Source organism: Sceloporus occidentalis, unplaced genomic scaffold, assembly GCF_023333645.1.
Source record: "Sceloporus occidentalis isolate IW3139 unplaced genomic scaffold, rSceOcc1.0.p SCAF_25, whole genome shotgun sequence".
Classification (NCBI taxonomy): Eukaryota; Metazoa; Chordata; class Lepidosauria; order Squamata; family Phrynosomatidae; genus Sceloporus; species Sceloporus occidentalis.
In genome coordinates this window covers 3,052,196-3,124,284 of record NW_028317005.1, presented here as the reverse complement: position 1 = coordinate 3,124,284, position 72,089 = coordinate 3,052,196, and the positions used below count along the sequence as shown (strand labels likewise).

Below are 72,089 nucleotides of genomic sequence, written 5' to 3'. Positions count from 1 at the left end.
CATTTTCAAATATTGAACAAGAATTTGTCAATAGAGCAGGCACCCTGAATAGCTGTACAAGTTGTTTTGGTATAGTGAGGAAGCAGTGTGGGAAACCTATGCCTTTTCTGCTGCATGTTGCCATGAACTGTTCGTGATGACACAGGAAGGTGTCCCTGGTGCAGCTGTTTCACATTTTTGTGGTAGATGCAAACAGTCTCCAATTCAATAACCGAAAAAAGGAAATGTAACAACTTTAATGAGATTGAGCAAAAAAGAAAGTTTAACAACAAACATCCCCTCTTCTTTTCCCACAATTAAATAGCACTGACCGCTACTGCAAATAGTGCACATGGAAAAGACATCAACACACATTTGCCGCATCCTCTCTCAATATATCTGATATATATATTTTAAGCCAGTATCACAACCTCATGCTGACGAGTCCCATGAAGGACGAAACAGCTGTCCATGAGTGGTGATCTGGCTATTGTACCTCTTCCTGAGTTTTGTCTAAAGGCTGTCTTGTACAGCGGGCAACTACTTTCAAGGAATCCATGTATAAAGTGGATATAGAGGCAAAGGTGATAATTGTTAACCTTATTTGCATGTGCCTACCCAGAATCCCTTGTGGTTGTGAAAGCACCATGAGATTTCTGAGGGAAAAGCAAGCCTTCTGGCTTGTCTGGTGTCTGTAGATGAGTGTTTAATAATACTTCTACTACCCCTAATATATCTGATGAGTCACTATGGAACATAGTTAATCTTAACTGATTACCAAGTACGACTGGTGAAATTATGTCTACGATGCAAGAAGTCTGTCGGTACAGATAATATTTAATTTCTACTAAAATAGGGCATGTTAACATAGTATTGATGGTTGCTTCCAAAGCACAATAATGGGCCAATGTCTACACATGAAAACAGGGCTGGAGTGAGGATTTAACCCTGGTTGTTGAAGCAAAGTAGAACAATGTTGCAATGTGTACTCAGCTATAGTACATAATTAATGTTAAAAAAAAGTTTTGAAACATAATATGCAATTAAAAGCTATGAAAGAGTATAAGCAATTGAGCTAAAAGTTCTATATGTGACAGGATCATTTTATACAAATAAAGATGCATGTGTATGATTGTGTTATTTGAATCTACGGAACTTCAGATCCAAATAGATTATCCTTATTCTAAGATTAGACCAAGGGTTTGTCTGATTCTTTACATAAATAAAATGGGCAGACTCGATGGACTGAATGGTTCTATGTTTTGGGTGGTACTTTGACCATTCTGTTTCCTGTATAAGAGCATAATTTAGTATTAAGTCTAACAATGGAGGTTCTAGTACTCCATGAATAGGTGAGTACTGCCAGTATGCAAGGTCTTCTATATATCCCAGCAGACATGAGAGCAGTATTTGTGAATACTGGGTTTTGGGAAGGCTTCCAACACCCAGCACAGCAGTGAGATATTTCCAGCAAGCTAAGAGAGCTTTCAGAATGAATATGACAGCAAAGAGCTGGATTTAAACATGCAAAGCTTTCAAGGCTTTCATTCATAGGACAATGTAATATAGTTAAACATATATCTATATTGTTTAGTTTTAAATTTGTTTGTTTTGAAAAACTGAAGAATATTGGTACATAGATGTATGCACGCCAGATGGGTCGATATGGTCAAATCATATATTTCTCTTAACAGAAAGGAATAACGAATAACATTAGTTTTAATTTAAAAACTACATGGTACGATTTTAAAAGTGCCAAGAAATATTTTTATGCCTCCCCATCTACATTTGAATAACTACTGTACTTCCTCACTATGAACTGCTTGGTGCCCAGTAAGTTTACATAGAAACATACAGTTTGACGGCAGATAAAAACCATTAAGCCGATCTAGTCTGTCCATTTTTCCTGATGTAAAGAACCAAACCTTATCAGTCCTTTTTCTTGTCTTAGATTCAGGATAGCTTTATGCCTATCCCATGTATGTTTAATTTCACTCATTATATTAGTCTCTACCATTTCTGCTGGGAGGCTTACCTACCATCCTCTTATTAAAATAAAATGAAATTATGTAGAGCAGAACATTGTTTTTTGTTCACCTACATGATTTGAAATCTAAAAACAATTAAACATTTACATTAACATAAAGAAAAATATTTATTTAGCCAACGTTTATGCTATAAAAGGATTTTTTCAGTCTAGACAAAGGCCTTCTCTGGCCTAAAACATGAAAAAATGGCTTCAATGTGTCAATAATATATGTTAAATGTGTGCATGGTTCATGTTTGGTATTATTATTATTATTATTATTATTGTATTGGTTTAGGGTGTTAGGCACAGTCCCAGCATCCGCGCCCTGTTCCATCACAATTACCACAAAGGAGGGGGCTAGGGTGCACAGTGGGGTGTCGCTTGGCAACATCTTCGTGTGTCACCTCTGTCCTCTGCCCTGTCTCGCCCCATGCCCACGTGAGAAGCAGCGGAGCATGATGGGGTAAAGGAGGTGATGTCAGTAGAGGGGGCAGAGCCTCTTCCTGCAACATCAGCTAACCCTCCTTTGGTACCAGGATAACCACATCCTCTAGGTTCGGTCTTGAGACCAGCCATTAAATTATATGTATAATATAATATTCAATTATCTGCTTGTTCTTCTCTTTTCTCTGGGGACATCACCTCCTGGCAATTGTAGAGCTGGGGTAGAGGACGTCACCAGAAGCTCCGTCATTTCGCCCAAAGATTAACCTGGTGTGAATTTCTGTCAAAATGGCGGCACTTCTGGTGACTTTCTCTCCCTCTGTCGAAGGAGCGTGGATGTCAGGGTCCATTTTTTTAGCTGCCTGAACCATGGCTTTTTCATACATGTGGTATATCAATTAGGGCTGCAACAACTAATCGATAAAATCGATAATAATCGATAATGAAAATCGTTGCCAACGAATTTCATTATCGATTAGTTGAATCGATTTTTATCGATTATAAAATAAGGGTTTTTTCAGAACAAATGCTCTGAAAAATACCCCTCACTATATAATCCGTTTAGTCTGACTCACAGCTGCAGCTCCTACTTACAGTTCCGCCCTGCAGTCACTGCCGATTGGCCCACCCACTTCCTTCTTCCAGTCCCTCCCTGCAGTCACTGCCGAATTGGCTGCAAGGAGGGACAGGGAGAAGTGGGCGGGGCCAATCGGCAGTGACTGCAGGGAGGGACAGGGAGAAAGGGGCGGGCCAAAGTGCCAATTGGCCCGCCTATTTCCTATACTGTCCAAATGGCTCAAGAACTCATCTAACTGGTGAGTATAAAATGTATATTTGGGCTGCTGAAAGTTTAGGGTTAATTTAGGGGCAGTTATAGTTAGTGGGGTGTTTAGGGTTAATTGTGGTTGATGGGGTGTTTAGGGTTAATTTAGGGGCAGTTGTGGTTGATGGGGTCTTCAGGGTTAATTTAGGGGCAGTTGTGGTTGATGGGGTGTTTAGGGTTAATTTAGGGGCGGTTATAGTTAATGGGGTGTTTATAGTTAATTTAGGGGCAGTTATGGTTAATGGGGTCTTCTCTTCAGGGTTAATTTAATGCTGAGGACTGAGGGTTAATTTAATTAATAAGGTTAATTTAAGGTGCAGTTAGAGGTAAAGGGGGGCAAAATGAGGGGAATCTAAATCCTGGGGGCAGTGAAGATTATTAATGTATTTATTTATAAAAGTATAGTGTCTGTGAACGAGTCTGCAAACCTATGAGGGCACTATGGCATATCAGGGGGGGTATACGGCATACCTTGGGAGGATGGAGTGACATATTAGGGGGTATAAGGCATACTGGGGTATATAAGGCATATGTGCAGAGGGCAGCGTGGCATGTCTGAGAGGCAGTGTGGCATGTCTGGGGGTATGTGGCATATCTGGCAGGCAGTGTGGCAAGCCTGGGCTCAAATGTGCATAACTGGGGGGGCAGGTTGGGAAATAAAAACAAGAAATTAATTTATCAAAGTTTTTTTATTCTGCTGTTTGTTTTTTATGTCCTACGTTACTTTATTAAATTATTTGAAATAAATGAAAAATTTACATTTTTTCATCCGATTAATCGAAAAAATAATCGGCCAACTAATCGATTATGAAAATAATCGTTAGTTGCAGCCCTGATATCAATCTGCTACCACTAGTGGCCACCCTCCGTCCTCTGGAGCACTCAGAACTCAATTACCAGGATCAGATGTACCTTATTACCTGAGTTGAGCCCTAATCATTACATCCAGCTGCGCCCTTCAGTCAGGGCCTTTTTTATTGAAGTCTGTGGACCATTCTGCTGTGGCGCTCTACCTATACGGTTCCTGGTTACCTGCTTTGTGTCCTTATCAAGTGGACTCCCTGCTTTGTGGCCTTATCAAGTAGACTCCCTGCTTTGTGTCCTTATCAAGTGGACTCCCTGCCTTTCATGCCCTTCCAAGTGGGCTCCCTGCCTTTCGTGCCCTTCCAAGTGGGCTTCCTGCCTTTCGTGCCCTTCCAAGTGGGCTTCCTGCCTTTCGTGCCCTTCCAAGTGGGCTTCCTGCCTTTCGTGCCCTTCCAAGTGGGCTTCCTGCCTTTTGTGCCCTTCCAAGTGGGCTCCCTACCTTTTGTGCCCTTCCAAATGGGCTCCCTGCCTTTTGTGCCCTTCCAAGTGGGCTCCCTGCCTTTCGTGCCCTTCCAAGTGGGCTCCCTGCCTTTTGTGCCCTTCCAAATGGGCTTCCTGCCTTTCGTGCCCTTCCAAGTGGGCTCCCTGCCTTTTGTGCCCTTCCAAATGGGCTTCCTTGCCTTTCGTGCTCTTCCAAGTGGGCTCCCTGCCTTTCGTGCCCTTCCAAGTGGGCTCCCTGCCTTTTGTGCCCTTCCAAATGGCCTCCCTGCCTTTCTTGCCCTTCCAAGGGTGGTTCCTTGCCTTTCGTGCCCTTCCAAGTGGGCTCCCTGCCAAAGACTTATTACCGGTATTTATTTATCCTGCCATATGTCCGGTTTCTTGCTAACAGACTGTATAACCCTTATTTGCTTGTGGTGTCTTTGTTTGTATAATCATACATCGTGAGCTACAGACCGAACCCCAAATATCCCCTGCACATGGGCTCCTACCCAACCTGATTACCCGAGTCCTGACAGTGGGAGAGGATGCGACCAAAAGCTCCACCATTTTGGCAGAAGTTTGCCTGGAGGTTATGTCTGCGGAAGTGCAGACAAAGAAAGAAAAAAAAAGAGAGAAGAACAAAAAGATGTGAGGCCGAAGCGGTCGGCAAAAAAGGTAAGGAGACATTCAGAGAGCATGAGAGAGAGAGTGGATGAACATGAGAGTGTGAGAGAGTGAGTGAGAATGAATGTGGGCAGACAAGGAATTTTGTTTCCGAATTTAAAAAGCCAATCGATTTTCAACCAAAACGAATGGGCAGAACATGGAATTTGTTGTCCAAAATTGAATGGGCCAAAAACTAGTTTGAATTGTTTTGGCATTCGCACATATCTAACAAATATGGTGTTTCGGGTATAATGATACTGGAAGGGGGGGTTAGAATGAAGTATGATATGAGTGGGTATGATGATCGTCAGGGACAGCTCTACACTTACACATACACACACCTTACAGATACATACACACAGCCACTCTAACACCATACACTTACGCATACACATGCACATACAGACAGTTTAACACCTACACTTGCTAAAGTGATTAATACTAATATAATTTTCTTAGATACTGTGACAGAATGACCTGTCATACAAGGCCCCAAGGTAGTCAGAGATGGCTCCAGCCTGGCTGCCAAACAGAGATTGCACAGGCAGGAACTCCATTGTGTAAACTAATCCCATTAACAGGATGGCTACCAGGGGGATATTGAGTAGCTAAAGGGGATTAAAGTTTGGGTTGTCTACATGTACCTGTTTATCAATGTTAATTTATGTTAATGAAGTTCTGTGGCTATATGAGTCTATGTTTTACATCAATAAACTGTTCATTCCTGCTGTACTCAATTCAAGGTAGTTGTGTGTCTACTTATTGGGTACACATGCGCATGCTGGCTGGTGCTGGAAGTGATTCCGGGGACAACAGGAGGATACTGGGTGATCTCTGAGAGTTACTACAGCTCTCTTGGTGAACCCATTACAGATACATTAGGACATTGCACCAATATCACAAACATCATTTATTTATTTATTTTGGTGGGTGGGTTCAGTCTGAGCCTTTTCTAAAAGTTCCCTGGTATATGCATGGCCATAAAGCAGAAGGACAGTTAAGGGTCTCACTAGTCATGTTTTCCATGCACTTTTGAATAAAGAAACTTGTAGGCCAGAGGATAGTAGTATATTCTTATTGACCAACCATCAAATCACATATTGTATAATAAGAAGGGAAAGGTAAAACATAACAATGATAAATAATAGTTAATGGTGTATAATAATGACAAAACAAAATTCTTTTTGTATTACTATTGTCTTCCAAAATTTGGGTTCAATTTCTAAAGCTATTTCAAAATACATAAAACCCAGCAGGAGGAAAAAATATTTAATCACTTCAAAGCTCATTTTACATTAAATGACAGACCAGATGTTGAAATGCACCAGACATGCACTAATGTAGACAGTATTAAGAGGGATTGTATGGTCATAAGCTTTGTAATGCATTTTCCATACTGAAACATTGGCATGCATTGTAGTTCTGTCAATGTTAATATTACAATGCTAGATAAACAGAACAATTATTAGATTTACATTGTTTTGGTCTGTCCTACATTTTTTGTATTTTTTAAGTTAAAACAAGTTTAGATTTGTACAAATGTGGTCTCAGGGACTCCATAAATATGACAAAATGTGCTGTTTATTTTTTAGTTAATCACACCTTGTAATATAGTAAGGAAACAAAAAAGTGACATTTCAGAAATGTTTCTCCCCCTCAAATATTATAAAATAAAAAAAGCTAAGGGGCCCATTCCTTCCAACTAATAGGTCAATAGGAAATGTATACAGCGGGTTATTGTGTACAAAATATACAAGTCAATTTGGGTAATTGTCAGAAGTCAGTCCATGTATAGACAGTGGGGCAGTGGTGGCTTTGTTATTCAGTGGTACATAGAAGGGTGTGGTGCTGTCTGTAAAAACTTAGATGAGGGTATCAAAATGTAGTTTACTTTGTGGTTTGTGTACTATATCTGTGGCTTCCTGTATCTTTTTGTTGAATTGGTATCCTGTAAAATTAGAGATTATATTAGCCTTGGTGAAGGTATAATCTAAATTTTATTAAAGACAGGAGGCTTCATAATTTGCATAAACCTTCTTTACTCTTCCACCAATAGCAGCAAAGAAATAAACATAGAAAAATACAACCAATCAAAATGTAACATAAACCATAAAACCAAGTGACAATGACACTCCATCCTCTTCTTTGGTGCGGCGAACACAAACAAGGGAATCCAAACACAGTCAGAAACTGGACAGCAATGCGACATCCACACTGGAACCAGAGAGCCACCGCTGAAAACACAGGAGGGCAGTCCGGAACGTGCAGTTAAACTGAAAAAGAAAGAGAAGGAGAACCATAACAGCAACTGCGATCAGAGTAATGGAATTAAACATCAAGCACAATAAATGCAGACATCATAAGAAACAGAAAGAGCAACGCACTAAAAGAGAATAACCCACAACAATAAAGGAAGGGAGAGGAGGAAAATTATTCGCCTCCTGTCTTTAATAAAATTTAGATTATACCTTCACCAAGGCTAATATAATCTCTAATTTTACAACAAGACAGGAGGCTTCATAATTCGCATTTTTAACGCTCCACCAAGACAGACGCGGCATGCGAGACCGGTCGAAAATAAAAGGTGCGGAAAGTAGAGGCACGAGACCAGTCAGCCGCCCTAAGGACGTCCGAAAAAGAGGCGCCCAAAGAGACAGCACCTGAAGCAGCCGCGCCCCTAACCGAATGAGCCCCAAAACTAGGGTCGATCCCAGCCAGACCCAAAAGCCAACGGACCCATCTGGCGATAGTGGGAGCCGAAACAGGCCGAAATGGGGCAACGTACGATATGAGGAGTTGAGAACCCCCCGAACGATGGGACGCAGTAACTGAAAGATACTGCTGGACACAGCGAGCCACACATAAGAGGGGTTGCGACGGAAAATAAGAATAAGAGACCAAGGAGGAGAAAGACTTGGTGCGCCTAGCTACCCGGAATTCCACCCCCTCCGGCGAGAAAGAGATGGCTCCAGCGTCGAAGGCCCTAATATCCGCCACACGACGAAAAGAGACCAGAGCGAGCAACACGGCGAGTTTAGCTGACAATTGTTTGAGCGAAAGCAATGGGTTATCCGGCCAGGATAGCAAGAAATCGAGAACCCTCTGTACATCCCAGAGAAAGGAATACCTGGGAGCCGGAGCCCGAGAAAGACGAGCCCCACGTAGCAGGCGACAAACCAGCGGATGCCGGCCGAGAGGCGATCCCTCCACAGGGGCGTGAAAGGCTGAGATAGCAGAGCGGAAAACATTCAAGGTACGATAAGATTTGCCCTGGGAAAAAAGATGGGACAAAAAATTCAAAACCTCGGTTACAGGGGCTGAGAATGGATCAGCCACCAAGACACCCAGGATTTCCAAGCATAGGTGTAAGCCCGTCTGGTCCCTGGGGCAAGGGCGTCCCGGAGCAAACCATGAGCATGCTCCGAAAGGCGGCGCAAATCGCAGGATCGCCGGAAAGGCTCCAAGCTATCAAAGGAAGACGCTGTTGTAAAATGAGGGGGTGAAACTGCCCTGACGGGTCCAGGAGCAGATGGGGTACCGCAGGCAGCTGAAGTGGAGTGTCCGCACATAGTTCCAAGAGGGATGGGAACCAAGGCTGAGCCGGCCACAGAGGGGTGATCAGCAACACCGACACCCGCAGCAGTCGGATCATGTGAAGCGTCCGAGGGATCAGCGCAAACGGGGGAAAGGCATAAGCCCCTGAGGGAGGCCAAACCTGCAGGAAAGCGTCCACTGCCAAGCACTCCGGGTCTGGAAGCCAGCTGAAGAAATTTTCCAGTTGTGTCTATCGAGAACGGACCCCTCCTGGCATCCAGGAGCTGGAAAACTGCACTGTCCAATTTCCAGTCGCCGACATCCCTCCAATGTCGAGAGAACCAATCTGCCACCGTGTTGTCGGAGCCTGGTAGATATTCCGCCTTCAGGGTGCTGCGGTTGGTGAGGCAGAAGTCGTAAAGCTCTTTGGTGAGGTCCGTGAGCAGGCGAGAGCGTGTGCCCCCCAGCCGATTGATGTATTGAACGGCTGAAATATTGTCCATCCGCAGGAGCAGACAGCAGTTGGAACGGCCCGCAGCCAAGCTCTTGATGGCGAAATAGCCAGCGATCAGTTCCAGACAATTGATATGTAATTGTCTCTCCTCCGGGGACCAACGTCCCCCCATCGCCCCCGACGGTCCTGACTCCCAGACCAGGTCCGGGAGGGTGCCGAAAATGGCTCGACCATTCCAAGCCTCCATGTGAGGTAACCACCACATGAGCTCTAGCCTCACCTCTGCGGAGAGGGTAACTGTCTGGTCGTATGAAGGTAGCCTGCGAAGATACTCTGCCTTCAACCTCTGGAGCGCTCTGTAATGGAGGGGCGCCGGAAAGATTGCTTGTATGGATGCAGATAACAGGCCCACTATGCGGGCCAAGATGCGTAGGGGAATCGACCTGGAGCGTAAGACCCTGCGGATTTCCTTCTTGATTGCGGTAATCTTGGACAACGGGAGTTTGAGGACGGCAGACACGGAGTCTATCTCGAACCCCAGGAATTGGATGACCTGGGACAGGGTGAGGGCTGACTTTTCGATGTTGATGACAAAGCCCAAGTCCTGGAGCCACGAGGTGACGAACGCGGTCTGCTGGAGCACACTGGACTGATCCTGGGAAAAAATCAGAATATCGTCCAGGTAAATGATGGAACGGATCCCCTGGGAGCGGAAGAAGGCCATAACGGGCTTCATCAGCTTGGTGAAACACCAGGGGGCGGAGCTGAGACCAAAGTGCAGGCAGGTGAACTTCCACAGAGTCTGGTTCCAGAAGAACTGGAGAAAACGCCGGTGCAGATGGTGGACTGGGACCGTCAGGTAGGCATCCTTGAGGTCTAAACGAGTAAGCCAGTCGCCTTCGAGAAGGAGGTCCCTGAGGAGATGAGTACCTTCCATTTTGAAGTGTCTGTAAGCGACAAAGGCATTGAGTAGTCTGAGGTTGATTACCGGACGAAACTCTCCCGACTTCTTGCGGACCAGGAAAATGTTGCTGACAAAGTGTGGAGGTCCAGCGGCGGGTTCTATAGCGCCTTTCTGTTGGAGCAGATGTAGTTCCGCGTCCACCAAAGCCTGTTGAGAGAGAGAAAGACGGGGGGGACAGGGAAGGGCGGACTGGACAGGAGGATCGGAGAAGTCTATGAGGAAACCCCGAACCGATTGAAGGACCCATGGATCTAGAGAGACGAGGGGCCAGTTGTGGGAAAAGAGGGAGAGCCTTCCAGCAATTCTTGTAGGGGAATAAAGATTTGAAAATAAGGGACTCACCGAATCGCGCTCTCCCACGAGTGGAGCCACCGAAACCTCTTCTGTTGGAGCCTCTGTTGGAGGATGGGAAAGGAGCTCGCAGCTGGTAGCCGGGTTGGTATGAGGAAGGCTGGAAGTAGCCTCTAGCGCAGGGGTGGGCAATTAATTTTCCCATGGGGCCACATGAGAAATTGGAATGGTTTTAGAGGGCCAGACCTCTACAAACTACAAACTCCGAAGCCTTGTCCATTTTGTTAACTTATGTGCTGTTTAATAAAGTTATTCAAGCCTACGTCATTGGTAGAGGTGCTTGAATAAGTAAGGCCTGAATAACTATTAGCACAGCACAGAAGTGAACAAAATGAACAAGGCTTCGGAGTGCATACCGTATTTTTCGCTCTATAAGACGCACCTGCTGATAAGACGCACCTAGATTTTAGAGGAGAAAAAAAAGGAAAAAATATTTTGAGCTAAAAAATGGGCTAAAATATTTATTACAATAACTGAATAAGCTATGAACACAGTAAGACACACGCAGTAAGACACACACAGACACAGTAAGACACACACAGACACAGTGAGACACACACAGACACAGTGAGACACACACAGACACAGTGAGACACACACAGACACAGTGAGACACACACAGACACAGTGAGATACACACAGACACAGTGAGACACACACAGACACAGTAAGACACACACAGACACAGTAAGACACACACAGACACAGTGAGACACACACAGACACAGTAACACACACACAGACACAGTAAGACACACACAGACACAGTGAGACACACACAGACACAGTAAGACACACACAGACACAGTGAGACACACACAGACACAGTAAGACACACACAGACACAGTAAGACACACACAGACACAGTGAGACACACACAGACACAGTAAGACACACACAGACACAGTAAGACACACACAGACACAGTGAGACACACAGACACAGTAAGATACACACACACACAGTAAGACACACAAACACAGTAAGACACACACACACAGTAAGACCTCCCTCCCTAACCCCCCTTCTCAGTATCTCCCCTCTAACTCCCTAACCCCCCCTTCTCAGTATCTCCCCTCTAACTCCCTAACCCCCCCTTCTCAGGATCTCCCCCCCCGCCCCGGTCACTTACCTTAAACTCCTGTGTTGGAAGCGTGAGGCGTTTGTCTCGGGTGCCGGCGCTTCACTGCTGATCGCCGGCGTCTGACGTCATATGCCGGCGCCCAGCGTAAAGCGCCGGCACCCGAGACAAACGCTTCCAACACAGGAGTTTAAGGTAAGTGACCGGGGCGGGGGGGGACACCGGACTCATTGGTGAGTCACCAGGACACTCTTTGCGGGCCGGTCCGAGCTATTCAGCGGGCCGGATGTGGCCCGCGGGCCGTGCTTTGCCCAGGTCTGCTCTAGCGGATGATCGGCTGGCGGCCCGGCTCCTCGGACGTCCAGCCCTGGCGGAAAAACGCTGGCCAGATGCAAAAGCCTTCCGCATGGAGGACTGGGCCTTCGTAAAGGATGTAAAGATGTTGACGTGCTTGTTCAATTCTTTGATAAATGAATCCCCGAAGAGGAGTCCTTCAGCAGTAGGCCCTAACTCCTTGCTTCCCAAGTCCATGAGCCGAGGATCAAGGCGTAGTAAAGCGGCCACGTTGGCGTTGCCGAGCAAAATGACACAGCGTTGGATCCATTCCCTGGCGAGGGAGGCATCCATAGGCGTACCCGACATGACTGCTTTGTCGGCCATCAAAAACAATTGTGTTAAGGGGCCTGCCACATCCAGTAGCTTATCTTGAGCACCCCGAATGCCCCGTTCTGCACCTTTCTTAGGGTCTCGACCAGTCTTTGACATGTATGTCGCCATGGTGGGGTCGAATTGTGGGGTTTTAAGGACCTTGTGCGGCAGAATTGGGCGAGGGCACTCAGCCCGAAGTTTGTTGCGAATCTCCCTTTCCACAGGCCTGTGGATCCACTTTACCAAGAAGTTGTAGATGTGGTCGGGAGGTGTCCACTCAGCGGAGCGTGGGTGCCTGATGCGTTCGGGATCGAACCAAGGTTCACCCGCGGCGTCCAGGGTAGCAGAGTCGCCCGTAGTGTCGTTTGTGGCAGTAGGAGTACGCCCGTAGGGATCTGAATCTCCAGTAGTTAGGGCCGTCACGCTGAACGTGCGAGAGGTAGGGAGGTCTTGGTCGCCAAAGTCCGAGTCAGAGTCTTGCGACTCCCCACGCCACTCGTCTAGCAGGGCGTATGAGCCACCTGCAGCCTCTCCTTCCTCAGATGAGGAACCATAAATATCCCCACTGAGCTCTGGGGCGGAGCCAATGGGGTTGCGCACAGCGCGGTGTTTCCCCTTGCTGGTGCATAACAAGATACCCTTACTTGGGCGTTTGTGTATTGAGCCCTCGGTATCTGGATCCGAATGTGTGGGATCATCTCTCCCGCGTACGCCAATAGGGGCGTCCTGGGAGGCCATAGTAGGCTGTGGGATGGAAGCCAGTGCCTGCTGTAGGGCCGAATCAAATGAAGCCTTGGCGGCTGACAGCCAGGATGAGAGATCAACTGCAGAAGATGACTGGGTACTCTCTGTCATATTGCTCACCAAAGCGCAGCTTTCCGAAGTTGACGCTGTAATTATGAGCAGACAAAAAATTGATGGCACCAGAGGTATGTGCAAAGCAGATACAAAATACTGTGCAGAGCACAACGAGTTAAACCACAAGGTGGCAGTAGAGGCTGAGAAGCAGAGCCATGTTACTTGCTAAGCCCAAAGTAGAGGTATAATATCACCCAGTAGGGGGACAGGGCCAGCTGAGTATGAGGTCTGTCAAGGCGAGACCTGATTAGATCACCCTGATTAACATCAAACACAGGGGACAGAAAAAGGGACTGTATAATATAGTATAGTAATAATAGAACAGAATAGAATAATAAAAATAAAAAATAATCAACTATTCAATTATGAGGGGTCCCCAGCAGGAATCAAACTCAGGACCTGAAGACTATCCACACTAAAGCAGAGCCATACAACTGCTTAATTAAATAAATAAAGAAAACACTAAAAAGGTGTAGATACAAAATTGCCCTAGAAGGAAAGACACTGCCTGGAACGGCAGTGGAGGGGTTAAAGGACAGAGGAGAAGCACGTGGAGAGCAGTCAGACCATAGAAGACGGGCAGTAGCACCTCTGAGGCGCGAAAAGGAAGCAGCGAAAGACAGCAGGTGGAGAAGGCAGACAGGAGGACCGAGAACAGAAGGAAGAACCTCGAGGGAAGGGAGAAGGTAAGAGAAAGTTAGTGGTAGAGGAAAAAAACACTAAAGAAAAGACGCTGAAGACAGCGTGGGGAGGGTGAGGAAAGACTGCCTGAGACAGGAAACTGCTGGGAAGGCCTGGGAAATACAGGGATAAAACTGTAAACCTAATGGATGAAATGAGGCAAAGGTGACCGGTAAAACATAGGAGTGGAGGTCCCGAAATAGGGGGCCAGGGGAAGGGGCAACCCCCAGAAACACAAGTAGAAGCAAGAATAATAAATATCATAAAATGACATATATATATATATATAAAAGGACAGAAAAAACAATAATAATAATAATAATATAATAATAATAACAATATAGGAAATAATAAAATATATAAGGATAATAATGATTAGCCAAAAGTGATCTGACCTTGTTGGCGGAAGCAGCAAAGAAAGAGGATGGAGTGTCATTGTCACTTGGTTTTATGGTTTATGTTACATTTTGATTGGTTGTATTTTTCTATGTTTATTTCTTTGCTGCTATTGGTGGAAGAGTAAAGAAGGTTTATGCAAATTATGAAGCCTCCTGTCTTGTTGTAAAATCAAATTATTGTTTCAGGAATTAGCAGAACATTTTTTTTGTATCCTACGGTAGGATTCCTGAGACACTGCAAGGTGTCAGAAGGAGTTAGTCAAGGTCACTAGTTACAATAAATAACTATTACAGTGGATGTGTGGATTGTGTGGAATCATCACAGTATGACCTCTGTGTGCACAAACATTTTTGTACTAGTGCATTGGGGAAGAATCATTGTGCCTTTATCATCTGTTTTGAATCATTACAGGATTATTAGTATAATTATTATTGCTCAGTATTGCTGGTATACAGACATAGCACCCGATCCGATATTTTATGCAGTGTTTGTGGATACTCATCACCCTTATTTTGAAAAGTTACAATGTATATTTGTATGGAGCAATGCTCCATTCTTCTAAACAATCCTTTTTATGGTGTACCACAACTTGCCTTATTTAATAAGGTGTTTTAAGGTAAGTTGCATTGTTTGCCATGGCTGGCACAGTAAAGGAAAAACATGATCAGTCTATAATTTTAATGGTAGGGTTATTTTAACAGTGAGAGAGAGAATAACAACAAAACAAATCCAGAATAATGCAGTTCAAATAAGTTATAAATTGATTTGCATTTTACTCAGTGAAACAAGTATTTGACCGCTTTGCAATACATGACTTAGCAAAACCCTTGTTGGCAATCACAGAGGTCAGATGTTTCTTGTAATTGGCCACCAGGTTTGCACACATCTCAGGAGGGATTTTGTCCCAATCCTCTTAGCAGATCCTCTCTAGGGATCGAGGCTGACGTTGTGCAACTTGAACCTTCAGCTCCCTCCACAGATTTTCTATGGGATTACGTTCTGGAGACTGGCTAGGCCACTCCAGGACCTTGATGGTGGGGATGGTGTTCTTGGAGTCAGAGACAGCATTCCTCCTCCTCCAAACACGTCGAGTTGAGTTGATGCCAAATAACTTGATTTTGGTCTCACCTGACCACAACACTTTCACCCAGTTCTCCTCTGAATCATTCAGATGTTCATTGGCAAACTTCAGATGGGCCTGTACATGTGCTTTCTTGAGCAAGCGGGTGCTGCAGGATTGTTTACTTGGTGACTATGGTCCCAGCTGCCTTGAAATCATTGACAAGATCCTCCCATGTAGTTCTGAGCTGATTCCTCATTGTTCTCATGATTATTGAAACTCCATGAGGTGAGATCTTGCATGAAGCCTCAGACCGAGGGAGATTGACAGTTATTTGTGTTTCTTCCATTTGCAAATAATCGCACCAACTGTTGTCACCTTCTCACCAAGCTGCTTGACGATGGTCTCGTACATGGGCGTAGGAAACGGGGGGATGGCGGGATAGATCCCCCCCCCAGTAACTCATGCGGGGGGACTGATAATGAAGAAATCTCCCCCCAGGGCCGTAGGACCCCCCCAATAGAAACGCCGCAGGAGGAGAGAAAGGGGTGCCGAGCAGTCATTTTCAGCAACCGCTCGGCGTCCTTCTGTCTCCTCTGCTCCATGCCACCACCGGGCGAGTGGGGTGAGGCGTCTGTCTCGGTGCTGGCGCTTCACGCTGAGGGCCGACAAATGACGTCATATGCCAGCGCTCAGCAGTGAAGCCGCGCGTATCGCGGCAGAGCAGCGAGACAGAGGCCTCTCGCTCCCACCACAGGACTGCACGGTAAGTGACTAGAAAGTGGGGTAGGGAGAGGGCAGCTAGTGAGAAGGGGGAGAGAGGGTAGATAGTGTGAGAAGGGGTAAAGGGGGTAGATAGTGTGAGAAGGGGGTAAAGGGGTAGATAGTGTGAGAAGGGGGAGACAGGTAGATTTTGAAATAAAGAGTGAGAATGAATGAATTAATATGTGGATGAATTGTGAGAATGAGTAAAATAATTAATTAATCCACGTGTGGATGAATTGTGTGAAATAAAGAATTAATGTGTGGATGAATTGCTTTAATTATTTGTGAGCTGGGCTGTTTGAGGACAAAGTTGGCTCACACTGGGCTGTTTGGGGACAAAGTTGGCTTACACTGGGCTGTAATTTGTTTGTGTAATCTGAGTGCTGGTCAGGTTCTATGTGGGGAATGTGGACGCCAGGGCTGGCCTTTGGGGTGTGCAACCTGTGATCTATGCCTGTAATGGCTGTAATTTAGGGGGTTTCTATCTTTAATGCTGACTTTTTATGTGAATTCCAGTTGATTTATACCTGTAAAGCTGGGTTTATGTGTTATTCTGTTGATTCATATCTGCTATGCTATGTTTCCATACATGATTTATATATACCTGCAAATATAGGGTTTGTATGTCTTATTCAGTTAATCTATACATACATGTGGGGATCTGATGGGGGAAAATGCTGTCCCCCCAGATTTTTGAGGGTTTCTATGCCCGTGGTCTTGTAGCCCATCCCAGCCTTGTGTCTGGTCTACAATCTTGTACCTGACATCCTTGGACAGCTCTTTGGACTTGGCCACGGCGGAGAGTTGATTGATTGCTTCTGTGTTCAGGTGTCTTTTATACAGGTGACAAGCTGAGATTAGGAGCACTCCCTTTATAGAATCCTCTATATAGATTTTCAGGTCTAAAAAATCAACCTTCTGTTGGCTAGACATAGTGAATAATATGATGCCCCACTGGTTGCTTTTGAGAGAGTAAAAACTGATGAAAGCTTTTGTAGAAACCTCCCCAAATAAAAAAAAACATGTACTGCCATTAGGATACCAGATTTGCCCTTCATTCATGGTCAGAATGGATGCATACAGCCTCCCAAGCTGCCATGAATAAATTAGCATAGTGTTCTTTAATGGCGTACAAGCTCTGAACATCACTCGTAACAAGAATATAATTGGGTTGCTGTGTAATATTATCAAGGACACATAAAATATCCGTGTATCCTTCAGATATGAGGGTGGATTGGAGGTGGTAATAATATATTCAGACAATATGGAGGTGAGGGACCCTATACCTGATAGTATAGGCCTCCCTGTTGAGTTTTGAATATATTTGTATATTTTAGGCAGTAAATAAAATACATGGATTCTTGGGTATGTAATGGCTGTAGTTAAGCCTTTATCCAGGAATTTCACTAGTGTCTTTTAGTATTCTGCAGTAGGGTCTTTGTTAAGCTTGACATAAACATCTTGGTCATTTAGCTGTCTTAAAGCCTCCTCAATATGCATGTCCTTTGGGGGGATAACTATGACTCCCCCCTTGTCTGCTGGCCTAACTACAATTGTGTCATCTTGTTGTAAGACTCTGACGGCCTTGTGTTCCTGTATATGTGTGAAAAGATCAAAATAAAATGCCCAAAATGGAAAAAAAACAAATAGGAAATACCAATGTGGGTATTTCTCAAATCACCCGGATGGATGTGAATTAGAATAAGATGAATGTAATACTTCCCTTAAGTGGTTTTCAGGCAGCCTCCTCATTACAACACTATCCAAATTTTTTAAACGAAATGTAAGAACCAAGATCCACTAGGTGGCGCTCACGTAAAACCACAAGAAAAAGAAGAGATACAAATTGATAGTGCAGACTGCAACAATGTATCTTTTGTAACCACAAAAATCTCCCAATGCACTCAAAATAATTAGCGTGTTTTCAAGCATTTTTCATTTCCTTTTCAAAGTTTCTAGATGGAAAACAGGTGTAGTATGCAAACTTAGTATAAGTTAAAAATAAAGATTGCACTCACACAACTGGTTAGCACATTTGATTGATGTGCCACCAGTTGTGTGAGTGCAATCTTTATTTTTTGTATCAATTTGTATCTCTTCTCTTTCTTGTGGTTTTACGTGATCGCCACCTAGTGGATCTTGGGCCTTGTGTTCCTGTCAGGCCCCCAATCCAGCACTCATGCCACACTAGGCCTCATCCCCGGGTTTCCAGAACCATCGTAGGGGGGCGTGTCAACCCTACTGAACTCAGAGATGGTGACTGGGCCCCAGGCATTAGGGGAGAGGCTTCTCCCATTCACCTCATAGTGTAAAACCACCCGGGGAGGTGCTTGCACACCAGAGACTAGGTCACCAATCCAGGAACACTACCTCTCACAACAGTGCTTGATTGTTGTACAAGTTGTGGTGTACTTGCCTTGTGTAGTCTTCATTTGTTTTTCCCCTGCGTTTCCCTGCTATTTATTTGATTCCCCTGTTTTTGGCTTGTTTACTGGATTTCCCTTACTCAGATTGCTACCCCACTTCTGCACAAACTCTGCCGGCCCCGACCTTACACTTGTTTTCCATACCACTTGTACTCAGCCTTCCTCGACCCTCTGGACTGTCTCCACCATTCTAATTGCCTTACCCTTGCCTTTACTTTTGCCTTTGCTACCTGAAGGCCCCTCCTGCCTCAACGCTCTGACAGTTCTGTTCTAGTTAAATTATGTTTGTACTTATAATTTCTCTCTAATTTTTCAGTGTCATCTATGATCATCAAATTGAACAATTCCTTAGCTGTTGACCTCTTTGTCCATGGATAAAATGAAGAATTATTTTTAAGGAGCACATTTTAGTTCCTAATTTAAAATGCTGAGATGGTCTTGAGTAAAAGTGTTATTGCTTAAATTAAAGATCCCAATTGCAGTGTTCTTTTCCTTTTTGCATCTCTGTGTCTGAGCTGCCCGTCCCCCTTCCTCTTTTCCCACACTTCTCCTTCATTTGGGAGGGTGTGGGTATCGAAAAGAAAAACTTTGGTGTGATGATTTAGATTGAGGTGGGAATCTATTCTTTTTGGAAATGTCTTGTGCCTATCAGGTGTCTCTTGTTAGTATTGGCAAGGTTTATATTCTGTTCTTGCACCCTGTTACCCATTATTCTAGTGTTTTGGGGGTTTTTTGAAATTTCTAATAGTGTATTTATAGTAATCGTCTGTGTCTCAAATATATTGTTTCCTTTTAATATGCATAATGTCATTTTCAACTTAGAACTGCCATGTAAGAACAGACATTTTATATCTATATTAAAGTTACAGTTTTTATTCTTATTTCCCCTTCTGCGTTATTCACTTTATTCACAAACGGAGATACGCATCAACTCCAGCAAAGATGGATTACGAGATTCCTTTCAGTCACCACTAGAGGGTATCCTGAGCCTGCATAAAAGAAAAGTCTCCGTTCTGAAAAGGGTAAGCATCTCTCCTATCGTTACCTATATTCATATCAGTTATTTTATTCTTAATACGCTAGAGGGTTTCTATGGTTTTTTTTAATTAATATACACCGGATGATTGTTAAGGGAGGTATTATAACATTTCCCTACAACGTGTGCTATCCATTCTTCAAGTATTTCACAGTTTTGTTAGCGACAGCTGAGGAGGTTTTCTCTTTTGGTACAGCAGCACTCAAACTATTTCACTATTAATGGGTTTTATACGTTATCCCATTTATAGACACTACAATGCTATGTGTCCAAATGCATTAGTGCAAACGTGGCAGAGCTTATGATTTATATATTTAATCTTTAATCAAATAATTTAGCAATGTGTCATATATTGTCTGGACAACAAGCCTGTAATAAAATCTATTTTGGGTAAGAACACTTTTTTTTATATCAAGATCTGTAGTAGAAGTGCATACACCTAATAGGGCACATTTCACATCTTATGATACGTCTTCTGCACCAAATACACGTTGCAGCATATTCACCAAAGCAGCAGGGTTGCCACTTCATTTTGCTAACACACATTATATCATGCATGTGAGAGCTGGCCCCAACAATAATGTTTTGAGAAGGTCACAAATGGCTGGTATGAGGTGTTCACTGCATTAGTGAATGAGCATGTGGGTGAAGTGTCAGGGAGTCAGGGGAACAAGGAGAGAGAAGGAAAGTGATGGGGGAATGAAAATGTGATGACAATTCTAATGTGTTAAAGCTAACTTCTGGGTTTGTTGGCACATCAGTTTATAAGACATAATTTTAAGGCAAGACAGGAGGCTTCCTATTTTGCATTACTTCCTTTACTGTCACCAACAGCAGCAAAGAAAGAGTTAATAACCGAAACATAAACAACCAATAGAAACACAGCCTGATGCAGGTATATAAACCCTCAGCAAACCCCCATCTTCCTCTTTCTTTGCTGCTCACCAACAGCTGTTCAGGTCAGTCTAGCATTTATTGGGAGTTTTCTTTCTCTTTTATCTAGTTGTGCCGATTTATGTTACCTCTCTGTGCGATTTATGCCTTTTTTCCGCTCGGCGTTTTTCCTTCCCAGACTTATCCCTTTTCCTTAGGGGACCGGCGCTCCCGCCCGGTGTACGCTCCTTCCCCCTTCGGGGGGGGTTTTCCTCCTCCTCGTTGCCTTACCTGTTGTGACAGCGCCGGTTCTCTCTACCGGCTGCCGTCTCCTGTTTCGCTGTTCTTCTCTCTCGTGTCACGCTGGAGGACGGTATTTTCCTCCTCTTAGTGTTCCGTCGGCCATCTTGGTTCTCGCGGTGAGATCTCGTCTCGCGGGATCTCGCCGCCATTTTTGTTCCTTCCCGGTCGCCGGCTGTCTCTGGCTTTTGTTCTTTGCCTCTGTTCTCGGCGGCCATCTTGTGTTTGGCATCCGGATCTCGCGTTGTTTGCTAATCCGCGTGGTCTAGTCGCCATTTTGGTTTCCCCTGCTTTTTTCTCAGTTTATCTCCGTTTGCCTGCCGGCGTTTAGCGTTTTTTCTCCGTTCCCTCCTACAGTATATCCGAGGAATCTGGGTGAGCCCCGCTACTTTAGACTTCATATTGATTGCTACCATCTCCAGGCTGAGCCCCTGGGAGGTAGATATATATATTTAGGTACTCTTCTGACTGTGCGCCTGTGCTGGCTAGTACTACCACTGTTTCCAGGCTGAGCCCCTGTGAATTATATCACTGTCTCCATTACCAGGCTGAGTCCCTGGGACATATTTATATATATTTTTTCTGCCTTCTCACTGCTGAGTTCCTGTATATCATACAGGTTTTTCCTGGGTGAGTCCCTGTTTGTTGGTCGGTCTTGCTGCTTCTATACCATGTCTCAGGATAATCTCCCTTCGCAAGAGGCCTTTATGGCCTGGTTGGAGACTAAATTCTCTACCTCCATGGACGCCTTCATGGCAAAAATGGCAGCTAACTTTCCTCAAGGGCCAACACCGGCGCCCTCTAATCCTGTCACGGTTCCATCGGATTCTGACTCTGATAAATTAGACGAGGAACAGGCCACTGTTAAACGCCCCTGGAAGGGCAGCAGCGTGTCCGTGGGTAAAGGCAAAGCCCCCGCCAAGCGTCTTAAACTTTCTGAGGCTCCCCAGCGAAATTGAAGGAAACTCCGGTGATCCGGGTGAATCGGAACGGACAAGTAAGCGTCCGTGAGGTCCAGTCTGGTGAACCAGTCGCCCTCTGTCATGAGATCCCGCAGGAGATGGATGCCCTCCATTTTGAAGTGGCGGTAGACCACGAAAGCGTTGAGGGCCCGAAGATTGATCACCGGGCGAAACTCGCCGGATCGCTTGCGAACCAGAAAGATCGAGCTGAGGAAGCCGATGGGCCCCCACGCCCGTTGGATAGCACCCTTGTCGCTCCTCGATATGACTCCTTATGGGACGTGGCAGTGGTCCTGGATTTCCTCTGGAACTGGCCGGATAATGATTCCCTTTCTCTTCGACAGTTGTAGGCTAAACTCACCACTCTTCTCTGTCTCCTATCGTTTCGCAGGGTGTCTGATGTTCGGGCGTTTGACTCCCACCACGTTTCTTTTTCTCCCGATGGTGTTTTCTTCTGGGTTTTTCGGAGGACTAAGTCTTTATCCTCCTCCGTTTCTTACCCTTACTTCTTGGATGACCCCCTGCTGTGTGTGGCCAGGTGTGTCCGCTCTTATCTCGCTCGCACGGCTCCGGTTCGTCCACCTTCGGTTTCTCAACTTCTTATTTCCTATGTGAAACCGTTTCGGGCGTTTTCTTCTCCCACGTTGGCCAGATGGGTTCGCTGGCTTCTCTCCTTGGCGGGGGTGGAGCCCTCCTTTGGGGCCCACTCCGTTCGGGGAGCGGCTGCTTCCGGCGCTCTTCGTGCTGGGGGGGCTTTGGGTGACATTTTGCGTGCGGCAGATTGGTCTCGGGCCTCTACCTTTCGGGCTTTTTACTTTCGGCCTTTGTCTTCCGCGGCGGTTGCTCTGGTGTCTAGCGTTAAAACTGCAAAATAGGAAGCCTCCTGTCTTGCCTTAAAATTGGAAATTATTCTAGTCTTGATGCCCGAATAATTGTAATTTTAATAAAGACAGGAGGCGAGTATTTTCCCTCCTCGGCCCTCCCTTTATGGCTCTGTTTCTTCTTGGGTGAGTATCAGTGTTTAGGTTTCGGTCTCCCTTTTGCCGTTTTGTTTTCCCTTTGTGCATTCATGTTTGCTCTTGGCGATATTTGGTTGTGTTGTGGGTGGCCGTTTTTGGAATTTTCGATGTGGTGTGCTGTTAGGTGTTTCTCTTCTTCTTTCAGCGTGATTTCTGCGCCTGGAGGTCTTCGTCCGGCTGATTGATTGAGGGACGTGTTTTCCCTGTTGGAGAGTCCCTGCGCCTGGTGTTCTGTTCCGGGTCACGTTCTGGTTCGGTGCTGCGCTGCTGTTGGCTTGCGGCTGTTCTTCGTTCCGGTTTCCTGGTTCGCAGCTGATCAAGAGGAAGATGGGGGTTTGCTGAGGGTTTATATACCTGCATCAGGCTGTGTTTCTATTGGTTGTTTATGTTTCGTTTATTAACTCTTTCTTTGCTGCTGTTGGTGACAGTAAAGGAAGTAATGCAAAATACTAGACTTGGGCACCAGGGGGCTCTTCGTGTTCGTCTTCGTGCTCGTCCTAGGGGGGAAAAAAACCTTCGTATTCCGCGAATATTCGCCCGTTCCTGTCTTCTCTTCAGGCGAATATTCGCGGACATTCTTCGTGCTCGTTTAATCTTCGTTTCCTTCCCGGTTGCCTAGCAGGGGTTAATACGGGGTTAACAACACATCGGAGCAGCAGCAGCTGCCGTGAAGGAACGTGTGTGCAACTCTATTGGTCGTTTCGGCAGGGGGCTGGTCTGGCATCAACGAAAGAATTGCAGAACGCACTTTATTCATTGATGGCAGGCCAGCCCCCTGCCGAAACGACCAATAGAGTTGCACACACGTACTGAGGTGTACTGTACACAAAATGACCTAGAGACAAATGCTCCAAGGAACTTGGCCTCCGTTTATCATACACAATCACACATCCATAGATGTTTAATAAAAGAATAGGGATTATTTTACATTTTTAAATTGATTTTGGACCACTTGTAATACATGCCTAACATTTGCTACCTATTCACAATGGCATACTTTGCAACAACCCAACTTTTACTGGACAGGACTGGAAAAAAGCAGGACTGTCCACCAAAATCTTGGGTGTGTTGGCAGGTATGCAGATGGAAAAATGTTGGACAAGAACTAAAAAATAGCTTAGGGTTAATGTACGGTTATGTTTAAGATTAGTAGCAGTGCACTGGTTTGGTTAAAGATGTATTATGTCTAAATAATAATTTAATTTTAATTTGAATGGGTTTTAAAAAATTAAGGGGTTTATTTAAATGTATTTTAAAGTTAGATTTATTATTTAGTACTTTATTATATTTATTTAATGTTTATACTAGTGCTACCTACCGAGCTATAACTACCAACGTGTATTTGCATACCTAGATAGCTAAATTAGATGGGACAGGACTGGAAAAAAGCAGGACTGTCCCTGAAAAAGTTGGGTCTGTTGGCAGGTATGTGGATGGAAAAATGTTATAGTATGAAGTGTGAGTTATAGCGTTAATGCTAGTGAGTGTAGAAGTGAAGGCCAGGACAAATAACAAGAGGAAAGGTCCTTGTGATTTGTGCATTGTACGTGTATGTGTTATGTGTGTTATGTGTGTTGTCACTGTGTGTTATATGTGTTGTGTGTTATGTGTTATGTCACTGTGTTATTTGTGTTATTGTGTGTGTTATGTTTGGTTGGTTGGTTGTGTATCAGAAGGAAAATAATGAAATGGAAATGGAAAAGGAAATGGAAAAGGCGAATGAGTGGGCAATTGGCGACCCACTCACCTGTTTCACCCCAGAGCAAAGCAGAGCTTGGCAGCAGACTTCCAGAGCTCAGACACTAGGCCCTAGCATAAGCTGGCCACTCCGGCGGAGGTAGCAGGCGTTGCCACACCGCAGACAGAGGCAGCCAGGGGGGAGAAACTGCCCTTACCATTAGGGACATTTTGGGCATGACTCTAGCCAGGAAGCGAACTGGCACAGAAGAGATGCTGGCACCACCACCACAACCACCACCAGCAGCAGCATTGAAAAATGGGAAAGGCGAATGAGTGGTCAATTGGCGACCCACTCACCTGTTTCACCCCAGGGCAAAGCACCCAAACACTGTCAGTCTTAGACGTTTGGCAGCAGACTTCCAGAGCTCAGACACTAGGCCCTAGCGTAAGCTGGCCACTCCGGCAGAGGTAGCAGGCGTTGCCACACCGCAGACAGAGGCAGCCAGGGAGGAGAAACTGCCCTTACCATTAGGGACATTTTGGGCATGACTCTAGCCAGGAAGCGAACTGGCACAGAAGAGATGCTGGCACCACCACCACAACCACCACCACCACCACCAGCAGCAGCATTGAAAAATGGGAAAGGCGAATGAGTGGTCAATTGGCGACCCACTCACCTGTTTCACCCCAGGGCAAAGCACCCAAACACTGTCAGTCTTAGACGTTTGGCAGCAGACTTCCAGAGCTCAGACACTAGGCCCTAGCGTAAGCTGGCCACTCCGGCGGAGGTAGCAGGCGTTGCCACACCGCAGACAGAGGCAGCCAGGGGGGAGAAACTGCCCTTACCATTAGGGACATTTGAGGCATGACACTAGCCAGGAAGCGAACTGGCATTGAAGAGACGCTGGCACCAGCAGCAGCAGCAGCAGAATTGGGAAAGGCGAATGAGTGGGCAATTGGCGACCCACTCACCTGTTTCACCCCAGGGCAAAGCACCCAAACACTGTTAGTCTTAGACGTTTGGCAGCAGACTTCCAGAGCTCAGACACAAGGCCCTAGCGTAAGCTGGCTACACTGGCGGAGGTAGCAGGCGTTGCCACACCGCAGCAAGTGCAACCAGGGGGGAGAAACTGCCCTTACCATTAGGGACATTTAAGGCATGACACTAGCCAGGAAGCGAACTGGCAGAGAAGAGACGCTGGCACCACCACCACCAGCAGCAGCAGCAGCATTGGAAAAGGCGAATGAGTGGGCAATTGGCGACCCGCTCACCTGTTTCACCCCAGGGCAAAGCATTCAAAGACTGTCAGTCCTTGGCGTTTAGGAGCAGACTTCCAGAACTCAGACACTAGGCCCTAGCGTAAATTGGCTACACCGGCGGAGGTAGCAGGCATTGCCACACCGCAGCAAGTGCAACCAGGGGGAGAAACTACCCTCTCCATTAGGGACATTTGAGGCATGATTTCAGCCAGGAAGCGAACTGGCAAAAGATACTGGCACCACCACCAGCAGCAGCGTTGGAAACGGAAAAAGGTGAATGAGTGGGCAATTGACGACCCGCTCACCTGTTTCACCCCAGGGCAAAGCATCCGAAGACTGTCAGTCCTTGGCGTTTGGGAGCGGACTTCCAGAACTCAGACACTAGGCCCTAGCGTAAATTGGCTACACCGGCGGAGGTAGCAGGCATTGCCACACCGCAGCAAGTGCAACCAGGGGGAGAAACTACCCTCTCCATTAGGGACGTTTGAGGCATGATTTCAGCCAGGAAGCGAACTGGCAAAAGATACTGGCACCACCACCAGCAGCAGCGTTGGAAACGGAAAAAGGTGAATGAGTGGGCAATTGACGACCCGCTCACCTGTTTCACCCCAGGGCAAAGCATCCGAAGACTGTCAGTCCTTGGCGTTTGGGAGCGGACTTCCAGAACTCAGACACTAGGCCCTAGCGTAAATTGGCTACACCGGCGGAGGTAGCAGGCATTGCCACACCGCAGCAAGTGCAACCAGGGGGAGAAACTACCCTCTCCATTAGGGACGTTTGAGGCATGATTTCAGCCAGGAAGCGAACTGGCAAAAGATACTGGCACCACCACCAGCAGCAGCGTTGGAAACGGAAAAAGGTGAATGAGTGGGCAATTGACGACCCGCTCACCTGTTTCACCCCAGGGCAAAGCATCCGAACACTGTCAGTCCTTGGCGTTTGGGAGCGGACTTCCAGAACTCAGACACTAGGCCCTAGCGTAAATTGGCTACACCGGTGGAGGTAGCAGGCATTGCCACACCGCAGCAAGTGCAACCAGGGGGAGAAACTACCCTCTCCATTAGGGACATTTGAGGCATGATTTCAGCCAGGAAGCGAACTGGCAAAAGATGCTGGCACCACCACCAGCAGCAGCGTTGGAAAAGGAAAAAGGTGAATGAGTGGGCAATTGACGACCCGCTCACCTGTTTCACCCCAGGGCAAAGCATGAAAGTCTGTCAGTCCATGGCGTTTGGGAGCGGACTTCCAGAACTCAGACACTAGGCCCTAGCGTAAATTTGCTACACCGGCGGAGGTAGCAGACGTTGCCACACCACAAACACGTGCAACCAGGGGGAGAAACTACCTTAAACATTACAGAGAAAAAAAATTAACTTTCCAAGCTAAGAGCTGGGTAACCCAACTTGGGCAGATTGAATTTAAGAAAGGCAATCTGCTCCATCAGATGAGGTGCCATGCGTGAGCGCTGTGGACTCAGTATGTTTCCAGTCATAGAAAACACGCGCTCACTTTGAACAGTGGTTGGCGGACATGATAGTAGCTGCTGCGCAACCCATGAGAGTGCAGGCCACACACTCTTCTTTTCATCCCAGTAGCTAAGAGGATCAACATTAGGCGCAGAAGGAACTTCACAGAGGTAAAGTTTGACCATTTCAGCAGCACTACTCTTTCTGCTGCTAGCTCTGTCAGATGGTCCAACTATACTCCCAAGTGCCTCTTCCCAAAACGCAGCTGCTCCACTCAGCTGTGTTGTGCTGCTTGTGGCACTGCTGCTGATGCTGCTGCTAGGAGTAGCAGACCACATCATCTCTTCCTCCTCCTGCACCTCTCCCTCCTCGGACAGCATTCCCATTTTACGCTGCCAGTCACGCACCTTGTTGACCAATTGCTCCCGGTAGCTACTGAGAACATTAAATTTCAAAGCTAGCTTTCCCTTAATTCTTGGATCGCAAAGGCACGCTAGCATCATTTCGGGACTCTCTTCCATTCGTTTGCGAAGGTGTACTTTTAGCAGATCCTTCAGCTTCCTGACTATGGCTGCTACGTCAGGATGTAGAGTGCCATCTTGAACAGCCTCACGGTTTCCAAGGAACACATCCATCTTGCTGCCTAGATGGGAGAACACTGGGATTACCTGGGCCAGACTGGCAGTGTTTGAGCTTAAATTTTCTGTGGCATCCCTGAATGGTTTAAGGACTGCCACTAGCTGGGCGATCACTGTCCAATCCTCCCTATTCAATGGAGAGGTAATCCCAATATTGTGCTCTGAGGCAAGATTATGGATTGCCCTCTGCTGCTCCAAAATCCTCTCCAGCATGTCTAACGTGGAGTTCCACCGTGTACTGACATCCTGGCGTAGGCAGTGTACGGGAAGACCTAACACTATAGTGAAAGTGCCCAGCGATCTTTCTGCAGCGGGACAGAACTACTGCTGCCACATTAGTTCCTTCTGACATTGCTGCCTTCACTACAAGATGGATGATGTGGGCTGCACAGCGCACACCAACAATATGACCATCTTGCAGCGCTTTCACCATATTGGCACCTCCGTCAGTTACCACAAAACCAACTTCAACATTGGTGCCCGCCTCTGCTCCCACCCAAAGGCTAAACATTTTCCTCATTGCATGCAGAATATTTTGGGAAGTGTGCTTTTCATCCATCACTTCTGCATGGAGAAGGAAAGATCGGCAGCCTGCTGCAGCAGCTTCCTTAGACACACACCGGGCTGCCACCAGTGTGCTGTCAAAGAAAGAAAGGCATGCTGGCCGCTAGGTGCACTCCACAAATCTGTAGTGAAATGAACAGACTGACCAGCAGCCTTGGAAAGCTCCTCTTTCACTGCTGCAACACAGGACCGATACAATGAGGGGACAATGTTCTTGCTGAAAGTGGAACGTGACGGAACTGTATATTGTGGAGCCACAGCCGCCATCAATTGTTTGAAAGGCTCCCCTTCGATCATAGAGAAGGATGCCCCTCCAACAGCAATGAACTGACCAATCAGTCGCGTTACTTTATTGGCCTGCTGTTTGGGCATTGACCTTTTGGATTGGAATGCCACAAATTGTTCCAGGGTGGGCTGGACATGCAGTGCTCCAACCTGCCTTGGTCTCTGGCTGCCAGCACTAGCTGCTGCTGCTGCTGCTGCTATTGGCTCAGAAGAAGAAGCTGTTGGGGTTTTTCCACGGCCACCAGCTATGCTGCCTGCACTAAGTTTTACTTCTGCATCTTTCCCCAATAGCACAGCGTTGTGTTGAGTGCTGAGGTGATGCTTCATGCTAGCACTGGTAAAATGGCCAGACACTTTCCCTCTGCTTATTAGCTTCCCACAATGTTTGCACTTTCCATAGCGCCCTTCTTCAACATTTTCAAAGTGCTCCCAAATTGGGGCGCGCATAGCCTTGGAGTGTGCCTTGGGTGCTGCTCCTACTGCTCGGGGTGGATGAACAGAGGCAGAACTAGTGGTGGTGGGACTGGTGGTAACAGTACTGGCCATAGTGGGACTGCTAAATGCTTTAGATTTGCTAGGTTTTGCTGCTGCTGCTGCTGGTGGTGGTGGTGATGGTGATGATCGTAGCGGAGAAGGTGGAGGCTCAAGGGAAAATTGTGCACTAGTCATTTGGACACTGCTCCCTGAGGAATCTGATTCCTGACCACTCATCTCCTCTACTTCCTCTGGCTCATAGTCTAGCTCTTCATTAGCCAGATCGAATGGAATTCCTGCTAGGCTGGAGCTAAGACTGATATCGTCGTGAGACTCGTGACTAGTAGTAGTGCGAGCAGGAAGAATAGACTCTGCACTTGGCCTCTCAGTCTCAGGCTCCTCTGCTACCTCGCTAGGTGGAGTTCCACTATGTGTAGCCCTCTCTCTAACTGTCTTTACAAAAATTTTGTAAGGACTTGGTGGCTTGCTAGAGGTACTAGGAGGACATGGCGTGGCGGTACCAGTGGGAACAGTAGGCGCAGCACTAGTGTTGGTAGAGGCGGTGGGGGTGGTGGTGGTGGTGGTGGTGGTGGTGGTGGTTTTCCCTACAAAGGAATGAGATCGCTTTTGTTTGGGACCACTCTGAGTCTTGCTGCTAATTTGGCTCTGCTTAGTACCTTGCATGCTGTTTGTGGATGGGGAAGATGCTGCTTGGGGCAAAAGGCACTTCTTTTTAGTCACTGGGCTGGTACTACTTGTGCTACCCTTTAACTTTGAACGTGCTTCTGGTTCTTTAGGCTTTCCATAAAAAACCATAGAGCTTGTGGGCTTAGCCGCACTACTACTGCCTGCTTTTGGTGCCTTTCCTTTACTTGATCATCCTTCAAGCAATGCTTCCCCAAATGATAAGCGAGAGCTTGGCCTACTTGGCCGACTAGACTGACGCAAAGGCTGCATCTTAGAACTGGTGGTGGTGCTGGTGGTGCTGGTGGTGGTAGATGGAGCTTGTCCCTCCTTAGTCCCAAAAGGAGAATCCATTTCAAATTTTGTGTTGTGTGTGTAGTGTAGTGTTTAAAAAAAAAAAGGGGGGGGGGATAAAAAAAATTAAAGACTTTGAATTTACACGGGCCTAAGAGCCTATCCTACTACTATGCTAAACCTAAAGCTATATTAGTATTCTAGTCTAACTCTAGGCAGACGCTCTCAAGCCCACTAAGCTAAAGTGAGGTTAAGTTATATATAATATTATATTATTAATAGATTAGAATTACTTATATTAGGGATTATAGATAAACTATAGTTTATGAATTAGAAAGAATTACTTATATATATTTTAGATTATGAATTAGAATTTATATTATATTATATAATATATTATAGATTAAGAAGATTAAAGATTAGAATTATTTTAGTACTACAGCTATTAGCTTAAAGCTTTGCTTAGTACAGTTGTTCTCGTCACACAGTCAATTATTCTTGAAAAGAAATTAGAAATAAAATAAAATGTCACAGCAAAACAGTTAGCTTCACTGCTTGCTGAAACACACAGCACTTATGCGGCTGTACTCACTAGCCCAACAAGTTCACTTCACTGATGGACTGAGATGAGCAAAACACTAAGGGTACTTTTAATAAAATTGAAATAAAATGTAAAATAAATGAGAAAATCTTTGCAAAACAGTTAACGTCACTGCTTGCTGATAAAAAAAAGAACACAGCACTTATGCGGCTGCACTCACTAGCCCAACAAGTTCACTTCACTGATGGACTGAGGTGAGCAAAACAAATGAAATAAAATGAAAGATTATTAATTAAGAAAAATTGACTTGGTCTCTTGCTTGTCACGCGCGCTGCCGCGGCTCCCTCTCCGGCTGCTACCGCCGGTTCGCCGGGCGTCGGCAACCCCACCTCCGTCCCGCACGCGGGTTGCCGACGGCTTACACGCGCTGCCGCTGCACTCACCTTGGCCGCTGGGTCCCCCGACGTCGGTGGTTCCGCCTCCGGTGCTACCGCGGTGACTCGAGGGGCTTGTGGTCCTTCTTCGTCGGGCGCGCGCACCCGCTCACGCTCCAGGCACGTCGCCACGCGCACACGCCGGGAAACCGGCGGTAGTGCGCCATCTGGTGGTGGTTCCAGATATCGCACCTGATATCAAGTTTAGGGCGCGACACGCTCTACGGCGCGGCTGATGACGTGAGTGTTACCTTCCTATTTAAACCCCATTCGTACGCCTTGTCTTTGCCCGTTCTAAACGTTCTCTAGCGTTGGGTGTGCTATAGTTCTTCTTCTAGTTTGATCTCTGCCTTGTGTACCGACCTCTTGCCTGTTTAAACGACCACGATTCTTCTCTGCCTGCCTACGAACCCGGACCTGTTTACCGTTTTGCACCTGATCTACCTGCCCTGACCTCGGATTGTTTTTGACCTTGCTGCCTGCTGTTGCCCTCGACCTCGGACTGTGTTCTGGACTTTCTTTAGCTGTGCTTACCTGCATTGTTGGATCCCTCGTCTACCTGACCGTAACAGTAGAACGGGCCAACACATGGATCCCGCGGATATGGCACGGCTGCAAGCCCGACAGGATCTCCAAGACCAGCGTCTTGCCGCACAGTCTACACAGCTCCAAACGCTGGAACAAAAGGTCGACGCCATGACCGATCTTCTGCGTTCTCTGACCGCCCTCCCGTCGGTTCATAGGGAGGCCTCCCACGAGGGCATGGGGGCTGTTGCTAGGTTCCCGCTACCCGAGAAGTATTCCGGGGACCCGAAGGAATGTCGCGGTTTCCTCAACCAGTGTATGCTCCACTTCCGAAACCATCCCCAGGCGTTCCAAACATCATCCAAGAGGGTGTCATTTATCATATCCCTACTTAAGGGTGATGCATTGCTATGGGCCTCGCCTCTGGTGGAGCAAGAATCCTATCTGCTTGAGGACTGTCCCGCTTTTATGGAAGCCATACGAACTGTTTTTGATGCTCCGGGTCGTAAGGAGACCGCTGAGTCCTCTCTGCTTGACCTCCAGCAAGGCCGTAAAACCTTAGCCCAATACACTGTGGAGTTTCGTACCCTAGCCCATGAGACCAACTGGGAAGAAGGCGCCCTCAAGGCCGCCTACAGAAAAGGGCTCAACGAAAAGATCAAAGACGCCCTAGTGTACCACGACACACCTATGGATCTCGAAGAGTACATCGCCCTCTGTCTCAGGGTGGACAAACGAATCCAGGAAAGGACAGCAGAACACAACAGAGGAAAAAGACCGGGGTCCTACACTCCAGGCTCCACAAGATCTTCTTCGTCTCCTCTTCCGTCCGTTTCCGCTTCGGATGAGCCCATGGAAATAGGAACCGTCCGCAAACTCTCCGAGGCCGAGAAAAGATACAGAAGGATACAAGGACTCTGTCTCTATTGTGGTCAAGCCGATCACCTGTTGCCTACCTGTCCTCTCAGACCGGTAAAAGAGAACGCTTAGGGATCACAGGAGGAAGCTCCCTAAGCGCATGCCGTTTCCCTATTCCTCCCAAAACACGCATGACAGTACCCATAACGCTCTGTTGGGAGAACCACTCCGTGGCCACAAGGGCCTTCCTTGACTCCGGAGCAGCTGGCGTCTTTATGGACCAGCTATGGGCACTGACACATCGCATACCACTCCGCACCAAGGAAGCACCCTCTCTGGTGGCTTCTGTCGACGGCTCTCTTTTGGGAACAGGGATCGTCACTCAGGAGACCGAATTGACCCTGCAAGTAGGGGCCACACACCAGGAACGACTCACGTTTGAGTTAATCAAATCACCTCACGCCCCTCTTATCCTGGGATATCCGTGGCTCCGTCACCACAACCCGGTCATAGATTGGCAAAGAGGCGAGATCCTATCATGGAGCCACCAGTGTCACAACCACTGCATCATACCCTGTCGACGCCTTAATCTCATACTCGAGATCGCTCCTACTGACCCCAGGTCTCTCGTTCCAAGACACTACTGGGACTATTTGGATGTGTTCTCCAAAAAAGACGCGGAGAGACTACCTCCACATCGGGCCTACGATTGCGCCATCAACCTGTTGCCAGGCTCCGACCCACCACGGGGCCGCACCTATCCGCTGTCTGAACCAGAGAACAAGGCTTTAGAGCAGTACATCAAAGAAAGCCTGGAAAAAGGCTTCATTCGTCCGTCCTCATCCCCTGCTGGTGCCGGGTTTTTCTTCGTGGCCAAAAAGGAAGGCTCATTGCGACCATGCATCGACTACCGGGGATTAAATCGCATCACTATAAAAAATCGTTACCCGCTTCCCCTCATCACAGAGATCTATGACCTCCTAAAAGGAGCAAAGATCTTCACCAAGTTGGATCTCAGGGGTGCGTACAATTTAATCCGTGTCAAGGCTGGTGACGAATGGAAGACGGCGTTCAACACCAGATTCGGGCATTACGAATACACCGTTATGCCCTTCGGGTTATGTAACGCCCCTGCTATATTTCAGACCTTCGTCAATGACGTTTTCAGAGATATGCTCCTGTCCCACGTCATCGTGTACTTAGACGATATCCTCGTGTACTCTCCTACGCTTGAAACCCATCGACATCATCTGAGGTCCGTGTTACAGAGACTACGAGAGAACGGTCTGTACGCCAAGGCCGAGAAATGCGCCTTTGAGAAAACCAGTCTGCCCTTCCTTGGGTATATAGTCTCTTCCGACGGTCTCCATATGGATCCGGCTAAACTCGAGGCCATCACAGCATGGCCTCTCCCTCGTACTCTCAAAGCCATCCAACGGTTTCTTGGCTTTGCTAATTACTACCGGCGCTTCATCCGGAATTACTCCGCCATAGCGGCTCCCATCACCGCCATGACAAAAAAGGGGGTTGACCCAACCCTCTGGACTCAAGAAGCCAGGAAAGCGTTTGAGAACCTGAAACAAGCCTTCATCTCGGCTCCTGTCCTTCTACGTCCGGACCCAACAAAACAGTATCTACTGGAAGTCGATGCCTCTGAAACCGGTGCCGGGGCTATATTGTCACAACGCAAAGAACAAACCACGAAATACCATCCCTGTGCCTTCTTCTCCAAGCGTTTTTCCGCAGCCGAACAAAACTATGACGTCGGCAACCGTGAGCTTCTGGCCATCAAAATGGCATTTGAGGAGTGGCGTCACTTACTAGAAGGTACCGAACAACCTGTGGTCGTTGTGACAGACCACAAGAACCTTGCGTACATTGAAAGCGCTAAACGGTTATGTCCTCGCCAGGCCCGGTGGTCGCTCTTTTTCACACGTTTTAACTACTACATCACCTACAGGCCAGGAACCAAGAACATCAAAGCTGACGCTCTATCCCGTCAATTCGATTATCAACACGATCGGCGCTGCGACGACCCCATCATACCCTCCACGCGGCTCATCGCCAGCTTGTCTACCCACACGATGGGCCGAATCCGTATGTCCCAAAGGACCATCCCGGCCAATGAACGTCCTCCTCCAGGTCGTCTCCATGTGCCTCCCAAATATCGCACGGACGTCCTTCGCTGGGGTCACGATTCCCTGCTGGCGGGCCACTCTGGCTTCCGGAAAACGATGTTCCTCATCCGTCGTTCCTTCTGGTGGCCGTCCCTGGCCAGGGATATCCGGTCTTATCTCGCTGCCTGTCATACATGTGCACGACAGAAGTCCCCCCGGACGCGTCCACAGGGCCTCCTACATCCACTTCCCGTTCCTACGGCTCCCTGGACACACGTCTCTCTGGACTTTGTTGTGGAACTACCTAGGTCCCAAGGAAACACCACCATCCTGGTGGTTGTTGACCGCTTCTCCAAGCAGGCTCACTTTATCCCTTTGCCGCGCCTGCCTACCTCTATGCAACTGGCCGACATCTTCATCAAAGACATTGTCCGCATACACGGTCTTCCTCTACACATGGTATCCGATCGAGGCACGCAGTTCGTATCCAGCTATTGGAAACACCTGTGCCGTAAGCTCGGCATACAACACCACTTGTCGTCTGCCTACCACCCAGAGACCAATGGGCAAACGGAAAGAACGAACCAAACCCTCAAGCAATACCTGAGGATGTACAGCAATGTACGACAAGACAACTGGGCATCTCTTCTCCCGCTCGCTGAGATGACGTACAACGGGTCCCTGCACGAATCCATCGGCAGTACCCCGTTCTTTGCGGCATTGGGTTACCACCCGGTGATCCTGCCTCCTCCATCTTCTCATTCCTCCTCTGCTGTGCCGGCGGTCGACCGTCGAGTGACTGACATGCGGAAACATTGGAGTTCCCTTCGCAATGTTCTCTCCAATGCACAGCATCGCTGTAAGCGAGCGGCTGACTCCAAACGATCATCTCCCCCGGATTACAAAGTGGGTGACAGGGTGTGGTTGTCGACTCGCAACATCCGCTTGCGCCAACCATCCAGGTCCTTGGGTCCCCGTTACATCGGGCCCTTTCGCATCAGTAAACGTCTTAACGATGTGTCCGTGTCCCTTGACCTCCCCCCTACCATGCGGATTCCTCGGTCCTTTCACGTCTCCCTGCTCAAGCCTTACGTCTCCAACCGTCACTCCGTTCCTTTCCAGCCTCCTGCTCCGCTTGTCGTCCGGGGCCATGACGAGTACGTCGTCGAGCGGATCCTCGATTCCCGTCGCGTGCGGAATGGTATCCAGTACCTTGTTGCCTGGAAGGGGTACGGTCCTGAGGAGCGGACGTGGGTGCCTGCTCGCTTTGTTCACGCTCCCCGCTGCGTCGCTCGCTTTCATGCTCTTTGCCCCCTTCGTCCCGCTCCGTCGCGCTCGGTGCGCTCTCCTGGAGGGGGGGGGTACTGTCACGCGCGCTGCCGCGGCTCCCTCTCCGGCTGCTACCGCCGGTTCGCCGGGCGTCGGCAACCCCACCTCCGTCCCGCACGCGGGTTGCCGACGGCTTACACGCGCTGCCGCTGCACTCACCTTGGCCGCTGGGTCCCCCGACGTCGGTGGTTCCGCCTCCGGTGCTACCGCGGTGACTCGAGGGGCTTGTGGTCCTTCTTCGTCGGGCGCGCGCACCCGCTCACGCTCCAGGCACGTCGCCACGCGCACACGCCGGGAAACCGGCGGTAGTGCGCCATCTGGTGGTGGTTCCAGATATCGCACCTGATATCAAGTTTAGGGCGCGACACGCTCTACGGCGCGGCTGATGACGTGAGTGTTACCTTCCTATTTAAACCCCATTCGTACGCCTTGTCTTTGCCCGTTCTAAACGTTCTCTAGCGTTGGGTGTGCTATAGTTCTTCTTCTAGTTTGATCTCTGCCTTGTGTACCGACCTCTTGCCTGTTTAAACGACCACGATTCTTCTCTGCCTGCCTACGAACCCGGACCTGTTTACCGTTTTGCACCTGATCTACCTGCCCTGACCTCGGATTGTTTTTGACCTTGCTGCCTGCTGTTGCCCTCGACCTCGGACTGTGTTCTGGACTTTCTTTAGCTGTGCTTACCTGCATTGTTGGATCCCTCGTCTACCTGACCGTAACATTGCTGTTGCTAAAACAAAGCACAAACTATAGAGCTGCAGCACCAGTACTAATAAGATTAGCTGAACTATACGCTAGTAGTAATTAATTAATATTATTACTTTTATTTATAGCTAATTTAATTAACTATTAAGATAAGAAAGAATTATAGAATTATTGATATTACTGATTTTAGATTAGACACTAGTAGATGTCTTGAATGTCTACAGTACACTCTACACTAGTATACTATTACTAACTATAACTGACAAATATATATATAATTTTATAATGAATTCAATTATTAATTATATTAATTAATATTACTGATTTTAAATTAGACACTAGTAGATGAATGTCTACAGTACACTCTACACTAGTATACTATAGTATATATATATATATGACTGACAAATATATATATATATAATATTATATTGAACTATTAAATTATAGACTCTATTAAATTATTATTTATAAATTCTATTTAATTTATTTAAGCAGGACAGGCAGTAGGCAAGGGCACCCCAGTGCCACTGAGACACTGGGTACACTGTCAACTCAACAGCACTTACACTACAGTTGATGACAAATTAAATAAAAAAAAAAATTAAATTAATCAAATTATTATTATTAATTATATTAAGTAGCACTGAAGTGAGGATGAAGTACACTGTGAGAAATGGCAGGCTAAGGCTTACCAGTCTCACACAGAACAGAACAATCTCTTTGTAACGCTCGGATGCAGCACAGCAGTGTTGCCAAAGCAGTCATAGCGAAAAATGAATGGATCTCTCAGGCAAGCTCTGGTCTTATAAAGGCGCCTTTAGAATTCAAAAAACAGCAGCACAGGCATTGGACGAGACCCTTAGCGTGACGTCACAAGAGTGAGCTGATTGGACAGACGAGATCAGCTCACTCCTGTTTGAAATTTTGGCGGCTGCGCAGCAAAAATGAAGACGATCTTCGATTCTTCGTGGTTGTGAGTCTTCGTCTTCTCCTACGTTTTGCCGGCACTGTATTCTCTTTGGCATGTCTTCGGAACGAACAAAAAAACGGCCTCTTCGTGCTCGTTTTCATGTTCGCCCGAAGACGAATGCGCAAGTCTACAAAATACTCGCCTCCTGTCTTTATTAAAATTACAATTATTCGGGCATCAAGACTAGAATAATTTCCAATTTGACAATACATAAAATTTCTGTTTTACCAATGCTTTTACGAAACCAGGAAAATATTATTGTTTGTTAACAAATGTTAATCTGAATATTATGTTAACATTTTTTGCAATTCTTACTCTGTTCCCTGTAGCAGAAATTAAAGGCGCAGTGGTTTTCATTTTTTTAATGTAAACATCTGCAGTGTACCCAACACCTGTAGCCCCACAGAGCATTAGTCAGCATAAATATATTTTACAGCAAACTTAAATTGTCGTGTGAACTGTTCAGATGCCTCCTGAGGGTATCCTTCCACGTTTTAATTATTTTCAGTATGCTCAAAAAACATAAAATCCTGTGGAGGGAAAGAAAACATTTTTAACCAACTAAAGAGATAATGTTTGAACTGAAAGCGAAACAAGACTTAGCAAGCAGAAAATATTTTTGTGATATTCAGTCACTGTTTCTCTGAGCAACCCACTTACATTCTTTTTTAGTAGAATACAAAAGTCTGTTAATACAAGTTGTTTTTAATTAATTTATTTCAAACTACTTATAAGTAATGTATTTGTCATCTATACCCCTAAAATAGAATAGAATAGGTAGACTAAATGTATTGATGTGTCAGGTAACATTAGTGAAAATGTGACACACAGACAGACTTTTTTAAAGCTCCAATGCATGACTAATGAATTGAGGCTCTTTAGGAATGATGGAGTCCACGTTGGTTATTGTATAACATCTAGGTAGCTTGAACACCCTTTTATTGCATTACTGAATAAATATGATCAGCCCACCCAATATATGCCGTTAATGTAGAAACCTCACCAATCACCATACATGAGAACACAGAGGGTCCATGAGCCACAGCTAGTTTCAGGGTAACTAATGATTTATGGGTCAATTTTAAAACAATGCTGCCCACTTCTTACCTGGTTCCATCAATTGCTACCTATTTGTGGTAAGACACGCTACCCCAATTTCCCTTCCATCTACATGCCTATGTGGAGCAGGATGAGGAAGCCTCAGGGAGCGTATGTTTGCAAAGCTCCCAAGTATGCCATTTTAGAATGTTTTCTAATACATCAACTGCTGTGCTCTCACTTTTAGTTTAAATTAACACTGTTATAAAGAAGGCCTTAATAATTTACAACTAGTATGTTGACTACAAGCACATACCTGTTCTCAGCAATATCAGAGTAATTATGAGTGTAAAAATGAAGGGTTTTTTACAACAGAAAATGAAAGAGATAAAAGAGAGTGATACAACCTTATTACTGCCATGTATAAAGAATATCTTACAATTAGAAAACAGGCCCCCAGAACCACTGCTTTGACTTTCACATCAAGATCCAAAGGAAACTGCACTCCAAAATTGTCAACATCTGCGAACATTTCATTTCCAAAGCCCGACCACTGCTTGGAAATCCGTCCTACGTTATAGGTCTCATCAAGAGACTTCACCTAGAAACAAAACTTAATTATATTAAGCACCATGGGGCCATGTGAGAAAGAAAATGGAAACATGTGCATAGTGAAAATTAGGTATATATGCAGCATCAGCCACCATATCAATTGTTTTTACCTGGCTAGCATATAGATACCCTTCCATCTCAATGTCAGGTCAATTGTTGGGGTGAACATAAGTGACCACACTCAAGATTGTCACTGCTAGAACCAGCAACACAATTTGCATTTTCACAATTTTTTTATGCTAAAATTGATTTTAAAAATTACCAACTTTACTTAATGATTGCTTTATGGAAGTCATTTGCAAAACATGTTTATTAATAGAAAGGCTCCTTTGGGGACAGTTATTGCTAATCATAAAGCAGTTGGACAGGATAACTTTATCTAGCAGACCTAAAATGTATACGTCTTTATAAATAAATAAGAACAAGCGAGCTGCAACAAGTAAAACTGTTTAATAAACATGGGTTTTAGTAGAAACAACATAAAAAATAGGGTGCCAAAATTGTGACTCTGAGACCCGCTTATAATAACTTTTATAATTTTGCTTGGTGATTATTCAAAATATTGTATATTGGCATAAATGTGAAATATAATTTATCATGTTTACCTCAAAGTCAATATTTGAACAACATCTACAGAGAATGCATGGTCCAGAGATCTTCAGAATATTTTGTCCTCTCTCATTTTGAATGGTAAACTTTGGCAGGTAAGGATGCCAGTTTTGTATTACATAGCCAGCAGGTATTCCCGGGGGAGCCTGTACTTCATGCTGTCCAAAAGTAACATTTGTTAGATTTACCAAAACATTATTTTATATCTTCTTTATTCTGAGGTATTCTGAAAATTTTGCTTTTTCCACTACCAGGAATGCTTCTAGATGACAGGTTCCAAAGTGTGTGTTGCACCTCCTGCGTTTTCTACAGATGGACATGGTAGTTATTATGCATATATACGGTCTGCAACAATATTGTCAGGTGCCTGGTACTGCTATCCCCTACCTGCTGCCTCCTCTACCGCTGGCATTTAGAGCTCATTGATAGCTGGGAGCGCCCAAGGTAGGCCATAGTACTGGCCTATAGTGAGTCTGCCGCACCTCAATCAATTTATTGCACGTGACAACTAGACCCTGGAACCACGCTGTTACACCCCAAGAGGCATGGCCACACTACGGGAGTTTCAGTTGGAGGAACAGGAGGCCAGACACGAGACTGCTCAGCCATTGGGTAACCAGCTGCAGAGGAGGGTTACACAGGTGCAACTGGTGAGTGATCATTACCTGCGGACCTATATATTTCCTTCACACCTTTCTGTCAGTACTTAGTTGTCTGATGCCTTCGCTTCAGTTTCTTGCTAATACATTTATCTACTAGAACCTCTTTAGATTCTGACCTCTGGTTGGTCTCACGTTATCTCTGCTGGTTATCTGGATTGAGCCTTCTGCTTCATCTACCAGTTCCTGGATCTATGTTGACCTTTGGACTTTTGTTTTGGCTGTTGCCTTGTTCTTATCTAAAGTGGTTATTCATTACTGGATATTTTGCTTACCGACCTAATAGCAGCCTTGTGCCTCTGTGTCCCTATAGTCTCTGTGACTATTGGCAACCATAGATTTTGGATTTAGGATAACCTTATGCCCATCCTATGCATGTTAGAATGCCCTCACTGTATTAACCTCTACCAAGATGTGCTGGAAGGGTGCCCCACTCATCTACCACCCTCTCAGTGAAATTAAGCTTTTTAATGACCTCTGAGTACTTGACATTTATCCTTCTTTGAAATATAGATCCCTTTTGTGAAATATATTTATAATTGAACTGTCAGTCTTATAACTTCATGTCACCAAGGTTAACCTGATCCTATATGTTTCCCAGTTAGCCATTTTGAGACGTTTTCCACTGACACATAAATATGTGCCGTTTCTTCATAAAATATTAAAATTTTAGAAGAGGGAGCCCATTTCAATTTCATATTTTCTTTCCTTAGTAGAGTTGCTACAGAATAGAAAGAGCATCTACATTGTCTAGTATTTCTTTAAAGATCTGGAAGACATTTCAGATATTGACTGATGAAATCTTTGAAACATCGTTTAGTAGTTGAAGAGTTTTTCTGTGATTTTAAACACATGAAAATATTTTAATATCTTTTGGTATGTCTTCAGCCAACCCCTTGGACTTAGAGAGTCTATGGATTCTTTTAAACAAAATATAATCAAAATATCATTTTTCATTTCTGATATTTTCAAGTCAAATAGAAGCTGTGAGAAATACTCCTCTAACTTTAAGACCTCCCAAGAGAGTCCTCTAACTCTTATGTTTGCTGTTCTGTCCCGATCCTGTTTATCATTTATATTTGCCTCCCGATTTCTTATCTTAGCCTGCAAATAGTCGATCTTTATTTCTGTTTGCGTTAAATTGAGTTGTAGTTGTTCCAGTTTTTCTACATTCTGGCCTACTAACTTGTTCAAGCCGAGTTATTTCAGATTTTATTTCTTCCGTAATAGATTTAACCTCTTCCTTAATTTTTATAACCTGAGAGTTCAAACAGGTATTTATGGAATCCATAGTTACTACTTGAGGCTCAAGTTCTCCTGAGCTATCCAACTGTGTAGCTGTAGTAAGTCTCCTCTTAAATTAGAGGCATTCTTAGATAACCGGTTTGTTAGTTGGAGAAAACAATAAAGCAACCTTCCTCTCTCATTTACTTTCGCCATCCTTATTATCTTTCTTTTTTAGCTGTTGCTTATAATCACCTTTTTTGTTAGCCATAATTAAGAAAATATTTGAACAGCTAGGTCTGAGCTTTTATTCTGGTATCCAGGGTAATAGATTTACCAGATTACCAATTCTAAATGGAGAAATAAGGCGCTTTATCTCTTACAAATCATTGTTGTTATCTGCCGTTTTCCTGTGAGAAAATTCTATATTTGGACAATATAGATAGATTTTCATATATATAAAAGCTGCCCTTATTTACTTAGAGATGGCTACTCCCATAGAAGTTTTTAAAACCCAGCTTTATTCAGAGTGTATGTTACACTCTCAGGATAGTGTGGTATTGTACAGATAAATATGAAGTGCTTAAGATTTGACTCATGGTTTGTAGAATCTAAGGCTTAATTTCCTAATGGCCTTTCAGACGTGGAGAGCAATTCTCGCGTTCAATAAAGATGCTGCCTCCTAGTCTATTTGAATTCTAATCTTATGGGTTTTATGTGTCAGGATCCTCCGTTCATGGCTTCTTTTTAAATCTCTCCATCTCCCACTCTCATGAACGGCCCCAGCTAGAAACGAAAAGCCCCAGGCCCTAGGATCTTTGATTGTCTTCCTCGTCCCCTCTCATCTCTGCCTCTGGCATCCTACATAACTTCCCGTCCATCCTCATCCTTATTTTCTATGCTCCGCCTCTGTGGACTAGCATGGTGCGATGTGCTACTGGCTTCAATAAACATTTTGAAATGCTCCCATTTCTCTCTGATTCCATGTAAATATTTCCAGCCTATCAAAGACCTATTTATGTATGTTTTGGTTTTAGAAAAAAATCAGCTTTTCTAAAATCTCATTTTTTTCCTAAAATCTCAAACCTTAGTATAAAAGATAGCTCAGCCTCTGTCAATATCTTAAACCACACTGATGGTCATTGAAGTCCAAACATTCCTCTATATTGCAATCTAAGATCAAGGCTTCATTTAAAAATAATACATCAAGCATACCCTTCTTTTCATGTTGGCTCATCTACCAATAAATTGATGTAAGGATAAAGGCTATCTCTAATCCTAGCTAAATCAAAAAATTTTTTTCAGTCAACATCAGAGAAATCTTAGTCTCCCATAAAAGAAAAAATATAATAACAATTCATAATTATCCATTGAGTTCATCGTAGGCATAGACAGAGTGGTCGGTCAAGGAATGGAGGAAGCACAGGCAGCTTGCCACAAGATTCTTACAGTGTGTCTCCTCCAAGTCTCAACGGTGTCAGTCTGCCCCTCTTCACTAGTACATTGGTGAATTAGCCACGTCTCATTTTTGTGATGTCTGCAGTCAGATGAACTTTGTTAATTTATTACTGTTCTGTTATTAAATGTTAGATTTTACTACTATGCTGAAAGTTGACAGCCTGCACCAAGAAGAGCTTGTATTAAATGAAGAAGATGATGGAATGTATCCAATCATGTGAAAACTTCCAGATGACTTGTTTGTTATTTACAAACTATTAAAAGACTGTCTCATAATATACTTACTTTCTGCAGGCAGCAGGGAGTGCAACAACAATCACATCTGAGTGGTCTGAGTAATCTTATTACTTCCTGATTGGCGTTATCAACAATAGTCATAATGAAGGACCTTAAAGATCCACAGAAATATCGATTGCAGCAATCACTCTGTTCTCCAGCAAAATAGATGTTTTGACCCAAGTTGTTTTTAATTTCATATGTGTTGTTTGTTTCAAAACCGGTGATGGCTAAAAACCAAAAGATAATATTAAACAATCAGCAATTATAAGACGACCCTGATTATAAGATGACCCCCCCCAAATCTGAATATTAATTTATGAAAAAAAGAAAAAGCCTATATATAATTTGACCCTATAGGAAAAAAGTTTTACCAGTAAATGTTAATTCATGTAAACTATGTGAACAATTGTTTGTTAATAAAAGCTACGATTGAGAAAAATATTTTGTTTTTATTTCCTTTTTTTCAACCTGCCCCCCCAGTTATGCACATCTGCCCCCAGGTTTGCCACTCTGCCCCAGAAATGCCTTATACCCCCTATATGCCACTGTGCCCCATGATATGCATTTTAACCCTCTAAATGCCACTGTGCCCCATGATATGCATTTTAACCCTCTAAATGCCACTGTGCCCCATGATACGCCTTTTAACCCTCTATATGCCACTGTGCCCCATGATATGCCTTTTGACCCCCTATGTGCCACTCTGCCTCCAGAAATGCCTTATACCCCTATATGCCACTCTGGCATTTAGGGGGTTAAAAGGCATATTATGGGGCAGAGTGGCATATAGGGAGGTATAGGGCATTTCAGGAGGCAGAGTGGCATATAGAGGGTTAAAAGGCATTTCTGGAGGCAGAGTGGCATTAAGGGGGTTAAAAGGCATTTCACAGAGCACTCTGCCACGCGATTCGCGTAGACAACTTCCACTCTATGCGAATCGCGTAGAGCTCTACACGCTGCCCGGACTAAGCACCGGGGACTCAGAAGCACCGGTAAGTTGGGGGGGGGGCATAACACAGAAGGATCCAGGTCCCCTGCATCTGAGTCCCCGGTGCTTAGTCCGGGCAGCGTGTAGAACTCTATGCGATTCGCGTAGACAACTTCCGCTGCAGCCACTGTGCCCCATGATATGCCTTTTGACCCCCTATGTGCCACTCTGCCTCCAGAAATGCCTTATACCCCTATATGCCACTCTGGCATTTAGGGGGTTAAAAGGCATATTATGGGGCAGAGTGGCATATAGGGAGGTATAGGGCATTTCAGGAGGCAGAGTGGCATATAGAGGGTTAAAAGGCATTTCTGGAGGCAGAGTGGCATTAAGGGGGTTAAAAGGCATTTCACAGAGCACTCTGCCACGCGATTCGCGTAGACAACTTCCACTCTATGCGAATCGCGTAGAGCTCTACACACGGCCCAGACTAAGCACCGGGGACTCAGAAGCACCGGTAAGTTGGGGGGGGGGCATAACACAGGAGGATCCAGGTCCCCTGCATCGCTGCAGGGGATCTGGATCTTAGTCTCATAGTCAGACTTATTTGAGGTCTGATTATAAGACGAGGGGTATTTTTGGAAAAAACCTTGTCTTGTAATCGAGCAAATACGGTATATTATTTTGTTGTAAAAAAAATACACCCAATTATTTGCACAAAAGCACTCACATTGAAACCAAGTGCCTTATGAGACACTTGGACTCATTAGACCCCCTGAAATTGTTGTGTAAGCTAGTACTGGAGCTACGGTATAGCACACATGCGCACTGGCAAGTAGAAGATGTGTTTGGCTGGACACATTTCCTCCAAGTCTAACAGCTAGGGGGAAGAGGGTTAATGGGATTTTGTATATGAAGCCTGGAACACCCTTTTAATTAGATAATTACATAATATCCTGATAAAGAGTACATCGAAGAAAATATTTTACCTTCCAAAAACTCATGTTGTTGGTGAATTAGAAGTCTATCTGCCTGCCAATAACAGAAAAATCAAATCAGATAAACACCCTGTCAAGGAAAAAAATCCCTCTGATTTATACAAACAACATAAATGGAAAATAGTGAAAATGGTATATAAAAGCAAATATTGAAAAAACCCATGATTAAAAAAAAAAAAATTAAGTGCATACTACTATTGCCTAAACCAGCATCGGTCTGTTTTAATTTAATTTAATAAACCAGATTATGAAACCTACAGAGACAGAAATTAGGATGTTTAGGCTCGGCCAGAAGAGATTCACTGGACAGGTGCAGAAGACAGCTATGTGTTGATATGTCCAGGAAGTAAAGGGAAAAAAAAAACATACAATGAAAACAGAATCTGATATTTGGCTTTTTTGTACTTTACCTAACATTTCTAACACTCTGGTTTATGGTAAATATAACAAATATATAGAAGACATGTCTTACTACCTGGATCAGACATTCAAGCCCTGGGGGACAGCTAGTAGGTTGAGTTGGCGTCCATGCGGCTGTTGGTATAGAAGGTAATTAGGTAGGAGGAAGATAAATCTTTATTAAATTGGAATAGCTTTAGACGCGCACAGCAGTGTCAAGTTTGGTAAGTACGGTAGTTAAATACTAGACTTGCGCATTCGTCTTCGGGCGAACATGAAAACGTTCCAAAGACACGCCGAAGAGAATACAGTGCCGGCAAAACGTAGGAGAAGACGAAGACTCACAACCACGAAGAATCGAAGATCATCTTCGTTTTTGCCGTGCAGCCGCCAAAATTTCAAACAGGAGTGAGCTGACTCGTCTGTCCAATCAGCTCACTCTTGTGACGTCACGCTAAGGGTCTCGTCCAATGCCTGTGCTGCTGTTTTTTGAATTCTGAAGGCGCCTTTATAAGACCAGAGCTTGCCTGAGAGATCCATTCATTTTTCGCTGTGACTGCTTTGGCAACACTGCTGTGCTGCATCCGCGCATTACAGAGAGAGATTGTTCTGTTCTGTGTGAGACTGGTAAGCCTTAGCCTGCCATTTCTCACAGTGTACTCTTCCTCACTTCAGTTCTACTTAATAAATATATTTAATAATAATAATTTGATTAATTTAATATTTTTTTTATTTAATTTGTCATCAACTGTAGTGTATAGTGCTGTTGAGTGGGGTGCCCTTGCCCTGGGCTGGCACTAGTGCCTACTGCCTGTCCTGCTTTAATAAATTAAATAATAGAATTTATAAATAATAATTTAATAGAATATATAATAATTTAATAGTACATTATAATATTATATATATATATATATATATATTTGTCAGTCATATATATATTATATACTATAGTATACTAGTGTAGAGTGTACTGTAGACATTCAAGACATCTACTAGTGTCTAATTTAAAATCAGTAATATTAATAATTAATAATTGAATACATTATAAAATTATATATATATTTGTCAGTTATATATACTATAGTTAGTAATAGTATACTAGTGTAGAGTGTACTGTAGACATTCAAGACATCTACTAGTGTCTAATCTAAAATCATTAATTAATATCAATAATTCTATAATTCTTATCTTAATAGTTAATTAAATTAGCTATAAATAAAAGTAATAATATTAATTAATTAATTACTACTAGCGTATAGTTCAGCTAATCTTATTAGTACTGGTGCTGCAGCTCTATAGTTTGTGCTTTGTTTTAGCAACAGCAAGAGACCAAGTCAATTTTTCCTAATTAATAATCTTTCATTTTATTTCATTTGTTTTGCTCACCTCAGTCCATCAGTGAAGTGAACTTGTTGGGCTAGTGAGTGCAGCCGCATAAGTGCTGTGTTCTTTTTTTTATCAGCAAGCAGTGACGTTAACTGTTTTGCAAAGATTTTCTCATTTATTTTACATTTTATTTCAATTTTATTAAAAGTACCCTTAGTGTTTTGCTCATCTCAGTCCATCAGTGAAGTAAACTTGTTGGGCTAGTGAGTACAGCCGCATAAGTGCTGTGTGTTTCAGCAAGCAGTGAAGCTAACTGTTTTGCTGTGACATTTTATTTTATTTCTAATTTCTTTTCAAGAATAATTGACTGTGTGACGAGAACAACTGTACTAAGCAAAGCTTTAAGCTAATAGCTGTAGTACTAAAATAATTCTAATCTTTAATCTTCTTAATCTATAATATATTATATAATATAATATAAATTCTAATTCATAATCTAAAATATATATAAGTAATTCTTTCTAATTCATAAACTATAGTTTATCTATAATCCCTAATATAAGTAATTCTAATCTATTAATAATATAATATTATATATAACTTAACCTCACTTTAGTTTAGTGGGCTTGAGAGCGTCTGCCTAGAGTTAGACTAGAATACTAATATAGCTTTAGGTTTAGCATAGTAGTAGGATAGGCTCTTAGGCCCGTGTAAATTCAAAGTCTTTAATTTTTTTTATCCCCCCCCTTTTTTTTTTTTTTTTTAAACACTACACTACACACACAACACAAAATTTGAAATGGATCCTCCTTTTGGGACTAAGGAGGGACAAGCTCCATCTACCACCACCAGCACCACCAGCACCACCACCAGTTCTAAGATGCAGCCTTTGCGTCAGTCTAGTCGGCCACGTAGGCCAAGCTCTCGCTTATCATTTGGGGAAGCATTGCTTGAAGGATCATCAAGTAAAGGAAAGGCACCAAAAGCAGGCAGTAGTAGTGCGGCTAGGCCCACAAGCACTCTATGGTTTTTTACGGAAAGCCTAAAGCACCAGAAGCACGTTCAACGTTAAAAGGTAGCACAACTAGTACTTCTACTAGCCTAGTGAGTAAAAAGAAGTGCCTTTTGCCCCAAGCAGCATCTTCCCCATCCACGAGCAGCATGCAAGGTACCAAGCAGAGCCAAATTAGCAGCAAGACTCAGAGGGGTCCCAAACCAAAGCAATCTCATTCCTTTGTAGGGAAAACCACCACCACCCCCACCTCTACCGCCTCTACCACCACTAGTGCTGCGCCTACTGTTCCCACCGGTACCGCCACGCCATGTCCTCCTAGTACCTCTAGCAAGCCACCAAGTCCTTACAAAATTTTTGTAAAGACAGTTAGAGAGAGGGCTACACATAGTGGAACTCCGCCTAGCGAGGTAGCAGAGGAGCCTGAGACTGAGAGGCCAAGTTCAGAGTCTGTTCTTCCTGCTCGCACTACTACTAGTCACGAGTCTCACGACGATATCAGTCTTATCTCCAGCCTAGCAGGAATTCCATTCGATCTGGCTAATGAAAAACTAGACTATGAGCCAGAGGAAGTAGAGGAGATGAGTGGTCAGGAATCAGATTCCTCAGGGAGCAGTGTCCAAATGACTAGTGCACAATTTTCCCCTTAGCCTCCACCTTCTCCGCTACAATCATCACCATCACCACCACCAGCAGCAGCAAAACCTAGCAAATCTAAAGCTAAAGCAATTAGCAGTCCCACTATGGCCAGTACTGTTACCACCAGTCCCACCACCACTAGTTCTGCCTCTGTTTATCCACCCCGAGCAGTAGGAGCAGCACCCAAGGCACACTCCAAGGCTATGCGCGCCCCAATTTGGGAGCACTTTGAAAATGTTGAAGAAGGGCGCTATGGAAAGTGCAAACATTGAGGGAAGCTAATAAGCAGAGGGAAAGTGTCTGGCCATTTTACCAGTGCTAGCATGAAGCATCACCTCAGCACTCAACACAACGCTGTGCTATTGGGGAAAGATGCAGAAGTAAAACAGTGCAGGCAGCATAGCTGGTGGCCGTGGGAAAAACCCCAACAGCTGCTTCTTCTGACCCAATAGCAGCAGCAGCAGCTGGCAGCCAGAGACCCAGGCAGGTTGGAGCACTGCATGTCCAGCCCACCCTGGAACAATTTGTGGCATTCCAATCCAAAAGGTCAATGCCCAAACAGCAGGCCAATAAAGTAACGCGACTGATTGGTCAGTTCATTGCTGTTGGAGGGACATCCTTCTCTATGATCGAAGGGGAGCCTTTCAAACAATTGATGGCGGCTGTGGCTCCACAATATACAGTTCCGTCACGTTCCACTTTCAGCAAGAACATTGTCCCCTCATTGTATCGGTCCTGTGTTGCAGCAGTGAAAGAGGAGCTTTCCAAGGCTGCTGGTCAGTCTGTTCATTTCACTACAGATTTGTGGAGTGCACCTAGCGGCCAGCATGCCTTTCTTTCTTTGACAGCACACTGGTGGCAGCCCGGTGTGTCTAAGGAAGCTGCTGCAGCAAGCTACCGATCTTTCCTTCTCCATGCAGAAGTGATGGATGAAAAGCACACTTCCCAAAATATTCTGCATGCAATGAGGAAAATGTTTAGCCTTTGGGTGGGAGCAGAGGTGGGCACCAATGTTGAAGTTGGTTTTGTGGTAACTGACGGAGGTGCCAATATGGTGAAAGCGCTGCGAGATGGTCATGTTGTTGGTGTGCGCTGTGCAGCCCACATCATCCATTTTGTAGTGAAGGCAGCAATGTCAGAAGGAACTAATGTGGTAGCAGTAGTTCTGTCCCACTGCAGAAAGATCGCTGGGCACTTTCATCATAGTGTTAAGGCTAGCCAACTTTTGAGGGAAGAGCAAGAGAGGTCAGGTCTTCCCGTACACTGCCTACGTCAGGATGTCAGTACACGGTGGAACTCCACGTTAGACATGCTGGAGAGGATTTTGGAGCAGCAGAGGGCAATCCATAATCTTGCCTCAGAGCACAATATTGGGATTACCTCTCCATTGAATAGGGAGGATTGGACAGTGATCGCCCAGCTAGTGGCAGTCCTTAAACCATTCAGGGATGCCACAGAAAATTTAAGCTCAAACACTGCCAGTCTGGCCCAGGTAATCCCAGTGTTCTCCCATCTAGGCAGCAAGATGGATGTGTTCCTTGGAAACCGTGAGGCTGTTCAAGGTGGCACTCTACATCCTGACGTAGAAGCCATAGTCAGGAAGCTGAAGGATCTGCTAAAAGTACACCTTCGCAAACGCATGGAAGAGAGTCCCAAAATGATGCTAGCATGCCTTTGCGATCCAAGAATTAAGGGAAAGCTAGCTTTGAAATGTAATGTTCTCAGTAGCTACCGGGAGCAATTGGTCAACAAGGTGCGTGACTGGCAGCATAAAATGGGAATGCTGTCCGAGGAGGGAGAGGTGCAGGAGGAGGAAGAGATGATGTGGTCTGCTACTCCTAGCAGCAGCATCAGCAGCAGTGCCATAAGCATCACAACAACACAGCTGAATGGAGCAGCTGCGTTTTGGGAAGAGGCACCTGGGAGTATAGTTGGACCATCTGACAGAGCTAGCAGCACAAAGGAGAGTAGTGCTGCTGAAATGGTCAAACTTTACCTCTGTGAAGTTCCTTCTGCGCCTAATGTTGATCCTCTTAGCTAATGGGATGAAAAGAAGAGTGTGTGGCCTGCACTCTCATGGGTTGTGCAGCAGCTTCTATCATGTCCGCCAACCACTGTTCAAAGTGAGCGCGTGTTTTCTATGACTGGAAACATACTGAGTCCACAGCCCTCATCTGATGGAGCAGATTGCCTTTCTTAAATTCAATCTGCCCAAGTTGGGTTACCCAGCTCTTAGCTTGGAAAGTTAATTTTTTTTCTCTCTAATGTTTAAGGTAGTTTCTCCGCCTGGTTGCACGTGTTTGTGGTGTGGCAATTTCTGCTACCTCCGCCGGTGTAGCCAATTTACGCTAGGGCCTTGTGTCTGAGTTCTGGAAGTCCGCTCCCAAACGCCAAGGACTGACAGTGTTCGGATGCTTTGCCCTGGGGTGAAACAGGTGAGCGGGTCGTCAATTGCCCACTCATTCACCTTTTTCCGTTTCCAACGCTGCTGCTGGTGGTGGTGCCAGTATCTTTTGCCAGTTCGGTTCCTGGCTGAAATCATGCCTCAAATGTCCCTAATGGAAAGGGTAGTTTCTCCCCCTGGTTGCACCTGCTACCTCCGCCGGTGTAGCCAATTTACGCTAGGGCCTAGTGTCTGAGTTCTGGAAGTCCGCTCCCAAACGCCAAGGGCTGACAGTGTTTAGATGCTTTGCTCAGGGGTAAAACAGGTGAGCGGGTTGCCAATTGCCCACTCATTCGCCTTTCCCAATTCTGCTGCTGCTGCTGGTGGTGCCAGCGTCTATTCTCTGCCAGTTCGCTTCCTGGCTAGAGTCATGCCCAAAATGTCCCTAATAGTAAGGGTAGTTTCTCCCCCCTGGCTGCCTCTGTTTGTGGTGTGGCAACGCCTGCTACCTCCGCCGGTGTAGCCAATTTACGCTGGGGCCTTGTGTCTGAGTTCTGGAAGTCCGCTCCCAAACGCCAAGGACTGACAGTGTTCGGATGCTTTGCCCTGGGGTGAAACAGGTGAGCGGGTCGTCAATTGCCCACTCATTCGCCTTTCCCAATTCTGCTGCTAGTGGTGGTGCCAGCGTCTCTTCTCTGCCAGTTCGCTTCCTGGCTAGTGTCATGCCTCAAATGTCCCTAATGGTAAGGGCAGTTTCTCCCCCCTGGCTGCGTCTGTTTGCGGTGTGGCAACGCCTGCTACCTCCGCCGGTGTAGCCAGCTTACGCTAGGGCCTTGTGTCTGAGTTCTGGAAGTCCGCTCCCAAACACCAAGGACTGACAGTGTTTGGATGCTTTGCTCTGGGGTGGAACAGGTGAGCGGGTCGTCAATTGCCCACTCATTCGCCTTTCCCAATGCTGCTGCTGCTGGTGGTGCCAGCGTCTCTTCAATGATACATTATACAAGGGATCGGTCCTGTCAAACTAACCTGATCAGCTTTTATGAGGAGGTGAGCTCAAGACTGGATCGGGGTGAATCGCTGGATGTCGTATATCTTGATTTTTCCAAAGCATTTTATACGGTGCCACATAAAAGGCTGGTACATAAAATGAGAATGCTTGGGCTGGGGGAGAATGTGTGTATGTGGGTAAGTAACTGGCTCAGTGATAGGAAACAGAGGGTGGTTATTAATGGTACATACTCTGAGTGGGTTACTGTTGCTAGTGGGGTACCACAGGGATCAGTTTTGGGTCCTATTCTTTTTAATATATTTATTAATGACCTTGTAGAGGGATTGTATAGTAAAGTATCAATCTTTGCAGACGATACTAAGCTCTGTAACGTGGTTAACACAATAGAGGACAGTGCCCGATTACAAATGGATCTGCATAGGTTGGAGGCTTGGGCTGGGATGTGGCAGATGAGGTTCAACACAGATAAATGTAAGGTTATGCACATGGGGAAGAAAAATCCAGGCTGGGAATATGTATTAAATGGGAAAACACTGGGGACGACTGACATGGAAAAGGACTTAGGAGTTTTAGTTAACAGTAAATTTACCTGTAGCGACCAGTGTCAGGCAGCTGCTGCTAAGGCAAATAAAATCATGGGGTGCATCAAAAGGGGCATAGATGCCCACGACAAGGAAATAATTCTACCACTGTACAAGTCACTAGTCAGACCACACATGGAATACTGTGTACAGTACTGGGCACCAGTGTACAAGAAAGATATAGTGGAGCTGGAGAGGGTTCAAAGATGGGCAACCAGAGTAATAAGGGGAATGGGAGGACTACAGTACCCAGAAAGATTATCAGAATTAGGGTTATTTAGTTTGGAAAAAAGACGGCTTAGGGGGGATTTAATAACTATGTATAAATATATAAGGGGACAGTACAGAGATCACTCCCAGGACCTATTTATACCCAGGACTGTATCTATAACAAGGGGACATCCTCTACGGTTGGAGGAAAGAAGGTTTCTACACCAGCACAGACGGGGGTTCTTTACAGTAAGAGCGGTGAGATTATGGAACTCTCTGCCAGAGGAAGTGGTTATGGTAAACTCAATAAAGGAGTTCAAAAGGAGCCTGGACGTGTTTCTTGAAAGCAATAATATTACAAGTTATGGATATTAGATTAATAGGGACAGAACGTTGATCCAGGGATTTATTCTGATTGCCATATTTGGAGTCGGGAAGGAATTTTCCCCCTGGTATGGGGCAATTGGCATCTGCTTCAGGCTAGGTTTCCATTTGTTTTTTTTTTGCTAAAAACGCCTATAAAAACGCCAATAGCGCCACCTGGCGTTTTTTTTGTGAAAAACGGCTGCAGCCAGATGTTAGCTGTAATTCAATAGGAAATCGCAAAATGCCATTTCCACTTGGCGTTTTTCTGTTTGGCGTTTTTTCAGTCCTCTTTGGCGTTTTTCTGCTTTTTTGGGCTCTGTGGCAGTTTTTCAAAACTGCAGCATGTTCACACTCTGGCGTTTTTTGCAAGAAATCTTGGCTTTTTTTCTCCAATAGAAGTCTATGGGAGAGAAAAAACGCCATGAAAAAGCCATGTGGGTTTATTGCCTTGGCGTTTTTTATGGCGTTTTTTCCACAGTTACAATGCAGAGGATGGACCCAGTATCTGTGTGTCCTACGAGAAATAGGCTGAAAACAAACAGTTTCACACAAAACAAAGTCCTGGACTGGTTCATATTGAATTTTACACCATTTGGAACAAACATGCCATTACAAACAAACATACGCGACCGGATCCTGCGTGCCAAAAGCAACAGCAAACAATTTGCACCATCATTTGGGGCCAATCTTCCCAGAGGAGCAGACATTCGGAATAAAGCATGCCTTACAAACCACAGAAAAGTGACAAAAGGGTCTACCAAGTAAATGACATCAGGAGAGGGCAGATACTTGCCATTTATCCTAATCCCTTTTAGCTGGGTGAAACTTCTAACTTGTAAAGGCTGGAAAAACTGCCTAAGGTCAAAAAAAGCAATTTCCACAGAAAGGCTAAAACGCCAGAAAAAACTCCAGAAAAAAACGCCAAAACGCAGGAAAATGCAGTGGCAGTTTTCTTGGCGTTTTTCATCAAGAAAAAAAACGCCGGACAAAAACCCAAGTGGAAACCTAGCCTCATAAGGGTTTTTTTGCCTTCCTCTGGATCAACACAGTAGGGACACAATATGTATATAGGTTGAACTTGATGGACTTTGGTCTTTTTTCAACCTTATGAACTATGTTACTATGTTACTAATGCCAGTTCCCTTCCTGGCTAGTGTCATGCCTTAAATGTCCCTAATGTTAAGGGCAGTTTCTCCCCCCTGGCTGCGTCTGTTTGCGGTGTGGCAACGCCTGCTACCTCCGCCGGTGTAGCCAGCTTACGCTAGGGCCTTGTGTCTGAGTTCTGGAAGTCCGCTCCCAAACGCCAAGGACTGACAGTGTTTGGATGCTTTGCTCTGGGGTGGAACAGGTGAGTGGGTCGCCAATTGCCCACTCATTCGCCTTTTCCATTTTTCAATGCTGCTGGTGGTGGTGGTGGTGCCAGCGTCTCTTTTCTGCCAGTTCGCTTCCTGGCTAGAGTCATGCCCAAAATGTCCCTAATGGTAAGGGTAGTTTCTCCCCCCTGGCTGCCTCTGTTTGCGGTGTGGCAACGCCTGCTACCTCCGCCGGTGTAGCCAGCTTACGCTAGGGCCTTGTGTCTGAGCTCTGGAAGTCCGCTGCCAAACGTCTAGGACTGACAGTTGTTTGGATGCTTTGCCCCGGGGTGAAACAGGTGAGTGGGTCGCCAATTGCCCACTCATTCGCCTTTCCCAATGCTGCTGCTGCTGGTGGTGGTGCCAGCGTCTCTTCAATGCCAGTTCGCTTCCTGGCTAGAGTCATGCCCAAAATGTCCCTAATGGTAAGGGTAGTTTCTCCCCCCTGGCTGCCTCTGTTTGCGGTGTGGCAACGCCTGCTACCTCTGCCGGAGTGGCCAGCTTAGGCTAGGGCCTTGTGTCTGAGCTCTGGAAGTCCGCTGCCAAACGTCTAGGACTGACAGTTGTTTGGATGCTTTGCCCTGGGGTGAAACAGGTGAGCGGGTCGCCAATTGCCCACTCATTCGCCTTTTCCAATGCTGCTGCTGCTGCTGGTGGTGGTGGTGCCAGCGTCTCTTCTCTGCTAGTTTGCTTCCTGGCTAGAGTCATGCCTCAAATGTCCCTAATGGTAAGGGCAGTTTCTCCCCCCTGGCTGCCTCTGTCTGCGGTGTGGCAACGCCTGCTACCTCCGCCGGAGTGGCCAGCTTATGCTAGGGCCTAGTGTCTGAGCTCTGGAAGTCTGCTGCCAAACGTCTAAGACTGACAGTGTTTGGGTCCTTTGCCCTGGGGTGAAACAGGTGAGCGGGTCGCCAATTGCCCACTCATTCGCCTTTTCCAATGCTGCTGCTGGTGGTGGTGCCAGCGTCTCTTCTCTGCTAGTTTGCTTCCTGGCTAGAGTCATGCCTCAAATGTCCCTAATGGTAAGGGCAGTTTCTCCCCCCTGGCTGCCTCTGTTTGCGGTGTGGCAACGCCTGCTACCTCCGCCGGAGTAGCCAGCTTACGCTAGGGCCTTGTGTCTGAGCTCTGGAAGTCTGCTACCAAACGTCTAAGACTGACAGTGTTTGGGTGCTTTGCCCTGGGGTGAAACAGGTGAGTGGGTCGCCAATTGCCCACTCATTCGCCTTTTCCATTTCCTTTTCCATTTCCATTTCATTATTTTCCTTCTGATACACAACCAACCAAACATAACACACACAATAACACAAATAACACAGTGACATAACACATAACACACATAACACATATAACACAGTGACATAACACATAACACACATAACACACACACATACAATGCACAAATCCCAAGGACCTTTCCTCTTGTTATTTGTCCTGGCCTTCACTCCTACACTCACTAGCATTAACGCTATAACTCACACTTCATCCTATAACATTTTTCCATCCACATACCTGCCAACAGACCCAACTTTTTCAGGGACAGTCCTGCTTTTTTCCAGTCCTGTCCCATCTAATTTAGCTAAACTAGGTATGCAAATACGCGTAGGTAGTTATAGCTCGGTAGGTAGCACTAGTATAAACATTAAATAAATATAATAACCCCTTCGCGACCTTTGCCGGTTCAGGACCGTCATGACAAGACGGTCACTAAATGACCTTTGACGGTCCTGAACCGTCAAAAAATTAAATAAGCTTAGAAAGTGATCAACGATCACTTTCTTCGCTTAAACGGCGTTGCTGTAATGCCTCGATGTCGAGGCATTCAGTAACGCCGAGATCGGCATCGGGGGCCATGTCTGGCCCCTCCCCGGGGCGTCAAAAGCCGCCATACGCTTTTAAAAGCATTTAGGAGGCGATCAACGATCGCCTCCTAAACTTAAATGGTGTCGCTGGAATGCCTCGATCAGGAGGCATCCAGCGACACCAAACACTTACCTTTGGATGGGCTGTGACCGCTCCGGAGAGTTTGAAAACAGTATGCATAGTGTGTTGTCCCATGGATATTTCTGTGTTTCTGAAAGCAGTGACATAGCAAATGGAAAGCAAGAGACATGTTTGCTTTTATTTGCTCGCATCCAATCTTTTTTTAAATTATATTATTTTTTGTTTTCAATTAATACAACAGGGTACAATATAAATAAAATGCAAAAAAAGACATTATGTATCTTAGGGAGATGTAATGTAAGGTAGTTTTACTTTATTAATGGATAATAAATAAGTGGAACAGCCCCCCAGCAGACATGGCAGAGTAATGTAATTTAAACATGGAAAGGACATACAGCTATCCTGAATCTAAGACAACACGAAGCACGCATTACGGTTTAAGTCTTTAACACATGAAACAAAGGCAGACTAGAAGGGTTGAATGGTTCCTCTCTGCTATCAAATACGAAGGTCAAATTACAGTAGTGTGTCTACTCTTGTCACGCTAAAAATGAAATTTCTTGGGATGCCAGATCAGCAAGTAATCAAATACATAAAAGGATTTAACAAAGTAAAAGAGGGAATTTTATTTCAAAGGAGGAGACATGTTAGAACAAGAAGTCCTAGTCTAAAACGAAAGTGTCAGAGGTTTAGATGTGATGTAAGGAAGTTTTACTTTACTGAGAGGGTGGTAGATAAATGAAACTGTCAGAAGTAGTTAAGGTTAATACAGTGAGGGAATTTAAACATGCATAAAGTTATCCTGAATCTAAGGCAAGATCAAGGACAGATTAAGATCTGTCTTAAATTGGGAAAATTAGGATCAGATTTAGATGGTTCTTATCTGCCATCAATGTCTACTATACAAACACGCTACTGACTTTTGCCGCTGCTTCACTTTACTGCATGCTCGCCTTTTCGTCACTTTAAACAGTAACGTCCAAGTCCTTATCTTGAAATCATTCTCCTTTTCTAACTACCTACCATATAGGAGAAAGATAGAAAACTCTTACAGATTATCTTTGATCCACAAAGGGCTTTATCTAGTACTCCTTTGAACTGCCCAATTCTCAAAATGAAAATTCATGCCACACTCATATGATAAAATTATTACATGTATGGATATTAAGTTCCTTGTATACATTTAGTCATTCGAGAACCTTTATTGACCCGTAGTATAGACCCTGTCTGGAAGTCATATTCATCAGCAGGCTAGAGTTAAATTATGAAGCCCTGCAGTATGAATCCTGCTCAGAAGCAGATATAGTCAAACATCATAAGATAAGAGGTAATACTCCTCCAAACTCCCTATCTACTGTGATCTATTATAACTAGGCAACAAGATGCAGGTAATATACAAAAACAGCAAATGCTAGAGAAGTTAAGAAATCAAAAAGAGTTTGTAAAAAAAAAAATGTGTATTTGCATGTTCATTTATAAAATATAACATCTTAAAAAGCCAATGACCTGAAATCATATAAACTTTATTTAAAAAATCTGTTATTTAAGTAGGTATCAATACTGAAATGATATCTACGGTTAAAAGGTATGCATAAGCTGAAAAACAACTGTATGCGCAGAATTCTATGGACATGTTGTCCTAATTAAATATTTATTATTGTAATGTAATTTTAGGTCGATACAATAGGTGGATTCATTTACCAATGAGGAAAAAAACATGCTTTCAAAGGTTTAGTTTGCAATTTTAAAGATTTTAAGCTTGTGACCAGGGCTCTCTCCACCTTGGTTTGTCTTAGTCTGTCAATTCTAGTCTTGTCATACCCCTTGAATATATGTATTGTAAGAAGCACTGTGTAAATTGTTGGCACTATATAAATAAATGATAATAATAATTAATGTATGCCATTAACAATGTAGAGTGTAAGAACCCCTTCTCGGTCTGTACCAGTACGCCTGCACATATGTTAATCTTATTATCAAACTGTACACCTTTAATGTTATTGTTAATTTTACTTTCCACTATTATAACAGTGGTATAGAATCAGTTGGCTGTCAATAAATAAACTGAATGGAACATCAATACTATTAAACCAAAACTTTCCTATCCAGTGGTAAGATGGAACAGAACATGTTGACTGAATTGTCTATCTCCCGGTTTTTAGTTTTAACACTCATATTAAAAAAAAAAAAACATAATTCAAGGTTGCTGTATCGACATAACAATGAATAACCAACTAAAGCTATAACTTTCCACAAATCAATTACTAAAAATAAGACGTGTTCAAAGATACCATGGTGATAAATAAACAGTCTTAAATATCCTTGGAGCATGAATGTATAATGCTCTATACAAGGGACACAATTTTGCTTTAGAATGTCTTAAGTCATTACCACCCACACTAAAAGCATTATAACTAGTCTTAATTCTTTTCATTCCAGGGCAATTTTCAGGTGTAAATCAATAAAAAAAAAACAATAAAACTTTTTTTCCCCTATTATTTCCTCATATATGCCAAACCAAATAGTCAAACTAGCAATAGCTAAATATTTTCCCTAAGAGCGTTGACATCCAATTTATGTGGTTCTACATAAAAGATGGTCACACACAAAGCCCGGGGAAGGGACACTATACAACACAATAATCATTGTGTTGTTATTCCAAAAAGACAATCCCTGGGTAAATAATTTGATACACTTGCATAACCTTCTTGCCAAAAAGTAATCAAGAAGCAGGGAAGCAACTGCCACTAGATTTAGAATGCACTGCTACTTTCTGAACCTTTTTTGTGAGGATCCTTTATGTCCTCCATGTATGGGCTTTCCATGCATGCCCTTTCAACCCTTTACTATTGAACATGTTTTCTCCCAAATATGCTTTGGTTTTCTTTATTAGTGGGCCACCCGACTTGACCCCTGGGCTCAATGATGCCAACCCCTCCCTTGTACACAGAACTTGTGGTCAACGCTTCCATAGATCATCCATTCCAGGGCTTAATGGACCTTACCATTTAGAATACCCCTCTAACCTTAATAATTACTGAGTTCAAAAGGTTCAGCTCGATGCAACCTAAATAACTATTGTGTTTATAAAGCACCAGAAAAATACAGTCAAGTACAACTTTAATGATTACGTAAAGGGAATAATATTATATAAAAATGAATGTAGTGTCTTTAAATCAAATCCCTCATCCTAATTCTTAGTTGGGCTAACTCTAAGTCCTGACAAAGAATGTACAGTAATAATGCACAAGCTTAAGATCCTGCAATATAATTTTCATAAAGTGAACATACAATGGAGGTTATAATAGAATATAGATTGTAAGATTGCAAGAGCAGGGTCAATTTCGTCTTTTGTACCAATTTCTCTTCTCATGAGTTAATGTTGCTTCCAAATTGTATATTGTCAATTTGGAATGTTAAGGTTAATTACACCCTCCTATTGTATAGAAGTACAGAATATGCTGAGGCTCTATAAATCAATGTAATGTAAATCTACACCTAGGTGAGCCTGTATCACATGGACTCAAATATAATGTTTTTAATGACACTGGTACTTTAAGACTGCAAAAGAAGAAATACATTATATAAGCCACTGGCAAATCCAGAATCCATGTACACTTACCTTATTGTGTGGCTAAGTGGAAGACGTGCTACTGGGTGCCAGCAGATGTGCTGTGTGGTCCTTAAACTGCGTCCTCTCTGTAATCAAGTGCTGAACCATGTCATGTTGTTCTTCGCTTCAGAAAGCATGTTGAAATGCAACACCTTTCCAGGATCATGCATCTCCACCTGGTGAGAGACAGTAGACTGCCGATACCGGTCACGGTATACAAACAACAGGGATAAAACAATAAGGGGCTTAGCATGTGAAATATCATAAAGCTTCAGCCCACAGGATCCCAGGTTAGTCAACACGACTATCCCTTATTGAGATACACATCATCAGGATTTTTTCTGGAGCAAAAAGGCTCGTCATTCCTATATTGTTAGCGTGTGCTTTTCTAGGTGTGAGTAGAATGAGATATATAACGGTCATAACAATAACCTTTTTTTACTGTTACATTTATAAAAAGTATATTTTGTAGCTCTGTAAACTGACAGAAATAACTTTAACAGGTTTAAGCACAAGCCACCCATGCTATTTGTAAAATGAAGATAAATAAAAAATAAAAGACAAATGAGAAAGATCAGGGATATGAAGCATACAGACTTCTTGTATTGGGCAGTTTGCTTTATTCCAGGTACAGGGAAGGAATCATTATTTATTTATATATTGCATATATGGCACCATAATATTCTGTTGGGCTGCACAATGGGTAAACAGGGCATATGTAGTACATTTCATAATATCTTGGGCTTACAGAAACAAAAGTTGATGAAGACCTTGCTCAAACAAGCTTACAAGTATTGTCCTTGTCACTCTGCTACCCACACAATGTATTACCGTGAAACACCTGATATTCGTCACTTACCTAACACCATCTTGGCCATTCACAGAACATTTTCTCGAGGAAGGCAAACATTAGTCATATCAAAGGTGCAGAGCATGGGCAGAATACCCATCCATTGCTTGGGGGGGCAAGTGCCCCTTCTTGTAGACACACATGAACATCAGACAGCGGTGTCTGGTTAGTTCACCATATATATTAATATTAGGCAGTCACACTTCAGGACACAGTGGTTGGCAAGACATTCTGGAAAGTTTTGAGGGCAACCCCTAAAGCCCCTAGTGGACTAAAGCTAAAATGTATTTTTTGCTATGATATTTTAATATCATTCATAGAGATTCACATGTTGTAGACACAATATTTCCTGCATTGGATAATTATTTTAACCCCTTCAGGACTTCGGGATTTTGTTACTAAGGTTGCGCTAGAAGACCGACGCCGTTTTTGTGTTTTTGCTATGTCTTTCTTCAACTGTAATTTCTCTCTTCTCAATTAGTGCACCCACACAAATCATATATTGTTTTTTCCAGCACAAGTAGGACTTTCATTTAAAGCCATATTAAGCTGGGTAGTACATTGTTTTGTTTGAAATAAACTTGAAAAGGTGGGGAAAAATGAAAAAAAACATTTGTTAACAGTTTTGTATACATACAAATTGTACACACATTGAACCAATAGGAAAAAAATATCCAAAATATATTCCTGATTTGGAAACCACCCAATATGGCCTGGATTTCCATCTATTTTTACCAGTATAGGGCAAATATTGCAAGGCATGCATCACGTTTTTAAAATGTAATTTTTTCAAATTTGGCATGGTAGGCTAATAACTGTAATATTTGTCACAGATACTAATTATTTCCCAAAAATTATATGTTTATGAACAGTAGATAAGTCAAGGTGTACAACTAGGGTCATTTTGATACTTTTCAAACATGGATTTTATCACCAAATGCTGCCAAATTTTGAGGTATTTTTATATTTTTGTATATGTTGCAATGTTGCTTTAGATTTCATATTATATTTTGTATAGAATATGTGCAACTGCAGAAAAAAAAACTGCCACACATGCATGGTTCATTCATTTTTTGAGGGAGCTATGAGGGCAAAACTGGAACATACGTATTTTAGTTTTCAAATTTGGAATTTTCATAAATTGGTTTACTGGGCCCATATTATTATTATTATTATTATTATCCTTTATTTATATAGCGCCAACAGTTTACGCAGCGCTTAATACAATACATAAATTCAAGGGATATGACAAGACAAGAATTGACAGACTAAGACAAACCGATACATTTGGTGGAGAGAGCCCTGCTCGCAAGCTTACAATCTAGAGGGAAATGGGGTGACAAACATAAGGCATAGAGAAAGGGTGAGAGGTATTGTGGGGGTTGTATCGATGACAAGGAAGTTCTAGCAGCTAAGATGGTATGCTTCTCTGAAGAAGTGGGTTTTTAGATGTTTCTTGAAAGTTGGGAGGGAGGGAGAATGCTGAAGGTTCCTTGGGAGTAGATTCCAGAGATATGGGGCAGCTCGAGTGAAATCTTGTAGACGGGAAAAGGAAGAGGTGATGAGTGAGGAGGAGAGCCTTAGCCCATGGGAGGAACGTAGGGATCGAGTAGGAGAGTATTTGCTAATGAGGTCAGAAATGTACGGAGGAGCAGTATTATGGATGGCCTTATATGTCAGTACCAGGATCTTAAATTTAATTCTAAAGGTAATTGGGAGCCAGTGGAGGGTTTCACAGAGGGGGGAAGCAGAAGAGGAGCGACGTGCAAGGAAGATGAGCCTAGCAGCGGCATTTAGGATAGACTGTAAAGGAGAGAGTCGAGACAGTGGAGTGCCAACCAGAAGAGTGTTGCAGTAGTCAAGACGGGAAATGATAAGGGAATGAACGAGGGTTTTTGTGGATTCTTGGGTGAGGAATGGGCGGATACGAGAGATGTTTTTTAGGTGCAAGCGGCAGGATTTGGCGAGGGACTGAATGTGAGGGATGAAGGAGAGGTTTGAGTCAAGGATGACCCCAAGGCATCGGGCCTGGTTAGTAGGAGAGATAGTCGTGTTGTTAATGGTGATAGAGAATTCAGGTAGTGGAGTGGAGATGGAGGGAGGGAAGATAATGAGTTCAGTTTTAGAAAGATTAAGTTTCAGGTAGTGTTGTGACATCCATGAAGAAATAGCAGACAAGCAATTGGTAATACGGGACAGGAGAGATGAAGAGAGATCAGGAGAAGACAGGTAGATTTGGGTATCATCTGCATATAGGTGATACTGGAGGCCAAATGAGTTGATTAGTTTGCCAAGAGAGGAAGTATAAAGAGAGAACAGCAGAGGGCCAAGGACTGAACCTTGGGGGACACCAACCGAAAGTGGAAGGGGTGATGATGTCTTGCCAGAGAAGTTGACAGAGAAGGAACGGTTAGACAGATATGAGGAGATCCAGGAGAGAGCTGTATCTCGAATGCCTATAGAAGCAAGTGAGTGTAGAAGAAGGTGGTGATCAACAGTATCGAAAGCAGCAGAGAGATCCAGTAGAATTAGAATAGAGAAGTGACCTTTTGCTTTGGCAGAGAGCAAGTCATTGGAGACTTTTGTTAGAGCTGTTTCAGTAGAGTGAAGGGGTTTGAAACCAGACTGTAGAGGGTCAAGGAGGGAATTAGAGGAGAGGAAGTTAATGAGGCGGTTGTACACAATCCGTTCAAGCAGCTTAGAGATAAAAGGAAGCAGAGAGATAGGGCGGTAGTTAGTCAAACAGACGGGATCTGAGGAAGGATTCTTTAGAATTGGTGTGATTAGCGCATGCTTGAAGGCAGATGGTACAGTTCCAGATGATAGAGAAAGATTAAATAGGTGGGTAAGTGATGGACCAAGGGATGGATATAGAGACTTTGTGAGGTGTGAAGGGATGGGGTCGAGGGGACAGGTTGTTGGGTGAGAGGAAGAAAGAAGAGTGGCTATCTCTTCTTCGGTTGTAGGGGAAAAGGCAGTTAGTATAGTAGGAGTGGAGAGAGTGGTGTTGAGTGGTGTAGGAGGGAGTTGTAAGGAAGAGAGGTCTTTTCTAATAGTCTCGATCTTCTCTTTGAAGTGGGTAGCAAGATCTTGGGCAGTGAGAGAGGTTTGTGGTGTGGGTGTGGAGGGACAGAGAAGGGAGTTGAAAGTAGAAAAAAGGCGTCGTGGGTTGGAAGAAAGAGAGGATATGAGAGTGGAGAAGTAGAGCTGTTTGGTGAGAGAGAGGGCAGAGTTGTAGGTGTGGAGCATGAATTTATAGTGATTAAAGTCTTCGCTGGATTTGGATTTTCTGAAGTAACGCTCAGCCGTGCGGCAGCACTTCTGAAGAAACCGTGTGGTTTTGGTATGCCATGGTTGGCGTTTAACTAGTCGGGGGTAACTTGTAGTAATTGGAGCTATGGTGTCGAGGGATGAAGCAAGTGTGTTGTTATAAAAAGAGGCTGCTGTGTCTGGGCAGGAAAGGGTTAACATGGAAGGTAAGAGAGGTTCAAGTGAGGCTGACAGTTGGGTAATGGTATTGTCTGGTAATGGCCTACAAGTATGAGGTGAGCGCTGTAAGTATGTCTTGTTAGGGGTTAGCACTGGAGAAAAGGATAGAAGGTGGTGGTCAGACAGAGGGAACGGGTAGATGGAGAAGTCTGAAAGGGAGCATGATCTGGAGAAAACCAGGTCAAGTGAGTGTCCCTCGGTGTGCGTAGGGGAATTAGTCCATTGAGAGAGACCAGAGGAGGATGTCAGGGAGAGGAGTTTGGAGCTAGCAGAGTTGTTAGATATATCTAAAGGAATGTTAAAGTCACCCAGAATAAGACAGGGGATATTAGGAGAGAGGAAGAAAGGGAGCCAGGCAGAAAGGTGGTCAAAGAACTGCGAGGTAGGACCTGGAGGGCGATATATGACAGCAATCCATATCCCATTTGGGACATTTTGGAAGCACCCCACTGTAAATTACCCCATAAAAGTATATGTTTATGAACAGTAGACAAGTCAAGGTGTTCAACTAGGGTAATTTTGACCATTTTCAGGCTTGTTAGTGACAAGTTTAGGCCACTGACATTGATCAGGGAGACTGATCAATAATCAGTGACTTAAAATGTCACCGACAAGTGATCAGGTAATAATTATGGGGTTTTTTTATTAATATTTTTTTTCAACAATTACCCTAGATCAGTGGTTCTCAACCCGTGTATCCTCAGGACCCACATTTGTCTTTGGTCATTAAGTCAAGACCAAAAAATAATTTCATTTCCGAAACATTATATTTTATTCCATAAAACAACTTGTGCAGTATTCCACATACATATATATGCAATTTTTAAACAGTTAACAAACAGTAAACAAACGGATACTTTGCACAATTAATAATGCAGTAATCACAGTGCTAGTGAAATTAAAGTGCCATTGAGGCAAAAAACCAATAAATAAACAAACAGTCATTGAAACATATGAGGTAGAACTAATGGGAAAACTGGGGATGCTTTTTGCTTTTGAGGAGTGTCCCAAAGTCTGGGGTGATGGTAGACAAAGCAACTCTGAGGTCATGTTCAATGTCCATTCTGTTTCTATGCTTTGTCTTTAACTGAACCAGAGTTGAGAAGCCACTCTCACAAAGATAAGTTGTGCTGAATGGTAGTAAAACTTTGAAGGCATGGGTTGAGATGGAAGGATATTCAGCCATAACATTACACCAAAACTGGGAGAGGGTTAGCTCAGTAAAAAAAAATTTTATCTGATCGCATGAAAGCTCTACAAGCTGACGCTCTTCGTTGCTTGGCAACATGACGCTTTCCAAATCAATTCCAAAGGGATCGCGTATTAAGCCGTCATCCCTGTGCTGCTCTGGGAAGTAGTCTTTAAAACGTTCCTGCAGCACAAAGATGCTACTATAGTGTTCTTCAGTTCATTTCTGCCTGTGGAGTCCAGGTGTGTAAGCTCATGACTAGCATTGGGGAACATATCAAATCTCTCTTTGCAAACATGACTTGTCCACAATGCCATTTTCTTTTTGAAAGCCTCGATTTTTTCAACCTGTGCAAAAATATTGTGTCCCTTCCGTTGCATAGACACATTTAATGTGTTCAGCTGCTCAAACACATCTGCAAGATAAGCAACTTGTGCAAGCCACATGTCACTGTTAAACAGATCGGCAAGAGTCGAGTTGCACTCTCAGTTCGTATAAACGTGAGAGAACTTTGCCCCTGAAAAGCCAGCGCACCTCCACATGATACAGCACCTGTACATGTTCACTGCCAAGGTCTATGCACAGCTTCTGAAAACACCTGGCATTCTTGGCGCTCCGTTTAATGTAGTTCACCACTTTGACAGCATCTTTCAAAGTTTTGTGAAGCATTGGCACCATATCCTTGGCTGCTAATGCCTCCCTATGCAAAAAACAATGGTTCAAAACCGCATTTGGTGCCTTTTCAAGAATTCTCTTCGCCACCCCTGAGTGTTTTCCAGTCATGCAGGCTGCACCATCGGTTGTGATTCCGGCACACATATCCCATATCAGGCACACTGAATCCAAGTATGAATCCAAAGTACTGAAAATGTCCTCTGCAGTAGTAGTGGTGGGAAGCTCTCTACTGCAGAGAATCTACTCCTGAAAGTCTCCTTCCCACACATGGCTCACATAAGCCAGGTTCTGCACTCAACTCCCAGGAAGCTGGGTGCTAGCAGGAAAAAAGGGACAGCATAAACCCTCTTGAAGCATACAAACAAAGAAAAGGAATCCCAGCACTCCAAACAGCTTCCAGTCTCTAGGACACTTTATTAAGCGAGAACAAACTAAAGCAACGTTTCGGCCAAACAGGGCTTTTATGTCACCTGACATTTCTTGAATCCTCCTGCGTATCGTGTCATTGGATGATGGAATTGTCTTCAATTTATCTGCAGAAGATTGATCTAGGACCTCTCTGGCCATATCAATGGCGGCAGGTAAGATAAGGTTTTCTGCAATACGATGAGCTACGTGGTAAGATGCTTGGAGTACCTGCTCTTGCTTTGAACAAGAAGATGTTAGGCACTTTTGTGATGCCCTCGTTGAAAATACTCAACAGATTTTTCTGCAAAGGCCGGGTGTTTTGTGTCTAAATTGCGCTTTAGCTTTGATGGCTTCATGCTTTCATTAGCCAATGTTTTGCTACACAAAACACACTGTGGTTTCTGTCCATCATGTCTATCTTCAATATATGAAAAGCCAAATTTAATATAATTTGTATCATATTTAGGTTTTGAGGCCATGTTTACTGGGGAGCGCTGCTTTGGGTGTACTTCAGCAAACTTAGATAAAATCCTGTAAGGTTCCAGTGAAGGATATCCAATTTACTCCTCCAGCGATGATGGTGTATTTTCCATGGCGTTCAAATTCCTGAATGTAATGGGAAGTCTCCAGTGACAGTGAGGGGATAGGGGAAGTAGTGAGGGCAGTGGTGGGGTATATGGGCTGTAATAGGGGATAAGATTTATGTTGAGGGCATCTGGGCAGTATTGGAGGATATGGGCAGTGGTGGGGAACAGTGGCTGTGGTGATGGAAACAAAGGAGCTGTGGTGGGTGGACAGGGGTTGTGGTGTCTGGGTAACTGGGGCTGAGATGGTGCATAGGGGCTGTGATGGGGGACAGGGATTGTTGTGTGGGGATAACTAGGGCTGTGTGGGGTTAACTGGGGCTGAGATGGTGCATGGGGGCTGTGGTGAGGAGTAGGGGACAGGGACTGTGTTGGGGCAGGGACTGTTATGGTGGATAGGGGCTGTGGTGGGGGTAACTGGGGCTGTAGTGGGGGTAATAGGGGATTTGGTGGGGTCAGGCAAAAGGGACAGCAGAGCAGTCCTGATAGCCTGCGGCTCGCGGATTGCCGCTAGAATGTGTAAGGCAGCCCCAGGAAAGTGAAATTTTCCTGGTATGCCTCCAGTCCGGCTCTGACCCGCTGCGACCCACTGAAGACGGGTCGCGACCCATGAGTTAAGAACCACTGCCCTAGATGACCCCTCTCTCTTTCTAAGGCAGGGTCATCCAGGGGCTGCCATAATGATCAGATCACTCCTATTGGCCAGTGCTGTTATTTTTTTTTTAACTCTTTCAATGCTGATGCTCCATTGGAGCACAGCATTGACTGATATTTAGTCCCCACAAGCTTTTGCTTCCAGGCAGGCCACCAGCAGCAGAGCCCTGAACAAAACGGGTATTTACCCCGAAAATGCCGCAATTGAAGGGTTTAACGCTGCACCGTCGCTCTCAAGGAGCAATCAGGCAGCAGGGGGATGTTGTGTCAGGCAAGTGTGGGGACCCAATCAACACACAACCTCCTTCCCTGAAGCTGCCTGTGGCAGCTGAAAAAGCGATTGCTGGTTTTCCTGCAATCGCGTCTTCAGCCTACACGGAGTGGGAGTGATCAAAGGATCGGGGGCGGGCTCTGGGTGGCTGTGCTGTCTGCTCTGTCTGCGATCACCACGATTGTGGCGATGTGGGGGCATTTTTGGGGGGATGCCTTACCTGGTACGTCCCGATCTGACGGTGACGTGACCAGGAAGTACCAGGTACGTCTCGGTATGCAAGGGGTTAACGGGAACAACCATAGAAATGCCTTGAGACAAATAACCAGGTAATAAAAAAGTACCAAAACATCCTGGCATATTTATATCATGACAAAAATGTATCTAGCTACGTGTTTCCCATCTAAATTAACTTGCAACACACATTTACATGGTTATTACCCAAACAAGAAAAATTGCCATTTTAAATATATGTTTTTAATGATGTACTTTCCATTGGACACTTCCTGCATTTGATATAAATAAATTCAGTGTGAGCATAATTATTTTAGTTTATGTAACGTACCTGGCTGCCGGTTCCTCCGGGTCCGCGGATCTTCAGCCGTCACGGAGAAGGGGGAGACCGCCGGCTTCACCACAGCGGCATCAGCCGCCACGGAGGAGAGGGAGACCCCCCACCTTGCCGCAGCAGCCTCTACCGCCGCGGAGAAGGGGGAGACCCCCCGCCCTGCCACAGCAGCTTCAACCGCCGCGGAGGAGAGGAAGACCCCCCTCCTCCGCGAGACAGCCTCTGCCGCCGCGAGGACGGGGAAGACCCCGCAACTCCACACGGCAGCCGCCGCCTACTGGAACCTGGTCCGGTCCTGCCACGTGTACACGTTCCGCACGCCTTTCCGCATTCTTTTATGAATCTGAGATCTCGCCAATCCCAAGATGGCCGCGGACCGGAAGTGACTTAACGGCAGTTTGGAAATTTTGGCAGGAAAACGCTGATTGATGTCTGCACTTCCTCTTCCTATTTAAGAGCCTCAGAAACCTTCCAGCTTTGCCTTCTGATGGTTGTACCTATCTTGCATAGTGTCTTCTCAGTACGCGTTCCTGTTGATTTCCCGTTACCGACCCGGCTTGTTCCTGTTACCGATTTCCTGGCGTTTGACTCTGGTTTTCCTCACGACGATTCTGACTTCCGGCTTCCTGACCTCGGCTTACCCTGCAACAATCCTGACTTCTGGCTTCCTGACCTTGGCTTGCTCATCGGCTATTCTGTACTGGACTCTGGTGTTCTGTCACACACGCTGTTCTACCTGATTACAGGTTCTACCATACGCTGTGCGTGACAGTTTATTTATACTTTTTGAAATCCAGGTCTGAGCCTATACAATAAAAGTTAACCAGCCTACATAAAAAAAAGCTATTAAAATCTCTAACAACTCCTACCCCTACCTAGCCTTATCTGATAAAAACAAATCCACATTTTTGGCAATTTTGCTTAACATTATCTTATATACTCTAGGTGCCACAGCTGAATGAACAATGACCCAATTAATGTTCCACAACATATACTGATTATAGTCTTACTGTATTTTTTTTTCATGTTCAAGAGGTCCAAATCCATTCTTTACATATTACCCTATATTAAATATTTTTAATACTATTGGCTTAAGGGGTTTGTGGGAAGTGATTTTTTTACTTATAGTGGTAGGGATAATATATGTTTTACTTATTTATTTTTATTTTCCCGTTTCTTTGCACTGTTCCCACTACAGTATGACTCAAGATCCCTTTTGGGGACCTCTCATATGTTTTTGCTGCCAGTGATGTCATGGTGGTGTAATTTTTTGTTAAATGTATTTATTTCATTTTTTCCGTTAATTTGTTCTCCTTGCAAATGCATTGTGGGATTCTATATAAAAAGCAGGCAGCTGCAAGAGAAGAACAGAAAGCTGTAAGTAGCAAATCTAGAGAGGGGGACTAGAAGTCTTTTAGTCAGACCACCACACGTATACAATACATAAAAGCTGGTGTGGTGCACACATTGCAGTATTCTGTCTAGCACTGTAAGAAAAGTTGACATGGTACCCTAACATAAGCTCTAACAATTAACTCTTCCCCTGCCATGTTCCTTATCTGCTCATACTTCCTATTTTGCTGCATTCACATATGTATCATGTTCCTTATACAGTGGTGTATAACAGTTCCTCCGAACTGATCCAGGTCAGTGCCTACAGCACCTACCCATGTGGCTTCCATACTGTCTACAGACAATTAAGATATGTTTTTTAGGCCTAAAACAAATATCAATATGGTTCAAAATAAAGCTTTACTTGTGTTGAATATAAATATAATTTGTATAGGTAAACTTAAAATCGCTCTTGACCAAAAAGGTCTTGTGATTAACAGGTTAAGCATATTGTCAGGAACCACTTTTTCGTTCCCTTTTTTGAACATGGCTTTTTTATACCTGTGGCGTTTAAATCTGCTACCACTAGTGGCCACCCTCCGTCCTCTGGAGCACTCAGAACTCAGGTGTGCCTTGTTACCTGGGATGAGCCCTAGCCAATACATCCAGCTGGGCCTTGTTACCTGGGATTACCCTGCCTTTATGAACCTGCCCTGCCCTTCAGTCAAGGCCTTTGTATTGAAGGCTATGGACCTTCCTGCTGTGGCGCTGCACCTGTACTGTTCCTGGTTCCCTGCTCTGTGTCCTTCCAAGCGGACTCCCTGCTCTGTGTCCTTCCAAGCGGACTCCCTGCTCTGTGTCCTTCCAAGCGGACTCCCTGCTCTGTGTCCTTCCAAGCGGGCTGTGTGCCTTTCGTGTCCTTCCAAGCAGGCTCCCTGACAAAAGACTTATTACCGGTATTTTATTTTGCCATACGTCCGGTTTCTTGCTTAGACTGTATTACCCTTATTTGCTGATCCTGTTATATACATGAAATACAATGCATTACTTGGATTTCTGCTTGTGGTGTCTTTGTTTGTTTGCAGACTGAACCCCAAGTATCCCTTGCGCATGGGCTCTTACCCGACCTGATCATCCGAGTCCTGACAGAATACAAAGGCCATTACAAGGAGTCTGCGGGTTGCTTTCAGTCATCAAAGCGATAGGAGAATGTTTACTTGAACTGTGCAAATCATTAATGCAAATCTGGGACTCCAACTCCAACCACTCTCATGAAGACCATTCACCTACACCTGTTACATCACCTGAGAAATCCAACAAGCCTGTTACCAGTATGAAAAAGGAATCTCCTAGGAAACGTGAACCCCTTACCACAACCGAATTGCAACAAAGGCGTGATGATGAGGCTTGCTTTTACTGTGGCAAAAGGACACTGGATCACCCAATGTCCTCTGAAACCTCCCAAACCCTCTGTACCGATTGAGCAGTCTACGTCACAAGCACAGAGCTCTCCTAAAAGGGGAAGTAGCTTTATTCCCCAGGACAGTGAACCCATGGAGTATATACCACCCCTGGTGATTCCTAATGCTTCTCAAACTTCAGTGGATGTCCAGCTGAAGCCTGATGATGGTTCTGTGATGGAATGCAGCTTCTGTGATTCTACAGTCTGTGGCAGTGTGGGTTGCTCCCATATGGATGAACTTCCTATTGCTTTCTGTTCAGCCATGATTGCAACTCTTATCACTCCTTCCTCAGCAAAGTGTGATACACCAGAGACTACCATAGCCCATAATATCTCCTCTGGACTGATAGCAAAGATACATGACCCTATTCCATCTCTGAGGAAGAAGGGGCCTTCCATCAGTGCTTCCCATACCAAGTCTGCTTCTCCTGTTTTGAACCAGTGCAGTTCTGGTACTACCCCCCCCCCCCCTGCCACCAGAAGTGCCCTGGGTACAGGGCAGCTATGTGA

The 72,089-nt window shown here is 44.7% G+C and overlaps 1 protein-coding gene across 1 annotated transcript; it reads right to left on the bottom strand.

The window, feature by feature from the left end:
- Positions 1-37,958: 37,958 nt before the first annotated feature.
- Positions 37,959-60,966, bottom strand: LOC149300267 (phospholipid scramblase 2-like). Its single transcript, XM_089485268.1, has 7 exons — positions 60,957-60,966; positions 45,745-45,803; positions 45,261-45,303; positions 43,350-43,570; positions 39,720-39,881; positions 38,942-39,103; positions 37,959-37,994 (listed from the first exon to the last, which is right to left on the bottom strand). Exons 1-7 carry the CDS (start codon positions 60,964-60,966, stop codon positions 37,959-37,961), a joined length of 693 nt encoding a protein of 230 aa, XP_089341394.1.
- Positions 60,967-72,089: the final 11,123 nt, after the last annotated feature.

What these genes read in the sequence shown, in the direction of transcription:
- LOC149300267 (XM_089485268.1), bottom strand. An exon ending in GGCTTGAATGTCTGATCCAG is followed by an intron (nt 45,304 to 45,744) that starts GTAGTAAGACAT and finishes TGTTATTGGCAG; the next exon opens with GCAGATAGACTTCTAATTCA. An exon ending in ACAACATGAGTTTTTGGAAG is followed by an intron (nt 43,571 to 45,260) that starts GTAAAATATTTT and finishes TTTGGTTTTTAG; the next exon opens with CCATCACCGGTTTTGAAACA.